Raw genomic sequence first — 70,267 nt, 5'->3', positions numbered from 1 at the left:
AGAACTCATAAAGAATAGTGAAAAGTCCCATTATAAAAAGGAAGACGAATATAATAAATATATAGCAAGCCATATATTTCTTTCAACGTAGGGGAAGTTAATGTGCCGTTTCACAATTCTTTATAAGAGCTAGAGCAACCAAGATGGAGTCTCTGCGGTCAAAATCTCGAATAAAATACATTTAACGTCAGAACGGGCCAAATTATAAGTCTTTTCGTCAGTCGGTTACAGTAATAGCCGCGTTTAGAAGGCGCAGAAAAAAATGACAGATGGACATTATTTGAAACCATTATTCAAAGAAAAAAGATGCTCATCTTTTACTATCTAATCTGACTTCGGTGTATTAACAGGACGCGAAACTCAATTTTAAAGGAATTATTCAGCGGAGCGATATATTGGAGATTTGGAAACGAAGATTAGCTCCCGACTACACTCTATTTGGCAGAGATCAAGATTTAAACGCCGCGCGAGAGATTTAATACAAGAAACAATAAGAGATAAGATATACTACTGTGGAACTACGTCACGCAGTGACGCAAGCCCTTGATGAAATTTGCCCGACACCGGTTAACATTGAAAGACACTTACGGACCAGTAAATTAAATGCATTTAAGCTGATAAAAGACGGCGGAAAGAAATTTATTTTCGAATCAGAATATGCTGAATATAAGTCTTAGACAATTCTGGACTATTTATTGATCTAACTGTTTCCAGTAAAAACCTGTACAATCTGAGCAACGCAAGAGCTATAGTACTTGAAAAAATGTCAGCAATGAGTCAAACATTCTATCATTGTTCTGTTCCATACGCACGAGTCTTCATCATGGGTCTGTAAGGAAGCAAGGCGATGCTGCTTGGATCCTGACGAGGCGAGACGATGTTGGCTATCCCGGATGACCAGTGAGCGATGATGAGAAGCCACGATGTACCCAACCACTGGTGGAGGAACCAGATGACCAGCTCATAGTCTCAGATGACCGGAGAGGAGGAAACGCCGAGACCATCTTGAGCAAAGTTAAGTCCAATGTCCAAGTCGTTTTCGTAAGTAAGAAGATATTGTTTTCTTTATTTTGCTTTGTAATATTTATTGGTGCGAACACAGTGCGTAAACAAACATCTAGCTAAATTCATTGGAAGTAGGTATTCATCTGTACGAAACGTCAATTCCATTTGTAGGCGTGGTCACCAAGTGATGTTCGTTCGTAATGTTTTCCAGAGACATGCGTGAAGAGATCGCTAAAATTATTATTATTATTATTACCAGTGATGTGTAAGAATGAAGTAGGCATTTATATCTGCGTGTCATAAACTTAAGCAACGTCAAATTGTACGAGATCATGCATAGGATTTGTGTTATGAAGGAATGGCAGTAGACTATTCCAAGTTACGTTAAATTTGGTACTATGACTGTAGTAAATAAAGTAGGCATTTTAGTAATGTCGCGGCACGTTCATGTGCAAGTTGAGGTAATGAGTTACGTGATGAAGTGATAGTGTGGGTATATGAAATAAGAGTAATAATTATCGCGTCATGTATATGATATAGAGTTGTTGATGATGTATAATGGTTGTAGTTATTGTTTCTTCGAGAGAGAGTCATAGTTGCATGAAATAAGGTCTCGTGATTTCAAATGTTATAATGGAGAAGATCACTGATTTCTCGCCAATTCCACGCAATGATTTTAAGCCTACGCATTTTATCTAGCTCAGGACATGATCTCAGGACGTCGAGTGCAATGTTTCTTTATCCATATTAAGTTACTTGGAGAAGCAAATGTTTACTCTGGATAGTTTGGAGCCTTCATTGATTCGCTTAGGAAGATCTCGAGAACTCACTGAATAATTACACTTCTGTATGAATTTCAATCTATAGGCCGATCGCTGGTGACCTAGGTTTTCGAAGGAGAATCATTTTCTTTTAGCTGGAGATATTGTCATCCGACTAAGTAGATTTTCCATTGGTAGCATGTGTTGTTATAACCTTGTAGAACCAGAGTGATGACGTTTCTTGCCATTTCGTACGCACGTAGTTTATGTCAATAAGATAAGGTCATATACCTTAAATTCATGAATTAAATCTTGCGAAGATGTTACTTATTGGATGATTACGACTTACAATGGACGTAGCTTAGCTCATGATGTGTAACATAAGGAAATATGAGTGTCTAAAAAAAGCAACTAAATAGGCAGAGAGCAGTATTTAAGACGTAAAACGTATATGTGTGTACTTGTCAGAATAACGCAAGAAGAGTTTAGAATATCCTCATTGATAGTCTTAAAGCTACGGACAGTCAATCAGTCAGTTGAATATTAAGTACTGTGATAGTTTTTTTTTTTAGAATAAATATCAAGTGTTAGTTAACATAGTCTGATGCGATGTCCAAGGACGGTTGACTTAAACAAATAGAACTCCATTTCTTGACTGAAGAATGGCTCAGAAGGTCCACATGTGTTTCTTTATTTCTCAAAATAATACAACTAGAAGGACTATAAATAGTAGTTGATAGGAGTTTTCTTTTCTTTTCTGTGGATGCATCCTATATTTTTAATGTAAATAATTTTCATGTTTTATTTTCTTGCCAAGAAGGCACTCGTAAATACTAGTAGCTGTATCCAATTTAATTTATTTATTCATCACCCAACTCGCTAGGTGAATTGAAAGAGAAGGATAGGGCAGTTTATTTTTAAGAATCTTCCCACATGTGTCATGTCATTTGCAATATTAATTGATGATTTCGGAGATGAATGAGTACTGTACTAAGAAAGGAAGCTATGTAAGCCGAGAAGACATTCAATCACTTAGGGTGAAGTGAAAAGACGTAATTTTTCCAACGTTATCGACGGATATGGATTACTAGGTCGACGATGAGTCAGTCAATACTAAGGTTACTTCATTAGTAAAATTTTGAACTAATTGCTTGAATATCTGATTTAATATTTAAATAAATTTTGAATTGTGAAACCTAAAAACTCTTTCTCTGTGTTCTTAGCGTAAGGTTTAGTTGTAAGATTATAGTAGTAGCGATCGACGACGATTTTCTTAAGAATTAATGAGTATGGTACCTAGCTAAATACGAGTAAGAGACGTCTTTCTGCGTTAGTTAGGGAATACCGTTGTTTGACCTGGTTGTTTTTCCGTTGCGGAACTCACACCCGTAGAACTCAGTCACCTGATTTATTGAAGTTAGAGCTAGTCTGGATCTCTTGTGTCCTTGCCTGGACGCGGGAACGGCGCAATATCAATGTTATTTTCACGAGCCGAATTTAGGTTCATCCATATAAATTACACTCATGTTCATAAAAACCAGAACACCTTCAAAGAATAGAGATAAGTAGTATAATTGGATGGTTCGGGCGCCACCTCCACCTCCGGCTCTCGGGAGAGGCCTCCACCTCCCGCGGGAAATTTGAATTTTGGCGCGAGATTTGAATTTGTAAACAAAGCCACGTGCTTTTTGACAGCTGTCATCGACAACAACGCATCGCTAACCTCAGTACTGCCATCTTGACGGGCCTAAACCTCAGTAGTATCAACTTAACCTAACTAGCGCGATGTAGACAAAGCCACGTGTTTTTTGACAGCCTTGTGCTTTTTGACAGCTGTCATCGACAACAACGCATCGCTAACCTCAGTACCGCCATCTTGACGGGCCTAATCCTCAGTAGTACCAACTTAACCTAACTAGCGCGAGGTAAACAAAGCCACGTGTTTTTTGACAGCCACGTGCTTTTTGACAGACAACAACGCATCGCTAACCTCAGTACTGCCATCTTGACGGGCCTAAACCTCAGTAGTACTAACTTAACCTAACTAGCGTGTGGTAAACAAAGCCATGTGCTTTTTGACAGCCACGTGCTTTCTTGACAGCTGTCATCCGCCATCTTTAAACTACAGAGCACTGTACTGCCCTCTTTATCGTAGTAGATGTAAAATTCGTCACCTGTCATCGGCAGTGCTGCCATCTTGGCGGGCCTAAACCTTAGTGCTACCAACTTAACCTCACTAGCTCGAGATAAACAAATCCACGTGCAGCTGTCATCCGCCATCTTTAATCTATAGAGCACAGTGCTGCCCTCTTTAGCTACTTACCTTTGAAATGTGGTGACGGATAATTTGAAAAATGCTTTTTTGACAGCAGCCATCTTGCATCGCAAACCTCAGTGCTGCCCTCTTTAGCTAGATACCTGTGGTGGCAGACAATTCCACGTGACAGCAGCCATCTTTGAGCACAGTGCTGCCCCTCTTTGTGGCGGCGGGAAATTCCACGTGCTCTTGTTTGGAAACAATTTCACGTGCTATTTTCTGACAGCTGTCATCCGCCATCTTGTATCACAAACCTCAGTGCTACACTCTTTAGCTAGATACCTTTGAAATGTGGTGGCGGCAAAATCTACATGCTCTTGTTTGGAAACAAACCTATGTGCTTTTCTGACAGCTATCATCCGCCATCTTTCATCCAGAGAGAACCGTGCCGCCCTCTTTAGCTACTTACCTTTGAAATGTGGTGGCGGCAAATTCCACGTCCTCTTGTTTGGAAACAAACCCATGTGCTTTTTGACAGCTATCATCCGCCATCTTTAATCCAGAGAGAACAGTGCTGCACTCTTTAGTTGAAATGTGGTGGCGGCAAATTCCACATGCTCTTGTTTGGAAACAAACCTATGCGCTTTTTTGACAGCTATCATCCGCCATCTTTAATCCAGAGAGCACCGTGCTGCCCTCTTTAGCTACTTACCTATGAAATGTGGTGGCGGCAAATTCTACGTGCTCTTGTTTGGAAACAAATTCTACTCGCTCTTCAGCTGTCATCCACCATCTTTAATCCAAAGAGAACAGTGCTGCACTCTTTAGTTGAAATGTGGTGGCGGCAAATTCCACGTGCTCTTGTTTGGAAACAAACCCATGTGCTTTTCTGACAGCTGTCATCCACCATCTTTAATCCAGAGAGAACAGTGCTGCACTCTTTAGTTGAAATGTGGTGGTGACAAATTCCACGTGCTCTTGCTTGGAAACAAACCTATGCGCTTTTCTGACAGCTGTCATCCGCCATCTTTAATCCAGAGAGAACAGTGCCGCACTCTTTAGTTGAAATGTGGTGACGGCAAATTCCACGTGCTCTTGTTTGGAAACAAATTCTACTCTCTCTTCAGCTGTCATCCACCATCTTTAATCAAGAGAGCACCGTGCTGCCCTCTTTGTGGTGGCGGATAATTTGAAAAATTCTTTTCGACAAGCAGCCATCTTTAATCCAGAGAGAACAGTGCTGCCCTCTTTAGCTGCTTACCTTTGAGGCGGTTAATTTAAAAAATTATTTTCGACAAGCAGCCATCTTTAATCCAGAGAGAACAGTGCTGCCCTCTTTAGCTACTTACCTTTGAGGCGGTTAATTTAAAAAATTATTTTCGACAAGCAGCCATCTTTAATCCAGAGAGAACAGTGCTGCCCTCTTTAGCTACTTACCTTTGAGGCGGTTAATTTGAAAAATTCTATTTAACAAGCTGCCATCGTTAATGAAAAGAGCATCGTGGCGCTATCTTGCGAGTAAATTTTACGTCACAGCTGTCATCCACCATCTTGCATTGCTAAACTTAGTGCTGCCCTCTTTAGCTACTTACCTTTGAAAAAAAATCTATTTGACAAGCTGTCACCCGCCATCTTGCATCGCAAACCTCAGTGCTGCACTCTATGTGGTGGCGGATAATTTGAAAAAATATTTTTGACCAGCAGCCATCTTTAATCAACAGAGCACCGTGCTGCCATCTTTAGCTACCGCCATCTTACATCGCTTAACTCGCTGCTGCACTCTTTAGTTGAAATGTGGTGGCGGTAAATTCGAACAAGTTTAATCACGCATCGGGAAAGCTAGAGTAAGCACGTGCTGCAGTGATGACGTCATTGTGCATGTTTAGACCTGATCGTTTTTCTTAAGAGTAAGTCGGTGTAAAGCAATGCAATAAGTACAACATTTTTTGAATGCGATCAAATATTTATTTACAAATGTACTACAACAGTGTTCGTTTTTGCTGCTGACAAGGTTGGTGTGCTTCTTAACAACGTATGCTTCTGAAATGCCTCCTGCAACATTCAAATTAAACAAAGCATTTAGAAATATATTATACTAAGTAGATTATGCTTTACAGAGAAGATCATATACTTCTTACCTTGCCGTTATTCCTTTTCGGAATCATCATCATCATCATGAGGTACTAGAGAAAGTTCATTCATACACTGTGTACAGTGTTCAATCCTCGGATTTGGTCCATCCCAATCATCATCACCATTTTCTCCTCGATGCTTGTAATGTCGTTCACAAGTTCTGCATAATGCTACTTCGATCGACATCTTACTGTGTAGAGGAAGGATGTCCCAAAAATTATGTACGTAAGAGGCAGCGTACGTATATAAAATCCTGGTGGTAAGTATTGAATAAGATGTTTCGGCATCGACGATCTACGTTTATAGAACATCTTAATAGCCTCACTCACTCGTGAAAGATAAATAAGATGTTGCGTATGAGCATGCAAACAGCATGCACATTTACAGTTTTGTTCCATAGCGTACGATGTCGAAGCACACATTAATGAAAATGATAAAGATCTATTCTTATTTATAGTCTCGTAACAATATTCGTTAGCGGATGGTAAGTAACATCACTCATATGAATAATAAGACAATAGGCTGCTGTGTTAGCAGGAATGTTTTCAGATGTTTCAAATTCTAAACGAATATCAACTGGAGATTCTTTTATAGATTCTTCATGATAAGAGCAGTCTATAACTACAATCGGTGCTTTATTTTTAAATTCTTGAGGTGTAAATAGCGGACGATCTTCTTTCTGATAATACGATGATTGAAATTTACAAAACATGTCATAGAGCATCCCAAACTTATTTTTCTCAAAGTTAATGTCGATGTTTTCGTAGGGATACGTAATTCCGTTGAGATATAGTCTAACGTGTCTTAATTTGCAGTGATCAAACAGTGAGCTATCTTTTTCGTGATTGAATTTACGATTAGTTTGAAATCCAAAAATAATGTACAAGGGCTTCTCAGTAAAACGTGATGTTTTAACAGCCCAGCTATGCTTGTTTGTAGGTGGTAACACAGGATATTCATGCAGCTCCCAACTTCTAAAACGTATAGGTAATGGTGTATCATTTTCTACAATCTTGAGCAATCGAAGTTTTTCACGATCAGATAAGGTTACATGTGGAATCCGCCACAGTATACGATGCAGTGTTATTTTCGATTCTACAGGTGTTTCTACTGCTTTAAGAGAATTGTAATCACTTCGATCACGGATTAGAATAAGCTCTTGTTTTGCGTTGATTATAATACGTGTAAAGTCTTCTGCGAATCCAAAAATATGTTTCAGTGATAACATACCCATAAAAGTACCATCCTCATTAATCATCCAGTTGTTAGTAGCTTTTGGACACCATCCAGCCATCCGCAAAAGATTACTTTCTTCATCACAGAAAGAAGGGTAGAGTTTCATTGCACTTGTAATACCAACATTCTTCGTTCGATCTATTTCAACATTATTTACTTCATATCGCGCTTCAGAAAAGAGAAAAGCTAGAGCATGGTTGTTTAGTTGTGAAGTGCTTGGTCCACTTCCATCACACTTTTCTAGTCGTCCTTCAATATAGAGGTAGCTTTCGTGTGGTAAGGTGTAAACATCTTGCTGATTAATAATAAAATGAATTTCATCATTGTTATTTAATCCAAACGTAAAAGGTTGATAGGAATGAAGCTCACTTCGTACTACACCTTCACGACTTTCTACTGTATTCGTAATGTCTAGCATTTCTTCCATTCTGTTGTAGTAGTGTATATCCTAAATCTTGGAGTATCTGCTTATGGGTATCTGTTAACTCGATGAGTCTCTGCACACATGTAGTATGTCTTCGGAATGTACACCGTGTTTTATAGATAGTTTTCATACTGGTTTAAGATGTAGTTTGTAAGCTACGTACGCGTGCTGATCTAAATGAATAAGCTGATTATGTTTATTTACAAGTCTAAGAGTAATATTGCTAATGTGTTTTACAGACACAGGATGATAAAGAACTACTGCTGGTTTCTCACAAATAGTATATCCACGTTCCTCTGTAACAATAAAGTCGTGCAGGACGTGCGAAGGTTGTAGATTACTATTCAAGTCTGTAATAATATTACAAGTAATGTTCACATTATAATCATCGAAGAGTTTTATAGGCTGATCAGACTCGTAACGTACGTTCGGTAGGAGCTCCCTCGATGAAAATCCAAGCAGTGGTCCAATCGAATCAGGTTGTGATTTGAAGTCAATCTTAAATGATGATTCAATAACACATTTATGTGTAATGTTGCTTATAGTGATTGAGAACTTGTAATAATGATTACTAAAACTATCTTCCCCAAAGTGATCAATTAACGTACTTTCAATATAGTCGTGAATATCGTCTACTGTATAACTACCTGAGGGTAGTGTTAGCACATACTCATCGTAATAGAACTTGTTTAAACCATCACGCACATTATAGATTTTATTGTAGCTTTCAAACGATACTAGTCCAAGACTATGCGGCTGATAACCAAGTTCGATTGGTGGATTAAAATAGACGGTTGTTTCAGGTCCTTCTCCACGTACAGCAAACGTTCTTTCACTGTTCGTCATCACGTAGACACTAATGCACTTTCTCTACTGTCTGGGTTTGATATAAGAACATAAGACATAATCGTCCGCACATGCGTGTATTAAAGTTTTGCACACGGTTTTTATTGTAAACAATGTCTGCACTGCTTCCGAAATAACGTATGAGCTCAAAAGGAGGAGGTAAATCTCCATAGCTATCAAAATGCCATACTTTAGATTTACGTTTTACATAAGCAACGTAATGAGTTCCAGGTCCACGACTGTCGTCCAAGTTAATTACGGCACTTTCACGTTCACGTGGGCGTGCTGGTAGTTGATCGCGCATATACACTCCTCGAAAATAATGAATTCCTAGTTGTTTAGCAAACGTAAAAACTTCATCATGCGTTAGAGCTCGATATGGCAGTGCATTCAGTAGACGTTTTTTGGAGAAATGTAGATACCAAGCCCTTTCTTGTATGGCGCTAGCTTCATGTTCACACCTTTGCCTCGTAACGCAATTGCCTCCATCGTCTTGTTATGACGTTCACTCTCTTTCAACTGTTGCTTCGCTTCTTCTACAGCTTTGACAGTTCTCGCTACAGCACTAGCACCACCTAGCAATGACCCTAAAGCTGCTAAGCCAGCAAACAGCGCAGGAAGAAATCCTCTTCGTTTTGGTACAGGAATAATTCGTGCACGTTTACTAAATATTGCTCTGCACTTTGGAGAAATTCTCGCTCTCGCTGCGCGTAACGCTTTAGTAATAGCTACACGAGGATTGTATTCCCCTCGAATAGCTTTTTGCGCAGCCTTTATAACATCTTTCCATCCAACAGTTTTTACTTTCTTCTTCTTCTTCACGTCGTTTGGATATCGTTGTTTCACCATGCTGGACACGACTTTACTAGTCAAGAGCAAATCATAAACTAACCGTTACCTCTTGTTTCGTTTAATATATATATTACTATTACATACTTTATGATTCAGTTATCATGAAGATTATAAAGCAGCAAGACACGCTACCTGTTACCGACATTGTACCACATCTCTTACCTAGTTCTAGTACAACTACAAGAAAACGTCATGGAACGTTGTTTCCTTTCACTGTTCGATGTATTATATCAGGTCCGTCGGGATGTGGTAAAACAAATATTTTACTCACACTTATTACTTCTGTAAATGGTGTACGCTTCGAGAATATTTACGTTTTCGCAAAGTCACTCTATCAGCCGCTATATACTATTCTACAAACTGTAATGCACGATCTAGTTAAAGATGGAATAAGATATTTTAAATTTAATTGACATGAGCAAGTACCATCACCAGACGATGTGCTTCCTAATTCTCTTATGATCTATGATGATGTCGCAACAGAACAGCAAAACGTTATTCGTGCATTCTTTAGTATGGGTCGACATAAATATGTTGATTGCATCTATTTGTGTCAAACCTATTCTCGTGTGCCTAAGCAGTTGATACGCGACAACGCAAATGTTATTGTGCTTTTTCGGCAAGATGAGCGCAACATGCGACATGTGTATAACGATCATGTTAACACTGATATGACATTCGATGACTTTAAACGTATGTGTGCTAAATGTTGGTCATTACACCGTTACAGCTTTTTAGTTATTGATAAAGAAAGTGATGTACAGCATGGACGATATCGCATGGGTTTCGATTATTTTATATGCATTAACACGGAATTACAGTAACTACTTGATTAAAAGCCATCATCATGTTAACATCTAGCAAGGAGATCACAAAACATATCATCCAAGCTCGAAACAATATTCGGCGGAAATTTAAAGAGCTTAAACGTATTCAAGCAGACACGGATTTATTTTTAAAAACACAACTAAGTACACCACTCAAAGAAATTTTTAATTCTACTTCATTACCGCAGTCTACTTCAAGTTTTGCTTCTATGCAAACATCATATCATAAAGAGAAGCATGAAGAAGAAAAGCATGAAGAAGATACGGAAGAGAAGAAGCAGGATGTAGATCAAGAAGAGGAAGATAAGGAAGAAGGAGAAGAAGAACTTAATGATACATCACCATCTAAGCGTGTTGAGTTTTTAACTACAGATGTTATTGCTGAAACACCTACTACATCGACGCAAAATCTACCATCTTTGTCTGAGGTTATGATTACACCAGAGTATCGCAATCAGTTTAGAACTTTTATTCAAGATACCTATGGATCTCTCTTTGCACCTTATATAGAAAAACTTTTTACAGGACAAACTGACACTACCTACGGTATTCGCTATGAAGATGACTGTTTCCGGATAGGAAATTCAAATGTTAAGATTAATAGCAATAAACTCATTGTAAAAGGTGTTATCTATAAACCTACGAAAGGACTCTTAGAACTTCTTTTCTCACGAATACCTGACAAGGATATAATTTTACAAGATGATCTTAAAAAATATAAAGCAATACTTTTTGCTACTGACGCAACACGACGTAATTACAAGAGAACAGAAGCTGTAAATGCGAATAAGAGTTACAAGTATCGTGAGTTTATTTCTAAGCTGTTTCCGACTGCACGTAGTCTTCATGTTATCTACAAGCCTTTGTTGCCGTATGTGGATGTAAGATACTGGAATGACCCAAACTTACTCGTTGAACGATTACAACTTTTAAGAGCATCGCAAGAGGCTGGTCACACTGGTCACGGATCAGAAATTCTAGAAATAGAAAGAGAACTACGTTATGCCGGTATTATTTTGTAATGGCTCGTCAAGAGAAGATCTCACCTGTAAAGGTAAACATCGCACATGAGTTACATAAACCAGCACGTCGCACCTACTGTCGCAGACGCGTTATTACACGAGGAAAAGATGATCTCTGACAAGCAGACTTAGTAGAAATGATTCCATATGCCTCTAGTAATAAGGGGTATAAGTATCTACTTACTGTTATCGATGTGTACTCGAAGTTTGCTTTTGCACAACCCGTGCGTTCTAAAACAGCAGCTCAAGTTAAAGAAGCATTTAAACATATTGTTGAAGAATCGAAACGCTGCCCAAGGCTTCTTCAAACTGATCAAGGTAAAGAGTTTTACAACAAGGATTTTTCTTCTTACCTCAAGTTACTTGGCATTCAACACTACTCTACGTTCAGCAATCTCAAGGCAAGTGTTGTAGAACGCTTTAATCGTACACTCAAAACAATGATGTGGCGAGAATTTACAGCGCAAGGTTCATATCGTTGGGTTGATCTGCTACCTAGACTTTTATCTACCTACAAAGATACACCTCATCGCACTATCGGAACAAAGCCACGTCTTGTTAGAAAGAATACACCTCGTATAAATGCTATTCATCTAGTAATTAAAACAGCTGATCCACGTCGTCATCGCTTTAAAGAAGGTGATTTTGTTCGCATCAGCAAACACAAGTCTATCTTTGCAAAAGGATACACACCTAACTGGAGCACTGAAATTTTTCAAATCAGAAGTGTTAAGCTTACTAATCCAGTTACGTATTTACTTCGCGATCTCAGAGGACAGCCTATTGAAGGAGGATTCTACATCGAAGAACTGCAGAAAACAAAATATCCTGATCACTATTTAGTTGAACGTGTTATTCGACGTCGTGGCAATAAACTGTATGTTACGTGGCTTGGTTTTAATAACAGCTTTAATTCATGGATTAATAAAGAGGATGTACTTTAAATCTTATGTGTGTTTTCTTTTAATCCTCTACGTTTCCTTTCTTCTAAGTCACTAGGACATGCTGTAGGATTAAACAACACCTGTAATATGTTTTGACAATTCATATTTATTTTAGAATATATATATATACATTTTTATCCTTTGTTTATTTTACGGTCTTTGACACTCAGTTTTCGTTTTATTACACCAACAACGACAAGTGCTGCTATATTCTTCTGAGAGGCTAAAGCACTAGGTAATAACACATACACACACAGCATAACTTTACGAAGCAGATTTTAACAGCTACACGACGTACTCTATGCAGGCAGCATGTAACTACGTGTCAGGCGAACGTGTTCTAGGGCCGCAGGGGAGATGAAGCACGAAGAAAAGAAGATCAATCACTCTATTGATGAGTCCACGCCCAACATGCTTCCTCATCTTTCTCCCAGCACGTTTCTTCACCTTTTCCTTGTTTACTCTCTCCACAGCCATGATAAGTGTTTATAAGCGAAGACAACTCGTTAGTTTTAGGTCCGTGATACAGTTTAATTAGTTGACATGTACGGCACTGTCTCACAGAAGGTCTTCTACCTAAACTCACGTGTTCATGATGTAAACTACACGTTTGAAGCTCTGACAAAACAGGATCTTGAGTCCACTCACGAGGCACCTTATCCCAAATCTTCTTTACAGCATTCGCAGCTACATTCACCAAAAATGCCTTTGGTAATGCATTTAACTCTTCTTCAGTAAAAGTGTTTAGTTTCTTTTTGCATGCATAAAACTTTACGATCGCCTTTTCAACTGCGTTACACTTAGTATCTGTTAGAAATGACATGATGTCTTTACTCTACAAATGTTTCTTTTACACTAAGGTTATTTCGACACTGCAGTTTACATATGTTGTTCACCTCCCGGCATGCACTGCGACACAACCAATCAAAGAGCATGCATACATGTTGTAAAGACTGTTTACTTGTTTCTCTACTATGCTCTTTCGGAAGAGTTTTAAATGATGGGCACCCCAATTCATGCATGTCGATAACTTCACACGATGATGGTAGAAAATCACGCAACCATTCTTTCTTTTCACAACCCTTTAAAAGAACAAGATCTGCTCTTGACAAATGTGCATTCATCATTAAAGGTAGAAAACGATAAGGTATCCCTTTTTCTTCCCACTTCAAACCTAAATTGTTTTCAATCCACTGAGTCTGCTTTTTATCTTAATCTGTTTGCAAACAGTAAGGGAACGGTGGACTAAATACTAAACTAACAAGTTTTGGTGCCCACAACACACTGCAATCTAACACAGCCACCTCTTTAAACACAAAGTTGTTTCCGTTTACTTTAAAGCCTTGCACATCAACTATTAATGTTTTCGTCATGTTTGCACTCCACTCTCTATCACTGTTTCTCGAAGACTAAAGCTTTTAGTCAACGAACGGGTTTAAACATGCACAATAACGTCATCACTGCAGCACATGCAAACTCTTGTTTTTATGATGCATACTTATTGCATTCCTTACACCGACTTACTCTTAAGAAAACGGACAAGTCTAAACATGCATGATGACGTCATCACTGCAGCACGTGCTTACTCTAGCTTTCCCGATGCGTGATTAAACTTGTTCGAATTTACCGCCACCACATTTCAACTAAAGAGTGCAGCAGCGAGTAAGCGATGTAAGATGGCAGTAGCTAAAGATGGCAGCACGGTGCTCTGTTGATTAAAGATGGCTGCTGGTCAAAAATATTTTTTCAAATTATCCTCCACCACATAGAGTGCAGCACTGAGGTTTGCGATGCAAGATGGCGGGTGACAGCTTGTCAAATATATTTTTTTTTCAAAGGTAAGTAGCTAAAGAGGGCAGCACTAAGGTTAGCAATGCAAGATGGTGGATGACAGCTGTGACGTAAAATTTACTCGCAAGATAGCGCCACGATGCTCTTTTTATTAAAGATGGCAGCTTGTTAAATAGAATTTTTCAAATTAACCGCCTCAAAGGTAAGTAGCTAAAGAGGGCAGCACTGTTCTCTCTGGCTTAAGGATGGCTGCTTGTCGAAAATATTTTTTAAAATTAACCGCCTGAAAGGTAAGTAGCTAAAGAGGGCAGCACTGTTCTCTCTGGATTAAAGATGGCTGCTTGTCGAAAATAACTTTTTTAATTAACCGCCTCAAAGGTAAGTAGCTAAAGAGGGCAGCACTGTTCTCTCTGGATTAAAGATGGCTGCTTGTCGAAAAGAATTTTTCAAATTATCCGCCACCACAAAGAGGGCAGTACGGTGCTCTCTTGATTAAAGATGGTGGATGACAGCTGAAGAGAGAGTAGAATTTGTTTCCAAACAAGAGCACGTGGAATTTGCCGTCACCACATTTCAACTAAAGAGTGCGGCACTGTTCTCTCTGGATTAAAGATGGCGGATGACAGCTGTCAGAAAAGCGCAAAAGGTTTGTTTCCAAGCAAGAGCACGTGGAATTTGTCACCACCACATTTCAACTAAAGAGTGCAGCACTGTTCTCTCTGGATTAAAGATGGTGGATGACAGCTGTCAGAAAAGCACATGGGTTTGTTTCCAAACAAGAGCACGTGGAATTTGCCGCCACCACATTTCAACTAAAGAGTGCAGCACTGTTCTCTCTGGATTAAAGATGGTGGATGACAGCTGAAGAGCGAGTAGAATTTGTTTCCAAACAAGAGCACGTTGAATTTGCCGCCACCACATTTCATAGGTAAGTAGCTAAAGAGGGCAGCACGGTGCTCTCTGGATTAAAGATGGCGGATGATAGCTGTCAAAAAAGCGCATAGGTTTGTTTCCAAACAAGAGCATGTGGAATTTGCCGCCACCACATTTCAACTAAAGAGTGCAGCACTGTTCTCTCTGGATTAAAGATGGCGGATGATAGCTGTCAAAAAAGCACATGGGTTTGTTTCCAAACAAGAGGACGTGGAATTTGCCGCCACCACATTTCAAAGGTAAGTAGCTAAAGAGGGCAGCACGGTTCTCTCTGGATTAAAGATGGCGGATGATAGCTGTCAGAAAAGCACATAGGTTTGTTTCCAAACAAGAGCATGTAGAATTTGCCGCCACCACATTTCAAAGGTATCTAGCTAAAGAGTGTAGCACTGAGGTTTGTGATGCAAGATGGCGGATGACAGCTGTCAGAAAATAGCACGTGAAATTGTTTCCAAACAAGAGCACGTGGAATTTCCCACCGCCACAAAGAGGGGCAGCACTGTGCTCAAAGATGGCTGCTGTCACGTGGAATTGTCTGCCACCACAGGTATCTAGCTAAAGAGGGCAGCACTGAGGTTTGCGATGCAAGATGGCTGCTGTCAAAAAAGCATTTTTCAAATTATCCGTCACCACATTTCAAAGGTAAGTAGCTAAAGAGGGCAGCACTGTGCTCTATAGATTAAAGATGGCGGATGACAGCTGCACGTGGATTTGTTTATCTCGAGCTAGTGAGGTTAAGTTGGTAGCACTAAGGTTTAGGCCCGCCAAGATGGCAGCACTGCCGATGACAGGTGACGAATTTTACATCTACTACGATAAAGAGGGCAGCACAGTGCTCTGTAGTTTAAAGATGGCGGATGACAGCTGTCAAAAAAGCACGTGGCTGTCAAAAAGCACATGGCTTTGTTTACCACACGCTAGTTAGGTTAAGTTGGTACTACTGAGGTTTAGGCCCGTCAAGATGGCAGTACTGAGGTTAGCGATGCGTTGTTGTCTGTCAAAAAGCACGTGGCTGTCAAAAAACACGTGGCTTTGTTTACCTCGCGCTAGTTAGGTTAAGTTGGTACTACTGAGGTTTAGGCCCGTCAAGATGGCGGTACTGAGGTTAGCGATGCGTTGTTGTCTGTCAAAAAGCACGTGGCTGTCAAAAAACACGTGGCTTTGTTTACCTCGCGCTAGTTAGGTGAAGTTGGTACTACTGAGGTTTAGGCCCGTCAAGATGGCAGAACTGAGGTTAGCGATGCGTTGTTGTCGATGACAGCTGTCAAAAAGCACGTGGCTTTGTTTACAAATTCAAATCTCGCGCCAAAATTCAAATTTCCCGCGGGAGGTGGAGGCCTCTCCCGAGAGCCGGAGGTGGAGGTGGCGCCCGAACCATCCAATTATACTACTGAGATAGGAAGTTCATCTTCACATGACATGTGCATTACCATGTTCGGAAGAAATGATTAACATTGGAATCATGCCCGCCTTCAGGTTCAAGGTCCGCATCGATATCTCGGCGAACCACCACTGACTGGTAAAATGTGTCCGCGGCTCTAGTTGTCGTTATAAACCGAGGCAATGGATCAGTGTGACTTGAGCAGGCAAGCAGGATGCCTCGCAGACGTTTGCGAGAGCCATACCGTCAAGTGAGTGAGTTTGAAAGAGGGCGCATTATTGGCATGAGAGAACGTGTTGCATCCACCTGGAAAAATGCTGCTCGTGTGGGACGAAATGTGTCGGCAGTACAACAGGTGTGTACAGAATGGTTCACAGAAGGCTGTAAAACACGACGAGATGGGTCTGGTCGCACCACCCAGACCACCGCCCGAGAAGATCGACACGTGATCCGAATGGCATTGCAGGATAGATCTGTGTCCTCCTGGGCTCTGGCGCAACAGTGGAACAGTGTAACAGTGTAACACATCGTACTCTGTCAGGAGAGACAGTCCATCGCCGTTTATTACGGTCTGGGTTACCGGCGCGTCGTTCACTTCTCCGCCTACCTTTGACTAATTTGCATAAACATGCTAGACTGCAATGCTGTATGGAACGACGTCACTGGTAGGGACAGGAATGGCAGCAGATTGTGTTTTCGGACGAATCGAGGTTCTGTTTGTTTGAAAATTATGGCCGAATTTTGGTTCGCCGCAGGCAGGGGAGATGCATCATATTGACTGCATTCGCACAAGACATACAGCGCCAAGTCAAGGCCTTATGGTGTGGAGTGCTATTGGGTACAACCACAATTCATTGTTGGTGCGTGTCCAGGGCACTCTGACCAGTTTGACCTACGCAAATGAAATCCTGCGATCTGTAACCATACCCTTTCTGCACGACACCCCAAGACGCCATATTTCAGAAGGGCAATGCGCGACCACATGTTGCTGCAGGAGCATGTGCCTTCTTGTCGTCACAGGATGTCAGACTGTTGCCCTGGCCCGCCCTATCACCAGAGTTGTCGCGAATTGAAAATGTGTGGGATATGGTGAAACGATGGGTGCGGCGCTGTGACCTAATGCCAACCACCAAAGATGAACTGCGGAAGCAGGTGAATACAGCATAGGTGGCCATACCCCAGGACGCCATTCGCGCCTTATATGCGTCGATGCTATCACGCATGGAACAAGTTATCAGTGTCCATGGAGGACCCAGTGCCTACTAGGCAACAGGACGCATGCTGATTCTTGATGACTGAAATGCTGATCGTCTCTGCCGAGCATACTAATGAACATGTCCTGTGAATATGAACTTTTTATCTCGATTCTTTCAAGGTGTTCTGTTTTTTACGAACGTGGGTGTAGGTTGTTAACTTTCTGTGCAATACAGTACGTCCTTCGAATCTGGCAGTTGCAAGGGACATTCTGACGATACAAACAAATACAGGTGAGGATTCCAGAAACTCAGTGTGGTGTTCACAGTCAGCGTTGCCAACTGTACGGTTTGAACCGTATATTTACGGATTTCAACACACTACGTTCGGCGTACGGTTCGAATGTAAAACCGTACGCATTATATACGGTTCTGCGAAATTTTTTGATGAAATTTTGTTATTGGAAATATTCAGATTTTGTATGCAAAATCATATTTTGTTCTGTTTGAACTTACCTCATTTCTTTGGACATATATAACGTGGCCTCCATTTTCCAAGGGACTCCCAATCTTTGAATGCTATGATTCACACTTGAGCTGATTTCAGATCAACTAACACGTGGTATTTTCCTGTCCCACTCTGCGGCCGGGATTAACTTAAATATTAGATTTTTCGACCAAAACACAGTTTTTTTTACATTTTATAGTTATAGGATATAGTTTATTCCTTCCTATATAAGATAATGCTATCAATTAAGTCACTCCGCTATTTTTAAAGCTCATAGCGACCATTTTAAAAGAAGATTGCTATGCATTTAAAGGCCTGCGCCACGCCCTGAAGCAGCACAATATGTTATGACCTGTGGCTCAGGGCGCAAACAGAAGCCGTGGTTAAGAAGAAGTGAGAAGACGGCATCAGAAGTGGCAGAAAATATCCAAGTATGAAAGAATTAGGAGGTCTCAAGAGAGACATGTGTAGTTCTGAAATGAGTAGATATTCTTTAGCTTTTTACTCGCTTTGCAAATTTGCAATATTTTGCTCTCCTTGCGATGCAATTCTTATCAGAATTTGTTTTAACTTGATGAGATTGTTCTGAAAAGGACAAGTATTTAAATTTGTTATGGGTTTTAAAATACCTTAAATTTTAATATGAATTTTGATTTTCAGCGTTTGATTAATATTAAATTATTAAAAAATAGAAACAACATTTTAAACATTTCTGGACAGAACAGTATTCATCTCATAGTAAAAGGCATTATCTGTTCTATTTCTACATATAATAGGCAAATATTAAGAAAATTTCAGGTTGATAAAACGAAAACTGTTACGCAAGAGACTTTTCCACAGACCTACTTTTTAAGTATAAAACATTGAAATAACATTCGAACCAATACGGCTAAACACCTCTCATTTGGTAAAATGCGTGTTTATTTGTACCTAAATGCAACATCTAAATATGGTAAAAAGCGGATAAAAACACTGTAGAAATTTCATAATTCAGTCCTACTAACCTTAAAAATTATTTGAACTACTTCACTGTTAGAGGTCAGTTCTTACGAATTCTAGAACCTTTTTACAGTTTTATGCTGTATGTTTCTTCCCTTCTGGTGTAAAACTAGAATTTTTATCCTTACCTGGTTCCTAAGCGATGAGATATAGGATGAAACGATAAGGTAAGCCAGACTTAACAGGACACATTCATCACACCTAGAACAAGAAAATATATTATGTGGACATGGGTCTGGAAACGCTATATTTGTTATGTTAGAACTCATTTTCTACAACTCTACATAGTACATTATTCATGAGAAACACACAGGAACAAAACGTTCAAAATGCGCTCCGTTAGCAGTGATACATGAATCAAATTTAATATAATTCCATAAAGATGTCGATATTGCGCCGTTCCCGCGTCCAGGCAAGGACACAAGAGATCCAGACTAGCTCTAACTTCAATAAATCGGGTGACTGAGTTCTACGGGTGTGAGTTCCGCAACGGAAAAACAACCAGGTCAAACAACGGTATTCCCTAACTAACGCAGAAAGACGTCTCTTACACGTATTTAGCTAGGTACCATACTCATTAATTCTTAAGAAAATCGTCGTCGATCGTTACTACTACAATCTTACAACTAAACCTTATGCTAAGAACACAGAGAAAGAGTTTTTAGGTTTCACCATTCAAAATTTATTTAAATATCAAATCGGATATTCAAGAAATTAGTTCAAAATTTTACTAATGAAGTAGCCTTAATATTGACTGACTCATCGTCGACCTAGTAATCCATATCCGTCGATAACGTTGGAAAAATCACGTCTTTTCACTTCTCCCTAAGTGATTGAATGTCTTCTCGGCTTAAATAGCTTCCTTTCTTAATACTCATTCATCTCCGAAATCATCAATTAATATTGCAAATGACATGACACATGTGGGAAGATTCTTAAAAATAAACTGCCCTATCCTTCTCTTTCAATTCACCTAGCGAGTTGGGTGATGAATAAATAAATTAAATTGGATACAGCTACTAGTATTTACAAGTGCCTTCTTGGCAAGAAAATAAAACATGAAAATTATTTACATTAAAAATATAGGATGCATCCACAGAAAAGAAAAGAAAACTCCTATCAACTACTATTTATAGTCCTTCTAGTTGTATTATTTTGAGAAATAAAGAAACACATGTGGACCTTCTGAGCCATTCTTCAGTCAAGAAATGGAGTTCTATTTGTTTAAGTCAACCGTCCTTGGACATCGCATCAGACTATGTTAACTAACACTTGATATTTATTCTAAAAAAAAAAACTATCACAGTACTTAATATTCAACTGACTGATTGACTGTCCGTAGCTTTAAGACTATCAATGAGGATATTCTAAACTCTTCTTGCGTTATTCTGACAAGTACACACATATACGTTTTACGTCTTAAATACTGCTCTCTGCCTATTTAGTTGCTTTTTTTTTTAGACACTCATATTTCCTTATGTTACACATCATGAGCTAAGCTACGTCCATTGTAAGTCGTAATCATCCAATAAGTAACATCTTCGCAAGATTTAATTCATGAATTTAAGGTATATGACCTTATCTTATTGACATAAACTACGTGCGTACGAAATGGCAAGAAACGTCATCACTCTGGTTCTACAAGGTTATAACAACACATGCTACCAACGGAAAATCTACTTAATCGGATGACAATATCTCCAGCTAAAAGAAATTGATTCTCCTTCGAAAACCTAGGTCACCAGCGATCGGCCTATAGATTGAAATTCATACAGAAGTGTAATTATTCAGTGAGTTCTCGAGATCTTCCTAAGCGGATCAGTGAAGGCTCCAAACTATCCAGAGTAAACATTTGCTTCTCCAAGTAACTTAATATGGATAAAGAAACATTGCACTCGACGTCCTGAGATCATGTCCTGGGCTAGATAAAATGCGTAGGCTTAAAATCATTGCGTGGAATTGGCGAGAAATCAGTGATCTTCTCCATTATAACATTTGAAATCACGAGACCTTATTTCATGCAACTATGACTCTCTCTCGAAGAAACAATAACTACAACCATTATACATCATCAACGACTCTATATCATATCCATGACGCGTTATTTATTACACTTATTTCATATAACCACACTATCACTTCATCACGTAACTCATTACCTCAACTTGCACATGAACGTGCCGCGACATTACTAAAATGCCTACTTTATTTACTACAGTCATAGTACCAAACTTAATGTAACTTGGAATAGTCTACTGCCATTCCTTCATAACACAAATCCTATGCCTGATCTCGTACAATTTGACGTTGCTCAAGTTTATGACACGCAGATATAAATGCCTACTTCATTCTTACACATCACTGGTAATAATAATAATAATAATTTTAGCGATCTCTTCACGCATGTCTCTGGAAAACATTACGAACGAACATCACTTGGTGACCACGCCTACAAATGGAATTGACGTTTCGTACGGATGAGTACCTACTTCCAATCAATTTAGCTAGATGTTTGTTTACGCACTGTGTTCGCACCAATAAATATTACTAAGCAAAATAAAGAAAACAATATCTTCTTACTTACGAAAACGACTTGGACATTGGACTTAACTTTGCTCAAGATGGTCTCGGCGTTTCCTCCTCTCCGGTCATCTGAGACTATGAGCTGGTCATCTGGTTCCTCCACCAGTGGTTGGGTACATCGTGGCTTCTCATCATCGCTCACTGGTCATCCGGGATAGCCAACATCGTCTCGCCTCGTCAGGATCCAAGCAGCATCGCCTTGCTTCCCTACAGACCCATGATGAAGACTCGTGCGTATGGAACAGAACAATGATAGAATGTTTGACTCATTGCTGACATTTTTTCAAGTATTATAGCTCTTGCGTTGCTCAGATTGTACAGGTTTTTACTGGAAAACAGTTAGATCAATAAATAGTCCAGAATTGTCTAAGACTTATATTCAGTATATTCTGATTCGAAAATAAATTTCTTTCCGCCGTCTTTTATCCACCTAAATGCATTCAATTACTGTTCGGTTAGTGTCTTTCAATGTTAACCAGTGTCGGGCAAATTTCATCAAGGGCTTGCGTCACTGCGTGACGTAGTTCCACAGTAGTATATCTTATCTCTTATTGTTTCTCGTATTAAATCTCCCGCGGCGTTTAAATCTTGATCTCTGCCAAATAGAGTGTAGTCGGGAACTAATCTTCGTTTCCAAATCTCCAATATATCGCTCCGCTGAATAATTCCTTTAAAATTGAGTTTTGCGTCCTGTTAATACACCGAAGTCAGATTAGATAGTAAAAGATGAGCATCTTTTTTCTTGAATAATGGTTTCAAATAATGTCCATCTGTCATTTTTTTCTGCGCCTTCTAAACGTGGTTATTACTGTAACCGACTGACGAAAGGACTTATAATTTGGCCCGTACTGACGTTAAATGTATTTTATTCGAGATTTTGACCGCAGAGACTCCATCTTGGTTGCTCTAGCTCTTATAAAGAATTGTGAAACGGCACATTAACTTCCCCTACGTTGAAAGAAATATATGGCTTGCTATATATTTATTATATTCGTCTTACTTTTTCTAATGGGACTTTTCACTATTCTTTATGAGTTCTCTTCTTGCATTATTACTCCTTTCTTCGGAACAATTTGTTTATTCATGCTGTAAGTGGCTTCAATCTGTACTTCTTTGACTCGTCATCACCTGAGATGGTTTGCCCCTCACCTATTCTTTGAAATATAACTTGATGTTTGCACTGTTATGTACTCCTTTACTGTTTCCATTTAAGTCGTGAATTTCGTATGCATTATTTCTGAATGAACGGTTAATCCTAAATGGTCCTTCAAATAAATGTAGGAATTTCGCAAAGACTTTGTTCGTTACACTGGAAATTGCGGGTTTCTTTATTAATACAAGGTATAACTGTGAATTTTGGTATCCAATGCGTTCTTTATATTCTCAAAGTTTTTCTACAGACAGGCTAACATTCCTTTTCTTCTTCCGGGTAATCTTGACGTCCATTTTCGTTCATCTTCTTTTCTTCTTGCCTTCGTCTTCTCCTTCGAAAATGGTTCGTTCTTCTCAGAATTGTTTGTGTAGTAATCCTCTGAAATAACCTTATTTTTTTCTGAAGTTCGTCTGGTGAGTACCATGTTAGTCTCAAGTAAATGCATTTCTTTGTCTTCTTCATGCATATCTGCTTGATGCATATTTATGTAGCTCTGCATTCGCAAGGTTCCTACAGTGTTTGCCTTGGTTTGCATTCTTCTTCTCTTTATTTGTCTCTCCTCCATTCCTATTATCTTCTTCAGCTGCTCTCGCTGCCATTCTTCTCGTATACCTGGTTCTCTTGGTTTTCTACTTCTGCTTTCTTCTCGTGGTAACTCTCGTTGATTCTTCTCTGGTTGTACATTTATGCTCTGTACCTTTCCTTCGCTCTTCTCCGTGGTTTCTTCTTTCCTTTGTGCGGTTTCTTCTTTCTTCTCCTCCGGTTTCTCAGCTTCTTCTTGTGATAGTTCTTGTTGTCTTTCATGTTCTTCACTTTCCGTTCTCATTTCCTGAGTGACTTCTTGTTTTCCCTCACTTCTCACTCCTCTCAATTCTTTCAGAATTATTTTACAATTTTCATCTATTTTGTTTATGATCTCTTCTTTCATTTCCTCCATCTTCTCCTGATATTTATTCATTTCTTCCTTTTGTTCTTGATGACCTCTCCTTATTTCCTCCATCATTTCTCTATGTTTTGCTTCCTGTATCTCCCCCATTTTTCTCTCCAAATTTTCCATGAATCTCTGATATCGTTCCTCTTGCTCTTGCTTCTCTCTCTTCCTCTCTTCTTCCTGCTTCTTCTCCTTCTCCTCTCGTTCTTGTCTCTCTTTAATCTTCTCTTCCCCTTGCTTCTTAGCCATTTCTTCCATCTGCTTCTTATTTATTTCTTCCATCATCTTCTTCAACGTCTCTTCCTGCTTTCTCATCTCTTCCTGCCTCTCTTTCTTAGCTTCCTCGTCGCGTCTTCTAGCTTCTTCCTCCCGTTTTTCATCACGTATTCTAGCTTCTTCATCGCGCTTCCTGTTCTCTTCCAACCTCTCCTTTTTAGCTTCTTCATCGCGCTTTCTAGCTTCTTCATCGCGCTTTCTGTTCTCTTCTAATCTCTCCTTTTTAGCTTCTCCATCGCGCTTTCTAGCTTCTTCATCACGCTTTCTGTTTTCTTCCATCATTTCCTTTATAGCCTGCAACAATCCCTGGCGCTCTTCTTTCTGTCTTCTTTCTTTCTCTTCCTGCTCTTTTAGATATTTCTCTTGTTTCTCTTCTTGGTCTTTCCGATACTGTTCTTGTTCTTCTCGTTGTTCCCTTTGATACTCCTCAAATTGAGCTTTCAAATGGCTTAACGTCGTCATATTGATATTCAATTAGTATTCTAAATTCTAAAAATCCTAATAAACTCTATGGTTTCCCTAAATTCTCCACAACTCAAGTTCTCCAACAATGTCTCTCCCACTACTCCAATCAACAATATATATATTCAGCAAATACACAGGCAGGCTAGACTACTTGGATCCGATTCAGCTCACGATGTTGACCCAATCACACTAGGAAATATGAGGTACTTGTTCATGTACTTATGACTCCAATTCTTAACTGAAAATAACTCAAATAACCTCTTACAATCTATCTCTTACATCTAAGTTACATCTAAATAAATTGACATATTAGCAGTAATTTATCCTTCTTTCCTATTTCTGACTGCTATCAGCCATTTGCTGCTATCCTCTTCAGAGCAACCATCCATTTCTTCTTTCTCCTGTTCCATTATCTATACTGGGCATCTACTTGTTCTCACAGTCTAATATCTTGCTGTGTCCACTTCGATCCCATAAGATTATAACGCCTAACAGTCCAGTAAAGAAATTACCGTACAACATCTTCATTTCCATGTAATCAATCTGCTGTTACCATCAATAATTCCTCATCCATTAGTTTCTAAAATATCTCCTTCGTCTTACCCACTTCTCGAGTAAATTCTCCCGTTTTACTCTAATATTGCACCGAAGACCCGTCATTCAACTATCATCTCTGTCATCTTCTTACTAGGTTTCCCGATGTTTTCCTCATTCTTATCGTTACCTATGGGAATCGACCTCTTCACAGTTCTGTGTCGTATTCTTTCTCTTGACTTCCCACGACGACTTTCTCTTGAATTTCCACAAAAAACAATGTTTAGGGCTGCCGACTTCGGTTCGAAACCTCTATCTTCCGAATAGAAGAAGCGTTAAATTTACTAATATTTACTAATATTACTAAATTTACTATATATTGCCGGGCTGAGTAGCTCAGACGGTTGAAGGAACTCCCGTGGGACTAAATTCCGGCAACTTGATGCTTCCGAAAAAAGTAAAAGTAGTTTATGGGTCGTAAATCCAATAATATTAAAATTATCTTTACCGTATACCTGTCTTTATCAGTAATAACCTTCGAAATGTTGAAGTGGGCGGTCATTAACATTTTCACTCTATCACGGATCTGTTTGCATGCTTCCTGGGGAATGTTTTTGTATTCAGGAACAAAACAAACCTCTTTACATCACGCTGTCACGAATCTGGTGGAACACCGAGCACACCTCCATCATGAAAAGGGAGATAACTTATCGATTGTTATTCAACCTTCATCGCAAGTGTTGTGATAACAAGACTCTCCACTTCCATTCTTTGTGCAAATACTGGATACCAACTGTATCTAGGGATCACATGTTAGGCTGAAAAGTAGAAAATAAAAATAATGTTATTTGCTTTACGTCCCACTGACTACTTTTACGGTCTTCGGAGACGCCGAGGTGCCGGAATTTAGTCCCGCGGGAGTTCTTTTACGTGCCAGTAAATCTACCGACACGAGGCTGACGTATCTGAGCACCTTCAAATACCACCGGACTGAGCCAGGATCGAACCTGCCAAGTTGGGGTCAGAAGGCCAGCGCCTTAACCGTCTGAGCCACTCAGCCCGGCTGAAAGGTAGAATGACTTTTAATTTAATTATTACGATTATGTGTAAAGCCCGGATTTTTATGCAGTAATAGGTTAGAATTCAAACTAATTTGGTAAGCAGGAAGTGCCGGACACCCGCTCTTCCATAACGTAGCAGGATTGACACAAATTCTAGGGGATTCTGATGGACCGTACCCCTAATGTTTATGCAAACCTCATAGCACAATCGTTGTACAGGGTAGACTATACTTGTTACTCGCTTCAGTAAGTTAGCATTCTCTAATTTTAATGTGTCATCAAAAATCAAATCAAAATCACTTTATTTGCAAACGAGGTGTCTTAGTTCGGTGGTAAACGATACAGAAAAATACATTATCAACACTAAGTTTTAAATAAAAAAAGAACATTTCCTAAAATACAGTACTCTGTCCGTCTTAAATCCAACAAATTTGTTACACTCAAGGCTCGATTTACCGCAATCGGATCAACCGCGTTGCGGCTTAACCGCGATATCACAAACACTAAAAATGCACGAGTGTTAGGAGTTACAGTAATACAAAATTACAAAGGGTCGGGATAATATTTCCAGGGTGATGTTCTCCTCACCGAGAAAATTGTTTTGTGAAACTTGAGAAGCAAAATAAAGAAAATATGTTTCTCGGTTCAAAAGCAGAAAACCATGTGTGATTATTTTCAAAAACAGTGAAGTTAGGGAGTCTGAATATTTTTTCATTGTCTTGCACGAAAAGTGTTATTTGCTTGTCCACTTATTAATTGTGCTAAGTGTTACGTTTACTGCAACGTATTGGGTAGGTTAATAACAAACAATACAGTAGTATCATTTATTATCATTTTAACTGTACCTTCAGTACGTCTGTTTTTTCTTTCTTTTTTACTTTTTGCGGGTTAACCGCGATTTTACTTATCCGGGAAGCCTTAAAGCTACATTATCCCGGTTAAAAGAAAGTTGAGTGTAGTTATGAAATTACCCCCTAGGCATGATCTTCTAGAATGATCTTGTGTGAAGAAAAAGATTGTCAAAAACGAACAAACGTTTGATTAGTACCTGTAAGCATGTTTTACATCCGGCTTATTGACTGGTCAGTAATGAGGCGTCCTGTTCATACGGTCCCAGGTTCGACTGCATGTCGGGTCAGCAATTTTAACCTCGTTTGGTTTAATCAGTCGCCACTTAGGGCTGTCACCCAGGTGGGAGATTCTCTACCAGTTCTTTACCTAGTCTTTTCTTAAATGGAGGGCTGCCTGGCCGAGGTGGTAAAGGCGTGTTCGGTTCGCCAGGAAGGACGTGGGTTTGAATCCCCGCCAGGAAGTCGTAAAATTTAAGAAACGAGATTTACACTTCCGGAGGTACATATGGCCCTGAGGTTCACTCAGCCTACACCTAAAATGAGTACCAGGTTAATTTCTGGGGGGCAAAGGTGGCCGGGCGCAGAGCTAACCACTCTCCCCAATCACGTGCGGAGGTTACGATTGGTGGAAACCTTTACATTCTACCCCTCCAAGGGCCTTCATGGCCTGCACGGAGAAGACCTTGCTTTGCCTTGCTTTCTTAAATGCTTTCAAAGAACTTGGAGATTTCTTAAACATCTCCCCACCTTCTCTTTCTAGAAACCAATATTTTATATGTATTTATTTTTATTTTATTTAAGGTTATATTATTAAAATCAATCATGTTGACAATTGGGCTACAGTGAGAATTGATGGAAGAATGAGTTCTCGGTTCAGGGTATATCAGGGATTACACAAGGCTCTAATCTTTCACCTTTGTTGTTCGTAGTTTACATGGATCATCTGCTGAAAGGTATAAAGTGACAGGGAGGGATTCAGTTAAGTAGAATGTAATAAACAGTCTGGTCTATGCTGACGACTTGGTCTTAATGGCAGATTGTGCAGAAAGCCTGCAGTCTAATATCTTGCAACTTGAAAATAGGCGCAATGAGTATGGTATGAAAATTAGCCTATCGAAGACTAATTTGATGTCGGTAGGTAAGAAATTCAACAGAACTGAATGTCAGATTGGTGATAAAAAGCTGGAACAGGTCGATATTTTCAAGTATTTAGGATGTGTGTTCTCCCAAGATGGTAATATAGTAAGTGAGATTGAATCAAGGTGCAGTAAAGCTAATGCAGTGAGCTCGCAGTTGCGATCAGTAGTATTCTGTAAGAAGGAAGTCAGCTCCCAGACGAAACTATCTTTACATCGGTCTGTTTTCAGAACAACTTTGCTTTACGGGAGCGAAAGCTGGGTGGACTCAGGATATCTTATTCATAAGATATAAGTAACAGACATGGAAGTAGCTAGAATGATTGCTGGTACAAACAGGTGCGAACAATGGCAGGATGGTACTCGGAATGAGGAGATAAAGGCTAATTTAGGAATGAACTCTGTGGATGAAGCTGTAAGCATAAATCGGCTTCGGTTGCGGAGTCATGTGAGGCGAATGGAGGAGGATAGGTTACCTAGGAGAATAATGGACTCTGTTAAGGGGGTAAGAGCAGTAGAGGCAGATAAAGATGACGATGGTTAGATCCTGTTTCCAACGATTTAAAGATAAGATGTATAGAACTAAATGAGGCACTAGTTGCAAATAGAGGATTTGGCGACATTTTGTAAATTCTCAGAGGCTTGCAGACTGAACGCTCTAAGACATAACGATCTATAATGATGTATGTATGTATGTATGTATGTATGTATGTATGTATGTATGTATGTATGTATGTATGTATGTATGTATTTAATGAACCCTTTAGGTCCATATTGAGGGATACCTACCTTCCTTACCTATCAGCAAAGTTCATGAGATCTGTCTCTTGGGTCATTTCGGGTTCTTCGTCACTTGCTGAGGTAAAGGTAGGGTTCATTAATTCTAATCTATCTACCGGAATGAAAGGTCTGTTTAAAAGATTCCTATTTATTCAGGAAAATTCTGAAGCATGTCAATGGTATCATAGAAGTCAATTGTGTCCACTGGACACCACAATCATTTTTACATAAATGTCAGAACACTGGTGTGAGACTTTAACGTAATTGCCTGATGGGCATTCTTACTAGAAACCATTGTCTCAATTATTAATCATTTAAGAAAGGAAAGTCTGGAAATCCTTAAATTCGGCTTCCATGTGAGACCACATGTACCATCATAGTGATTCGTTATGGTCCAGCCCTCGTAACACGAACTCTGGACTCTGAGTATAATTAAGGCCGTCCAATCGGTGTGTGCCACACAGTGGTTCTACGGCATGGACCCTTAATTGAATCGATGTGACCTGCGTCTATGTCATGGACCGACATCTAATCTTCTAAGTTACTTTAAAGTCATTGTGGATGATGACCGCAAGGAAATGATGCTACGATGGCATATGGCCCTAATCTAAGTCACTGAGGTTGATGACCCCCTGACCATCCAAGTTTCTAGGCTGAAGGCTAAACACAATTAAGTTACATCGGTTTATGACCAAAGTTCCACTTTACTATCCCCAGCACATTCACTGCTCAATCGATCAAAGTTCAATAATTACAACAATAGCAATGCTCACAAACTTAGTGGCAGAAAAATCCATTTCCTTCGGATATGTCCCCTTAATCGTTACTTTACATGTTAACATTCCCCAGGAAACAAACTAAAATTTCCAGAATGCATCTCCAAGTTATTCGCTTGATTAAAGTTATTTCAAAATGCGGTTTCACTGAATTTAATAATTAAATAAATTTAAATGATTTAACGAAATGTTAAAGATCAGTAAATTTTATCTCCACGGACTCTGGTTTCTTCACAAATTCCTACGCAGCTGTGATGTGAGTTCCATATTGCGATGTTTATCTGGCTGGAAAAGAATTTTACATAATTCATGCCCAGCTATATATATCCTATCTCGTGATATCATGCTTAAAAATCTAATCTAGTCCTAACCGTTATTAACACTTGGATATCCTAATAATCTACGCACAAACCAAACAACTCGCCATATAATTACGATGTCATATCTCGTCATTACCATTATGAATTTTGCACACCCCTCACAGACAAACCGATCATCACGACCATCGCTCTATATTTTGGACAACCCTGAAATTGGGTTACTCTGTTCCTTATACTCAAAGTTCGTGATTTCAAAAGTTCATTACATCCCCAATTACAGTATTTCACAATACTCAGATCATTACCGGCTATGAATTTCAACTAAATCCAGCATTTTAACGTTTCCCCTGGCCGAGAATTACAGTACAATCTCAAGTCCACTCCTTTCCCGCTATCATAGCTGAGCTCTCTCATCCCCCCAAGCTCGCTTGGCAGTTACAGGAACCACCTGGTTTATTCACAGTTGACTGACTTCTCAAAATGCTCCCTTTAAACTCTGCCGACATGATTAAACAAATACGATATTCTAACCAACAAAATGCTAGATTATGCTTCAAGATGCCCATACTAATTATACGCGTCGCCAATTGATACCGCTATGGATATCTATGAATTTCTTTCCATTCCCAACATTATAAAATATTCCTCGGGCTATCATGTCCCGGCTTCAAATGACAGGACTCTAACCTGATTCACACATCTCATCTCAACTCGTATAAACATTCCTCGGGCTTCCGTGTCCCGGCTTCAATGACAGGTCCAACCTGATTCACAAAACTAACCTCTGTTTCCCAGCTCCACAATTATCATCGACAAAGAACTGGAATAAAATCCTCACTAGAAATCCCGACGTCTAATATCGCACAATGCATTAATCATGAATAACTTCGCATAAATGATATCGTATTTAATAACTTGATTTTTACGAGAAATGACTGAAACATTCTACTAGATCTTTTATTGTCAGTCAGACACAGTTTAGAATGGGCATAGAAAAACGTTTCTCTCCGTGACCAAATTCATCACCCTTGGCTCTCACCCGACAGCGCGCTTCCACTCGATTGAAAATGAGTGACCATGGATTATTATTATTAACGTCAAATTGCAGACAGAAGAATTTTACGTCGAATGAACATCTTAATTTGACATCACAAAATATAGGCAGTACACTCACACGGATGACGATCTACATTGGACGTGATATCACTTCGGAACCCTATTCAATAACTTTCTACAACATTATACGGCACTCGCAAGACTTCAAAAATTTATCCAAGTGGAAAATAAAACAAATGACTCTTTTAGTCGTACTCTCACATTTACAAAACTTAGTAGGGTGACCACTGCGTCGTATATCCCCATTCAAATACACTTTAAGAAATCACGAGATAGGATATAAGAGGTAGTAAGATGGAAAGTCACCTACCTCATGTCTTCATGCCAGTATTCGTCTTAGGGCTCACCTGCGACCCTGGCATTTTATTTAGCCATTTTTACATTCATGGCTTCACAATTTATTATTATTTCTTCAGGTTTCCTGGAATAAAGCATTAAAAAAAAAGAAAATACCCTTCACTTGTTTGCTTGAACGCACACGATGGACTATAATTATTTCCGCACACGAATTACTTAATCACATTAGAATTTATTCAGTACTTTGACCGTCCTATCTGGTATAATTATTTCACTCAAGAAAACTATCTCCTCATGGAGTCAAGACTTAGCCGCAATGGCTAAAATCTGCAGTTGAACTCAGTCTACTTTCGTTGGTTTGATTTCGCAGAGCAGCTCAACAATTTTCGTCCGCTTTGTATCACAAATGCCGGAGAAGGAAGCTTCGTCATGGCGTCCCTTCGTATTTATAGCAGTTACCCCCTCTCTTCGGATCTCTCCCTTTTGCCGCCAAGAAAATTTCTGTAAATTTTCTGACTTACCTAAACTGTAATTTCAAGAGTTTTGAAAGTGATTACATGCTTGCTACATTTCTGGCGGTAGTGTTCACGGACATTTAAAATTTTACGGGTTCGATTTGTGAGATGATTGACCCCCATTGATAGGCACTATATTTTTTGACTTGGCGTGGTCACGCCATGTACACGCGCTTTGAAATAGTTCATAAAAATGACTTGAGATTCTTCCGCCGTCGACACGTGTGGTTGACGTCACGTACCCCAGAGCGTGGGACCGAAGGTAATCACCCCCTCGTCACGTGTCAAATCCATGCTATCAAGAATCCAACTTTTAGTTTAATTGTTACATTATGCATAATTTTCTTAGGGCACAAAAGTCATGGGTTCAGTATGTATGTATGTATGTATGTATGTATGTATGTATGTATGTATGTATGTATGTATGTATGTATGTAATTTGTTTTATTTAATCCGTTTACTCTCCAAGGTTAGTTTTCCCCGCGGACTCAGAGGGTGAGATATTTCATTGGGGGTACAACTGGGAAGGAGGACCAGTGCTTCGCCCAGGCGGCCTACCTGCTCTGCTGAACAGGGGCTTTATTCGGGATGGGAAGATTGGAAGGGATAGGCGAGGAACAGGGAAGGAAGCGGCCGTGGCCTTCAGTTAGGTACCATCGCAGCATTTGCCTGGAGGAGAAGTGGGGAAACCAGGGACACTTCGAAAATGGCCGAGGTGGGAATCGACCCCTTCTACTCAGTTGATCTCCGGAGGCTGAGTGGACCATTTTCCAGCCCTCGTACTACTTTTGAAATTTCGTGGCATAGACGGGAAACGAACCCGAGTCTCCGAGGGTTGCAGCTAATCACACTAGCCAATACACCACAGAGGTGGACTAGACCTTTTCATGGAAAAGTAACATACAAACTGAGAAATATAACCAATGCATAAAAAGAACACAATCTACATAAATAAGGGGGTCCGTTGTCTGCAATTTCGTTTGTTTTGCCGAATTTTTACATGTTTGTCCGTTTTAGGTCAACTCAAGACCGTGTCAGTGGTTTTTATTTCTCGTGTCTGTCTGTTCCACCATCACTGCAGAACGGCTGGATAGATATCGATCAATCTTCACATTTAGAGTATACTCATCACGGGGATGGTTTTGGTTTGCGTATGATTTAAAAATTACTATTTTCTGAGTGTCTCACGCTCCGCATTGGGTGACAGACAGACCGACAATGAACCTATAGGTGACCATGGCAACGTCTCTGACTGCTTATCAGCAGGGAGGTAACGTATTGCCATTTTCCACATTATCCTATCAACTCGTGGTTGTTCCTTGGGTAGAATGCAAGAGAGACGTCAATCAGGCATTCTGCGGGATATTGACGGAATACCGTTGGAGGTTACGATCGTCCTCGAACAGCACCAAGGGCTGCTGTTAATATTTGAGTAGTATCGCGGAGTGTAGCCCATTATTTCACACTGTTTTTCTATTGTAATTCTGTTTTCCGCTTTAATTTCATTAATCTGCCTTATTTCTTTAGGCTTAAGAAGTAATAACACCATAAGTCATCTTCTTATCTGTTTACCTTTGAATCACTGCACCTAAACTTCTCCTCTGTTACCGCCTTCTTATATCCGTAACTCATACCACCATAATTTATTGAGGGGCATTTTATTTTCCAATACATCCACTTGGTATTTACGTATTTGTTGTATCCGACTGTCCTCAGTGATCATCTTATTTTCTATTAATTTCAGCTTGCTTAACTCTATTACTTCCTTCCTTAATTACTCTGTAGGTATGCGTGTGCTAATTCCGAAACCTAGACACTCTTTTCTTTGAGAAAAAATTCCAAGCTGTTCTAATGTATAACTTTTGGCCCCGAAAAATATGGAAACATGGATGCAGTTTAATGACGGGGCAGACCTTCGTTTCGGGGTAATTCGTGGCTAAACGGTAAGTCGTATCACAGAAGAGATAGCACAATCGCCGTTCAATTTGGAGAGATCCACAACTTTGGTCCTATGACTTATTGTCAGGAAAAGGGGCCTATCTTTATAGGGGAAATTCTCCAGTTGCCAAGTGAGCCAGCCGTTATCGTAGAAACGGCCGAACTCGATTGTGATTTTCAGTAGGAAATGTTAATTATAAGAAACAACAGTGTTCTTCAGCCATACAGTAAAACGACAATGTCCATTTTAAAATATCATAGGAGTGATAATATTCACTAAATATTGACGGGATATATCAGACTCTACTGCGATAACCAGAGCCAGCAGTTTGATGACCTAAACATTTTAATAATAATCTATAAAATGACGGCAAAAAGCAGTAAAATAATCCTAAAACTTTAAAAATGTCAACTTTTAAATTAAAATTTACTAATAGAGTTGGTATAATCTATATTCATGACATGCACATTATAGTAAGCTTTTGTGCTTTTCCCATGTCAAGAAAACAACGGGAAATTCTTTACGTTTCGCAGAAAAGTTTGCTATGCGTCTTCAGAAGAAAATCTCGACCTTTCACAAGAAAGACTTCTCCATTTGGAGGTGTCTCTCCTGGGATGTGAACATTTCCAAGAAGTAAGTGATGAACAAAGTTTTTTTTAGTCCCAAGATTGACAAAGCGTTGTGAAGATTCTCCGCATTCGTCCTCACTTAAATTTGCGATAATATCAAATACCCCACGCGTAAGTGCTTCAAAATCCCCAAACATATAAGAAAATTACTCAAAACATATAAACTCGTCTAATAAATTCCATAACGAATGACCAAATAATGACGTATAATTTTAGAGAATGAGCTAAAAATACAAAATGACGAAAAGACCTTATAAATTAGCATTTCTACAATGTGCAAACTATGATCAAGATTTCTGTACAAATTAGCAATGTCTGCTGTGAACCAATTAAAACATGACAGGTCATCAAAATCCTAGCCCTGGTTTTAGAAGCGTGGTGCTCCGAGGATAGGAAGAAGACGAAGCAGAAAAATTGATGATGATAACGATGATACTGATGATGATACTTGTTATTTAAAGGGGCCTAACATCAAGGTCATCGCCCCCTAATGGTACGAAATGTTATGACAAATTAAAAGTCCAAAATCCTCCACTGACCAGAATTCAAAGCGTGAGGATATGAATTTAAAATGATCAGTGGAACCGACCCACAGTGCCTCACATGCACAGAAGCTGGCGTAGAACAATAGTCTTACTGACCAAGGGACGGCTTCTATAGCACGATGCTGAATCGATTATGCTTGCAGTCGAAACGGGTCCAAAATCCAGGTCATCGGCCCCTCATAATAGTACCTATTCCTAGGAAAGTAGAACCATGCTAGTTGTCATTTGGCGGTACTAATCAAAAGTAGCGTAGACTTGCGGTATTCCGCACATTATGGTACTATTCACAGGTAGTGTAATGCGGACATGTAACACATACGTATGGTGTTTCGCACATTGTGGCGCTATTTACAGCCAACGCAAAACTATAAAGGCAACGCAAACCTATGGCATTCCTCACATAAGTGGACTAACCACAGGGACCCGAACTATCCCTTGGTATTCCTCACATAGTGGGAACTAAGCATAGGCAAGGCAAAACCATGATGTCACTCATATAGGGGTGTGAATCACAGGTACTGTAAGACGCTCATCCTGATTCACATACTGTCCCTACTAATCACAAACCTATTGCGTACCTAACATAGTGGTACTACGCGCAAGTAAATGCGACCCATGGTGTTCCCTGCTTGATGGTACTAATTACAAGTAGTCTCATGGTTCTAATTTGATCATCCCTTGGTCGCCCCTTTTAGTCGCCTCTTACGGCAGGCAGGGGATACCGTGAGTGTATTCTACATGTGCGTCCCTCACCCGCAGGGGGTAAGAAGAAGATGAAGTCGAAGAATAAAAAAAGGATAGAGATGTGCTAGGGAGGAGAGGGCTCATCTCAGCTAAGGCCTCTACGTTTGAGAGTTCTTGAGACAGGGAGGGGTTATGTTTCAGCGCCAAATTCGGGCATGCTATCGCTCGTTTATCTTTGTGTATGAAGTGCTTCTTGAACTGATGGTCGACGGTGACGTCACACAGATAATTGGTGGCTGCCCAGGTGATAAAAGCTCACCGAGGGGCCTTTCCTTGCCAGACTCGCGATGCAGCGATTAGGTAAGTACGTCTTAATTTTAACATTACTAAACATGTTGGGAAAAGAGTAACTCCCCAACAGTGATATCGTGCGCTATAATCCGTGAAGGAAGACAAACGAAGAAAATGTCTTATTTGTCAGAGTGGAAGAGTTTCTCTTCGTACCAGAATGAACCCATAAGCAATGCAATAACAGGGCAGAAGTATGTAAATTCTAATTATTAAATACACTGTCCATACGAGAGTGAATCAAATATAAAACGGGATTTTACTTTTTATTTATATTCATTTATTAAAAAACACAGGGCAATTACAATTTACATTTCCACATAGTTTCCTTCCTTGGAAATGCATTTGTCCCAGCGTATGGGCAGCTTTTTGATGCCCTCATCGTAAAAATAAACAGGGTCTTGTCACTAGCCAGTTGCGCACTCTCGTCATCTTCAAATCGTTGCCCTCCTAGAGCTTCTTTAAGCAGTCCGAAAAAATGGATAAGTCCGGGCTGTAAGGAGGATGATCAAGTGTAAAATTTCCGCCGCTCCTTCACGAGCAATAAATTGTATAATCATGCTTTGCGCAGTGGAGGGGTGCACCTGTTGCTCCGACATCGTGAGCGTTAATGACGAAACGGCGGGAAATATCTAACAGCACGCTCTCCCCACTCAGGAACAAAAATCCCGCTTACATTTGATCGACCTTCGTATTAGCTCTAGGGAAAGTTATTTCTGTAAGGTTGAAGTTGTAGGATTCCGGCAAGATATAGCAGATAATTTAGATTCAAGAGATCAAATGGACTGTATCGATATTGAACTATCCAAAGCGTGTAATAAGGTAAACTTGGAAGATTATAGAAGAAAAATTAGGGGTATTGGAATAGACAAAAGGTGAGTGAATGGGTGGCTAAATTTCTCGAATATATAACTCAAGGCCTGCAGGGCATGCAATGAAGACGGTCCCGGGTCTTGAAAGGGCCCCGCTGTTTTCTCGCAAGAAATAAGAACAAGATCGCCTAGCCTAATGTCACTCTGCACGAAAGTGGTCTGGGCGGTTTTGCAGAATCAATCGAAATAATTTGTTCGTAGATGAATTGACCCCAACTTGGCAGGTTCGATCCTGACTCAGCCCGGTGGTATTTGAAGGTGATCAAATACGTCAGCCACGTGTCGGTAGATTTACTGGCACGTAAAAACAACTCCTGCGGGACTAAATTCCCGCACGTCGGCGTCTGCGAAAACCGTTTGTTGTGTTGAGTGTTTCCCTTGCCGTCTCTGACAACACCAGGACACGTTCCACAGAAAAGTCCGCACCGAATTATTTAAAAACAATTACAGGTATGAAAATTGATACCAAAATATCATATTTTAGTTAGGAAATGATACTTTCTTAACGCATAGTGCACCCGTGATAGTATCATGAACAATTTTTTCAGAACATTTAACTTTTGTAACAATCAGTCAACTCAGTTTCGAATGAGCTCTCTTTGCGCTAATAATAGGTTTATCAGTTGTGCAGTATCATTCATTTCAAACTTTATTTGAACAGTTTTTTTATATTTAATTTTGTTACCATATTTTTCTGTGTCTTAATCGAATAAATTGTTTACAGAATACAGTTCTGTAATTACTGAGAAACGATATCAATTAAATCTAAGTACGAACATCTTAATTATTTATGATTGGCAATTAGCCATTAAACCGCGGAGGCAGTTAAATATTATTTTTTTAATAATCGTACAATGACGAATAATCCCTTCGTTCATATACGGCAACTTGACAATATATTGCATTACTTAGGTTATACCTGGTATCATTTCCACAGCCAGTTTCCAGTCATTCGACCGGGTCAGGAATGGAATGAATGAAGCCCCCATCTAGCGGCGAGGATAGGAATCGTGCCGGCTGCCGAAGCCTTCGCACTCCTCTGGGGCAATGATGAATGAATGGCAGATGAAATGAAATGATACTGGAGAGTGTTGCTGGAATGAATTATGAGAGGGAAAACCAGAGTACCCGGAGAAAAACCTGTCCCACCTCCGCTTTGTCCAACACAAATCTCACATGGATTTGAACCACGGAATCCAGCGTATACCTAGTATCATTTAATTTATATTAAGTTATTCGTACGTTTTACGTGGCATTTAAGTGAGCCCGAATTTGTATTTCTGCAAGCGGGCCCTTATCACATCTGTTACGCTCAGAGGATTACAGTACATGATGCTGTAATCATTAAGAAAGGTGTCTAGCAAGACAGTGTTATTGGTCATCTTTAATTTCTTACATATACAGAGTGTCCCATGGGGAATGGTCAATATTCAAAGATATGACAGGAAAGGTTATTTGAAGCAAAAACTTCATATGGACATATGACCCATTCCGAATGTTTTCCGAAATAGAATGTAGTTAATGTACATTTGAGGCGTATAGTTTCAAACACGACCAAGTCCATCTTTTTCACGTTCTGATGTTTTGACTTCCATGCATTCCTCTTTACAAGATGAATACAAGCGGGAACGAAAGTGGGTTTCAAATCCGGCCAGATCACATTTAAAATTGCAGCAAAGAATGAGGTTTCATATCAAAGTCGGCCAAGTCCCTGTTAACCCGCAGGGACCAATAATCCCGCGCTATCCAGTCACGTGTTTTCTTCCGGTAATATGGCGGCCTGGCGTTTGTTCGAGTCACATGTGGTGGTTTTGTTTGCGTGTATTTTAATAAATACGTTATAAATAATAAATATATACATAATTAATTGGTAATTTTTAATAGTATTCATATTTGCTGTGCAATAAAATGGAGGAATTTAATAAACGCCGTACCAGGAAGCGGCAACGTGATCTTTCCACCTTGAAACGCACGAGGGAAAGACAGCTGAGATGAGTACAATCAACAACGTGTTGTTAGTGGTGATTCAATCAAGGCTCGGTGAAGTGTTTCGAAGGCGCGATGATATTTAATAGGTATAATATGAAGAATATACATTGAAGTAGCTACATGAATCCATATATTTGCAAAATATACACTATTTAAATGTTAATTAGCCTCTAGATTGGTTACAATGTTGGGTAATGTTACACAAACATAATGTTTAAAACAATGATTTGTAAAGATTTTTCACTAAATCGTATAACATTTTTAATCATATTTGTTCTAAATAAAGTCAAGATGAGCACAGTTGGAAAATAGGCCTAATCTAGATTTCTTTTTCCTTTAGGTATTAGACCAAATTTTCTAATCTAAGTTTCAAAGATGGCCAAGTCCTCTTACGTAAGTTTCAAAATCGGCCAAGTTCCAGAGTTAGTTTCAAACATGGTCAAGTCCAAATTTTAAATACATTTTTCAATTCATATAATATATTTAGACTGTAAAAATTGTATGGTAATGAATCAGAAGCCTCTGCTAAGCAACATAAAGATTAAAGTGTCGGAATATATATGAATTAATACCCTAAACGAGTTTTTTGCTTCTTCTGAAAAAAAAAAAATAGCTCAACGGACTTGGCCATGTTTGAAACTATATGCCTCATTTGTTTTTGGGCAAGTGACGCGCACGTATACGTTTTAACCCCCCCACCCCCACCCCCACTTTGACATTGTATTCCAGCCCAATTTACCTCGTTTCTTTCAACCTCTTTCCTCGAGATGGCTTTCTGCCATTAAACTAGACCGTTGAACGCGCAGTTGTCCATGGTGTGTTGTGCGATGGACTGAGAGTGTATCAGAGAGAAGCACCAGTTAACTGTGTTTGTACAGACGCGCACATTAATGGTGTCCCAACATAAACAATCAACACTGCCCCACTCCAGTACTGAAAAGAAGGGGAGAGAGTGAAGGGGTAGTGTTGAAGGCCAATCCAGTACAAAACATGGGGGAAGGGAGTGAAGAGGTAGTGTCGAAGGCACAATGACTCACCTTCTCTCTTAACGCATTGCTGCATGGACTGCATGCAGACAGCCCGCTACAAGACTTCGTTGTGATCGAATGGCGGATGTATTGAAGTACAGCATTAGGTTACCTACTCGTCCAGCTCAGCGGTGTACGGGGCAACGCGTCCGGCCGCCTCGGGTTCAATTCCCGGCCGGGTCAGGGGGTTTTAATTGTAAATTATTATATCCCTGGCCTGGGGACTGCGTGTTTGTGTCGTCCTTAACGTTTCTCACATTCAACACTCAACACTTCCGCAATTCCAATTACATGCAGATTCATATATTGTGCAAGTAGGGGCAAAAGAACTCTATAGGTCGACGCCCCGAACAAATAGCATTTTAACATAAAAAATTAAAAAGTAGCCTACTCTGCTAATTACAGTATTAAGAGGTAAAGGAGGTTTTTAACCGAAAAGTATTTTATCCTAGTTAGGAATATTTTGTAGCTGCGTTATATCGGGTCTACCAATCCTTCTTCACCTCGTTCTTGCCATATTTCTATCAATCTCCAAATTGTCTGAAGACTGCATGGTATTGCCTGTGCTATTACTTGGGGGGATCATGTGAGCCTCCCACATGCCAATAATACGGCCACGGTTCACGTGTGATAGGACAGGAGCCATCTTATTACAATGTTACAGTATAACGCCGGAATACACACACTGTGTATTCAGCACTACCTGTTCACTCCCTTCCCCTCATTTTCATTACTGGAGTGAGGCAGTGTTGATTGTTTATGTCGGGGCACCATTAATGTGCGTGCGTGTACACGCACTGGCTAAAATGACACACATCTACACTAATGAAGAATATGCAGGTATGGTGTATGTTTATGGATTCTGCGCTGGTGGTGCTCCTGCTGTTGTCGGTGCTTTCCGGCACGTGGAATTCCTGGCCGTACAGTGTTTACCAGAGCTGTCAGCACATTGCGTGAAACGGGTATTCTTCCAAGTTCCCATTTTTCTTCTGAAACCTGTGCAGGAATAGCAACACTTTGTTAAAATGGTGGAGCGTAGTACTACTACCGAAACACGGCGACTTTCTGCACGTATCACAGTCCTACGAACATATGTATCGCGAACATTACATGGGGATCACTTGTACCCATTTCGAAACGTTATGTGGGTAAGACACATAACTTACGCGCGAGCCTCTAACCCAAAAACTTCGCAAACTATTTCGACTAGGAATTCCATATGAAGTATTTTCCTTCAAATGATCTTTCTTGTCATATCCCAGAATATTGACCATTCCTCTTGGGACATCCTGCATAATGATATGAGTAACGAGTTGGAATCACAATAATAATAATAAATAATAATGTTATTTGTTTTACGTCAAACTAACTACTTTTTTAAGGTCTTCGGAGACGCCGAGGTGCCGGAATTTAGTCCCGCAGGAGTTTTTTACGTGCCAGTAAATCTACCAACACGGGGCTGTCGTATTTGAGCACCTTCAAATACCACCGGACTGAGCCGGGATCGAACCTGCCAAGTTGGGGTTAGAAGGCCAGCGCCTTAACCGTCTGAGCCACTCAGCCCGGCAGGAATCACAATGTTTCTTGAGGATGTTGCTATACTGTATAGAATAGTAAATAAGTTAGAGGGCTGTGGGCGACTCCAAAGGCCCACGACAAAGTTGTGAGATGGCCAGATGACAATACTATGATGGTTGACGGGGTGAAAGGTGGTGGTGGTGGTGGTTGTTATTGTTTAAACAGGAAGTACAACTAGGCAACCATCCTCTATATAACACTAATCACAGAGAAACATGGAAGGAATCCGACATTTTGGAAAATGAAGGCATCGGCCAAAGAAAGACAAGGGCCACGAAGGGCATGAAAATGAAAGACTCCCTACGCCTCGAGTGCTCTAATACCATCGGCGTCGGAAAAGAACAAGAGTTGACCAAGGGAGGTCGGATAGGATAGATGAAAGTGAGAAGCCTGGCACAAGTAAGTGGAAGCAATGCCAGGACTTAGCTAAGGGCCCCGTGGTCGCCAACCCACGCTCCCATATATTGCAATTTCTCGACATTATTTTATGAACCATACGAAGCTTTATGGTTCCCATAAGCTAACAAATCCTCTCCGGCTGGTTCTTTCAACAAGTTGTTAGATGCACCATGCAAAGCCTTTCTACTAATCCATCCTTTAACCCAAATTTCCCTATTCTTCATATCTTTAAGAAAGTTTCGTAATTCATGCAATAATAATGCTCAAATTAGCTGTTCACTCGCTTGTATTCGTGAACTTGGCATCTCCACTTCAATAAACTGAATGCAAATTCACAGGCAGTTGCTAGTGAATTGCAATATTAAACCATTGAAGTTTACTCGCTCTTCTAAAGACATTTACCATGCGCTTTCCCCATCTGATTAGAAGTATTGGCTTCAAGATTAGATGTTTCAAGTACTTGGCTCCAGTGAACTATTCCCGTGTAAATTAGGCTTAAGTGGTATATTCTGAGCTGTCAGTGGAGAGATGGCTTGGAATGACATTTGTTGATGAATAACCTTGAGTGGAGTTTTTGCAAGTAGGAAGATTGCAATTCAAGAGGACAAATTGGGACAAATACTTGTTTATAGAAAGAGAAATTAAGGATTGGTATAATTTATCAAGAGAGATGTTTGATAAATGTCCAACTCTTTGAAATCACTTAAGGACAGGCAAGGTAAAAAAAAAAAAACCGCCACCTGAGCGATAGCGCTAAATGTGGTTCAATGGTAACTGAAGATTATAATGGGCAAAGGATAGCATGCACGGAAACTTAGATGTTCTCAACTTAGGAGCGTCAGTTGGTGACTACGAGCCCGCTAGCTGAGTCTGGCATAGATTACACATACTTGTGCCAGGCTCCTCTTTCTTATCTGACCTCCTTTAGTTATTCTTGTTCTTTTCCGACCTCGACGGTGTTAGGTTTGAGAAGCCTCGCGAATGTTTCATCCTCGCCTTCTTCGTGGCCCTTGTCTTTCTCTTACCCTTATTTCAATTCTTCTCTTCTTATATTTATCAATGTTATTGTAACTTATTATTTAACGCCACATTATGCATTCCTCTCTTCTATTTCAGGTTTCCTATGTCTGCTGTTAGCAGCTTCCCTTGTGGATGGAAGAAAATTTCTTGTGACACCAGACAGAGAGATAAGAGTAACTAAGCGAGGTAAGTACGCAACTTGCGTGAAGCTCTAACCTTCTAGCGCACTGTTTCTCAACCGACGGCCCGCGGGATGATTTGTTACTCACCTAACTGTGCTGTGTCGCAGGGGCACCGGGTTATTGAAAATTAGTGGGTATGTTCTAACTCCAAAATAAGGAGGGGAGAGCGGAAGGCCCCGGAAATGTTGAAATTTAACCCTAATAAAAATGCAGTTTAAGGTGTTTTTGAATGTGCCATAATTGTTGGAAAACAAAACGTTGTTGTATTATACACACGAAAGTCCACATAAATCCACATGAAAGATATAGGTATGTTTTAATCATGAGATTTTACATTTTAAATATATGTGAATAATTAAAAGGATGGAAGCTAAAGATATATTAACGTCAGAGTAAAAAAATCATCTCCGTACAAGCCATGAAGGCCCTTGGAGAGATACAAGGTAAAGGCTTCCACTATCCACAACCTCAGCACTTGGTGAGGTACAGTGGTTAGCTCTACGCCCGGCCACCTTTGGTACTCATTTTTGGTGTAGGCTGGGTGAACCTCAGGGCCATGTGCACCTCCGAAAGTGGAAGTCTCGTTTCTTAAATTTTTCGACTCCCTGACGGGGAATCGAACCCACGTCGTTCTGGGTGAACCGAGCTCGCGTTTACCGCTTCGGCCAGGCAGCTCCTGAAGTCTATACAACAATAAGTTGAACATTTTTTATGGAATTTTAAAATTCTCACTCAGAAAGAGTGTTCCTACGATGAAAATGTACACCACAGTTTCAAGGCTCAATGTAAATTTCAATTTCATGATTATGAATATGCATGATTGCGCTGTCGTCTAATTTTCCTTTCATCAGGGTACTGCGGAGGTGAGTTTTTAATCTTCTTAGCGCGGATAAAGAACGCTCTGATGTACATGAGAAAATTCTCAGTTCTAGCTCTTCAGGCAAGCAACTCAATTTTGAAAGCCTCCTAGGGATATGAGCTACGAATTTTAGATAAATGAAATATAATAAAGTATGAGAATATATTCTTTATTTATTCCTAAAAATAACAATTACTTTCTTAAACAATACGACTACGACAGGCGTATCAAGATGAGTTATCTGAAATCAATCAATACTGTGGAGCAGTACGGGTCCTCTAGTATATTATTATTATTATTATTATTATTATTATTATTATTATTATTATTATTATTCAACCCTTTGGTGTAGAGATAGCGTACCTGTCTCTTATTTCAAGGACCTGAGTTCGCTTTCCGCCTAGTTCAAAGATTTTCATGCTGGACTCGGTAGCAGAGCGTGGTTCACTTGATACGAGATTTTCTCAAGCTCTTAGTTACAGGAAGCAAGCGCACACTGAGAAGATGACGCTACTGGCGTCGTGTACATAGCCCAACACTAGTTTCCATGGTTACAATAGTGGCGAGAAGTTCATAACGCTAATTCCAATTAAACCACCGGCTCAAATACATATCCATGTTAATAAAAACAGGTAACTCCTCTACATTGACGAGGTGTATCCGTCTTTCAGTGCTTTACATGTGGGAGGTGACAAACTTACACTTTCGAACTCATGAACGTTGATAGGGGTGAATATACTGGCAGCTATAACCATACAGTCGAACCTCGATATCTCGAATTTTTAGTATTTCGAAATAACTTAAATTTCCCGGCCATTTGTTATATTCTTCACGTGCTGATGTGAGTCAATGCATTGTTTCACTTAACCCCTTATAACTACAGTCGGTGTGGACATTGTTCAAAAAATCCAAAGGCCTGAGGGTATTGCACCAAGGAACTCATTACACAAATAATTATGTAAATAAGTTAATTTGGCTAGGATTTGTAACAAAACGAAAACGAGTAAAGAAACAAGCGATTTTAGGCTCTTTTTTCCGGTAGTGCAATTAGACCGGAAGTGATTATAGAATTTTTTTAATTTGATAGAGCCATCTACTACTCACAATTTTGAACCTTTCCGGGCCCTTCAACTTTCGGCACAATTGGGGAAATTGCTTAATATTAAAATTTTCTTAGAATGGGGACCCCTACTTCGTTTGCTAAGAAATGTTTTTCCATTAAAATAGCAAACAGCTGGGGTCAAAATTAATGGTAAAGAAGTACATTCTATAAGATTTGCTGCTGATATTTCCATACTGGCAGAATACAAGCAAAATTATGTGGAGAATGATCAACATAGGTACTAGCAGAAACTTTAGGCAAATGGAATTTCAAAATTAATGCAAGGAAAACCAAAAACCATGACAATAGGAAACACCCACAGTATAACACACGTCAAAATTGGTCCTGATAAAATTCAACAAGTGAAATTGTTTTGCTATCTAGGAACCCTAATCGCGAGTGATAATCGGAGCATATCAGAAGTCACACAAAGGATAGGAATGACAAAGAGAGCTTTCCAAGATAAAAACGCACCTGCTGGCCAAGAAATATATAGATATTCAAACTCAGAGGGCCTTTTCAGAAACTTTGTATGGAACGTGGACATTAGGAGAGAAGGAAAAGAAAAGACTAGAGGCAATTGAAATGTGGATCTGAAGAAGAAAGCAGAGCAATAGTTGGACTGAAATGAAGAGCAATACCGAAGTTCTTAGAGAGATAGGAAAACGGAATCTGGTAACGGAAAATAAATTTAATTGTGATATTTTTCGGCATGAAGCATTCCTTTGTAGCATCACTGAAGGAAGAACTGTGGGAAGACGATGACTCAGAGCGTCTTATTTCAAGAACATTTTCCTGTGGACGAACTGCAAGACCTACACCACAGAACACCTATATATAACAGAAGTGCACAGTCCATGTTAGAGCTTGGAAACAAAGATGACCGTAGCGCTCCTAGTGGTCTGGCTACTAAGTGATAGCACGGCCGAATGGATCCCTTGCTCCGCTAGCGAGAGCGACGCATCAAATTGGCCGCGGTTATAGGTATGAGAATCTTAGCTTGCAAAGTACCTTCTGGTATGAAAATTTTCGTTTTGTTATATATGATATCCCGGCTTCCCACCCGTTTCTCAGTATTTTAACACACCGAGCTCGATAGCTGCAGTCGCTTAAGTGCGGCCAGTATTCAGTAATCGGGAGATAGTGGGTTCGAGTCCCACTGTCGGCAGGCCTGAAGATGGTTTTTCCGTGGTTTCCCATTTTCACACCAGGCAAATGCCGGGGCTGTACCTTAATTAAAACCACGGCCGATTCCTTCCAATCCCCATCGCATCGCCACCGTACGACATATCTGTGTCGGTGCGACATATAGCAAATAGCAAAAAAAAAAGAAAAGTATTTTGACATGTTGAATAACGTGTCCCACTATCGGCAGCCCTGAAAATGGTTTTCCACGGTTTCCCATTTTCACACCAGGCAAATGCTGGGGCTGTACCTTAATTAAGGCCACGGCCGGTTCCTTCCTACTCCTAGGCCTTTCCTATCCCATCGTCGCCATAAGACCTATCTGTGTCGGTGCGACGTAAAGCCCCTAGCAAAAAAAAAAAAATAACGTGTAATAGTCTACAATTTTTTCTCTCGTAATGAATATCGCATGACTGCGCAATATGTTTTACTAGTGGTTCATAGATTACTTTGTATTTTCAGACTTTCGTATACATAATGAAACGAAATCCAATATGTTATTCAATATCTTAAAATTTAGGTACCGAGCTCGATAGCTGCAGTCGCTTAAGTGTGGCCAGTATCCAGTATTCGGGAGATAGTGGGTTCGAATCCCACTGTCGGCAGCCCTGAAGATGGTTTTCCGTGGTTTCCCATTTTCACACCAGGCGAATGCAGGGGCTGTACCTAATTAAGGCCACGGCCGCTTCCTTCCCACTCCTAGCCCTTTCCTCTCCCATCGTCGCCGTAAGACCTGTCTGTGTCGGAGTGACGTAAAGCAACTTGTTAAAAAAAATTAAGGTACAGACCCGGCATTTGCCTGGTGTGAAAATGGAAAACCACGGAAAACCATCTTCAGGTGTCGTGTGGTCAGCACGACGAATACTCTCGACCATTATTCTTGGCTTTCTAGACCGGGGCTGCCATCTCACCGTCAGATAGCTTCTCAATTGTAATCACATAGGCTGAGTGATCCTCGAACCAGTCCTCAAATCCAGGTAAAAATCCCTTACGTGACCGGAAATCGAACCCGGGACATGCGGGTAAGAGGCAGACGCGCTACTCCTACACCACGGGGCTGGCTGTGTTAGTGTAGAACAAAAATAAAATTATAATAACTTTACTGCACTGCGAACATTGAAGGATGCGAGCACTATTCTTGGTTTATGAATAGCACGAAGTTCACCTGGGTATGACGAGAAGCATAGAAACAATGTGAACCGATTATTTTTAATAACTGTTTCCGAATTGACCCCAATAGTCTCCGCATTATCTCGGTTCATCAGGGTTCTAGTGTATCACATGTTAATTATTCTCGTCCTGGAAATTATAGACAAAACTAGCATAGGGAATTCAATACTCGCGTTTTCGTGTGCATGAGAATTTTCATTTTTTATTTATGTTTATCACTCAAAAGAGCAAGGTCTGTGCACCCAGCTGAGTTCCATAAATTTCTTTCTTTGTTGAACAATAAACAGGGCAAACAAAAAACAAAGCGCATTCTTAGATCCACATCCATAGAGCCTTTGCGTGTTTCGTACTCTTTTCTCTTAAACTTACGCCTATACTCGCGTTTGTCAGTTTTGCAACTTTTTCGATAATCAAATCCGGTCTTTCCGGTCGAAGCGTTTTAGTTTCTAACTTATCCTGATTAGGTTAATATTTCGCTGGTTAAAATTACCTGAAATGAATTAATTTCCTCTTACACAAAGAATACCATGGTTACAAAGAAAGAAGCAAAACAATACACAAATAAATTTCACTTGAAAAGATTTTCCAGTCACAAGGTAAAGCAAACTTCTTCCCGCGATTACGAACACCTGTTCACAACGAGCTAGAAAATGCCTATTCAGAATTACTAGCGAAATCTGCCGTTAATGCGATGCAATAGTAGCTCCTGGGGAGGGCGTGGCTAACCGTAATAGGGGAGGTGGCGGACCCTTGTGGTCAACTGTAATACTGTCACTGGTTTGAGGGTGGCTCTAGGTGGCAAGGCACGTGCGTTACCGTGCTCCTCGCTAATAGGAATATCAGTGCATAAACCATGACGTCATCTGCTATGCGCATGCGTATAGTCTTCAGCACAATACGCATTATCCAGTGTGCTCGCTGCACTGTCAGTCGAAACGAACAGCTGTCGGTGCAACGGAGCTTCGATATAAGTCGAATGCTTTCGATCGATTGTCGAAATCAGGTCGAAAGGAAAGAAAGTTTTAAATTATCCATGAATGCGTAAGATGTATTAAAACTGGGTGTTCACGTGCTCATGTGCTCCTGAGAGCCCACCGCCACTGCTACAAGCTGAAAAATAAACTTTGCCACTGGGAACAGGACCACAATATCGCATACTATGACACTGTGTCTTCAGTTTGGTTTGAGGAGCTTTAAATGCTTTGTATTCTGTGGGAGAAACACTAACATAACCTTATCAAACAGTAAAATGATGACATTTGAAGTTTATTGAATTGCAAATTAATTAGTACATTGAAAACACTACTAATATTATAAATGACAACAGGAGAAGCAGATGAGACTGATCTTTCCTTCAGAGAAAGGATCTGTACATGAAAGGAATCAATCAATCAATCAATCAATCAATCAATCAATCAATCAATCAATCAATCAATCAATCACCAGCGATCTGTATTTAGGGCTGTCACCGAGGTGATAGTTTCATTACAATGTACACAAACAAACGGATACCACCACACAAGTCTTAAAATTGCCTAGGCTTTCATCAGTTAATGAGGATAATACACTACCATGCTTTCCAGAAAAGTACAAGCATCAATAAAATACATAGGCCCCTACATACCTATATGTTCATTATAGACGGTTATGCCCTTCACCGTTCAGCCCTCTGTGAATGAACTATGTCTCCTCAACGACCTCTTTTCACAACTAGCTCTGTGGTTTCGTTTAGTTCTACACCTCTGACCTTTAAGTGGTGGTGATTATTGTTTTAAGAGGAAGTACAACTAAGCAACCATCCTCTATATAACACTAATCAGAGAGAGAAATGAAAGGGATCCGACACTTCTAAAAATGAAAATATCGGCCAAAGGAAGACAAGGGCCATGAAAATGAAAGACTCCCTAAGATTCGCAACCTAGTACCGTCAAGGTAGAAAAGAACAAGAGGTGACCAAGCGAGGTCTGATAGAATAGATAAAAGTGAGGAGGCTGGCACAAGTAGTTGCCAGTACTCAGCTAAGGGCCCCGTGGTCGCCAACCCATGCTCCCAAGTTTGGAGCCCCTAGGGCCGCTTTTAGTCGCCTATTATGACAGGCAGGAGATAGAGTGGGTGTTATTTTAGTCCCCAACCCTACCCCACAGGAGGATCTGACCTTTAAATCCCTGAAAACTCTGTCTAATCAACATTGTCTTGGTCTCACCCTACCTCTCTTACCCTCCATAACGTCCATTATTCTCCTAGGATACATCCTCATCCATTAGTTCCTCCTGTGGGTGGGGGCGATAGAACAACACCCACGATATACCCTGAATGTCATAAGAGACAACTGAAAGGGGCTCTGGAATTTGGGAGCGTGGGTTGACGGCTATGAGGCCCTTAGCTGAGACCTGACATTGCTTCCACTTGCTTGTGCCAGGCTCCTTACTGTCTATCCTATCAGACCTTCCTTGGTCAACTCTTGTTCTTTTCCAACTCTGATGATATTACATATGGAGAGTTAGGGAGCCTTCCATTTTCCTGCCCTTTGTGGCCCTTTTCTTTCTTTGACAAATTCCTTAATTTTTCGAAGTGACAGTTACCTTCAATTTTTTTTCTCTCTTATTAGTGTTGATCGAGGATGGTTGCCTACTTGTACTTCCTCTTAAAACAATAACAACCACCACCCCCACCAATCATCCATTAGTCTTCCCATCGTCTTTCCTTATCCTGAACCTGCTGTGTGTCTAATCGCTGAAAATTTTCACTAACCTTATCTGTATACTCCTTTCCAATTTCCTCGTACCGAGCTCGATAGCTGCAGTCGCTTAAGTGCGGCCAGTATCCAGTATACGGGAGATAGTAGGTTCGAATCCCACTGTCGGCAGCCCTGAAAATGGTTTTCCGTGGTTTCCCATTTTCACACCAGGCAAATGCTGGGGCTGTACCTTAATTAAGGCCACGGCCGCTTCCTTCCCACTCCTAACCCTTTCCTGTCCCATCGTCGCCAAAAGACCTATCTGTGTCGGTGCGACGTAAAGCAACTAGCAAAAAAAAATCCTCGTTGAAGAGTTTTTCCACTCTTAACCGTCTGCAAACTGACTTCACTTTCGTGTTCCTAGGAAAAATTCTACAAAGAAGGGTGCTAACCTAACCTTATTACACATAGTTCCAGTGAATGAAAATGCTTCCCTCTAACGGGTTATGGGACCACCAGTGGATTTTATAGTCCAAGCCGCCTGAGCACAAGGAGGGCCACTACACAGAATATGCCTGAGATGCTCACTCCTCTTCCATAGCAATTGGTATCCCAACTCTCAGGACCACTTGCTAGGCCCCTCAACCATTGCCCATGGTTTACGAACTAGGATGCGACTATAGGAACCCACACCACGAACCATACAGTATATACAGAAAATATTTACAACCAAACAAGTCTTAAAACTAAGTTAGACCAACATATGGCATAGCAAACCCAATTGACCAATGAAGAAAATGTATTGTTGCCAGCAAAAAGGACAAGCAATCATACAGCCTATACAACTTCACAAGTCTTAAAACTACCTAGGTCTACTTACAGCTAGCTTGATAATACATTCTAGCAAAAAGAACATGGTTTACAAACACCTGTTACTGGGATTTGAAATTGTTTAACCTGTTTTGTCAAGTCCAGCTGAATTCTTTCTCTGGACCCAATGTTTACAATCTTTTAAATGAGAAATAGAAGAGCTGCCTGCAAAATTACATTTTCAAGACAATGTTTCCTACAAAACGAGTAGGCTGGCCTGGAGAATACACCTTTAAAGCTATCTTCTAATGCTTCTGTATGACCATATTTGTCCAAAAATATATACAATTGATCATGAATATGAAGCATAAAATTTTTCAGTTGTTCGCTGGCATACTGCAAGTTAGTTGAACAGTTTTCTTTGAAAGATGTAAATAAATGGCTTTCAGTCATGTTAGATGAATATACATTTCCCTTGCACACATCACACACACTCATTATTTATACCTGAAACTTTCAAAATATATCCTGCTACATATGTCACAGCTTGATTGTCCTCCAAAAGTTCAGAGTGGGATTCACTGGTCTGAACTAGACAGTAATACCAATATAGTTGGTCCGTTATTGGACACTATAAATTTTCCAGCTAACTCATTCCTGATTGCCAGCGTTTCGCCCCAGTGTGCTAAGTCGGGCTCATCAGTTGGTACCTAGCACACCTACCAAGACTCATGGCTAGTGCATACCGCGGAGGCCACTACGTAGGCTACTTGGAGCCACCGACAGAGCCATTGCACTATGAGAGACCGTCTTATTACAAACAAACAAAAATGATGCCTGCCTGGCCATCAGATGATAAAGATGTTGATTCCCATAGGGAACCTGATGGTCAGGCAGGCATCAATTTTTTTACTTAGGCCAACATATGGCATAGCAAACCCAATTGACCAATGAAGAAAATATATTGTTGCCAGCAAAAAGGACAAGCAATCATACAGCAATCATATTCCCCTTTTTTTTCTTAGACCCGCTGGAACGTTATAAAGTACAGCGGGATATACTATTTCCACCACCAGTATCTAAGTGAAAATGAAGTCTATCGGATCCAGTTATATCTCATCGATAGTTAAAGTTATTAGGCTGAGAAATGCTCAAGATTTTATTCTGTAGCGAACACCATACACCTTCCGTCCGACTCGTCCCGAATCACGAAGCAGAGTCTCTCTTCCGAAGAGCGCGTGGCTTCTTCCTGCACGCCAGCCTCCTGGTACAGAGCTCAGGGGATCCCCTCATCAGTGGTGCAATATCCCGCCGTATATAGCTACATTTATTAGTCGCGATAGTTCATTAGGAAAATGTCGTCTTAAATTCTCATCTACGGAAGAGCCTGAAATTGATTCTACATTGTCCTCCGACGAATTTTTATCAATATTGGGGGGCTTTCATGCTGGCGTCCATATTTCTTTCCCTCATCACCTCCAGCTTGCTGTGCTCTGATTCGCGACTCAGAAGTCCTGCCAACTTAAAATCTGAGTACCTCAATCACACACCTCTCTCACTCTAGCGTGGAATATTCCATTACTTTCATATTGCGCCATCAAATAACCATTGGCACGTGGACTCTAGCTTCAAGCTTAGGCGTTTCTGGATATGGATTCCTTCTTGAAAACCGATCAGTTTGCCTTCCCGTGATGGTGGTGATGATGATGATGATGCTTGTTGTTTAAAGAGGCCTAACTTCGGGGTCATCGGCCCCTATGGTATAAAATGAGACGAAATGCAATTTACAAGTACAAAATTCACCCACTGACCAGAATTCTAAACGTGGTGATGAAGAATGAATTGATGAAGGAACTGCTTCCAAAGCACAATCCTGAATGGATGATGCTTGTCTAAAGGGGTTCAATATGCATGTCAACGGTCCCTCATAATGGCACTTAGCGCTAGTAAAGCAGAACCATAATATTTCTCAAGTTGCGGTACTAATCAAAGGTAGCGTAAACTCACGGTGTTCCAAACATTATGGTACTACTCACAAGTATTGTACATCGTACAGGTAACGCAGACCCCTCTGGTGTTTCTGGTGCTTAGGCAAGCGGAATTTCAACACATATCCAGCCTCTCATGCAACTGTACTCCATTCTCCCCGTAACTTTCTATAATTTTCAATATTCTATGCCAATGATGTGAACCGTGCGGGTTCAATACGGAAGGTATACAACCCTTTAGCCATCAGTGTACTGCAGATTGGCGACCTCAGTCTAATAACATGCCTGAGCATGCGCTACATTTTTCCACACAGTCCTTGGTGCGCATCGTACTGCGTTACTTGTGTAATGTAGTCTGCCAGTGCAGTAACTTTGCTTACAGCAGTGCGACATGTACCAGTATACGGCTGAGGAAATGAGTGGCATGGTGCTTGCATACGGCAAAGCGGATTGCAATGGTAGAGCTGCTGCAAGATTGTATGCGGAACCTTTTCCAAACTGACGTACCCCACATCATTCCAAGTTCACAGCCATCGAGAGACGACTAATACGACACTCCTGTAACGTCAGCGGAGGACCTTATTGGTCGAGTCCACGGAACGATTGAAATTCTTCGAAAGCAACCGCACGTATTGGGTCATGTGCGTGAGGCTCAGTACCGCCGATGTAGGCTTTGCAATGACGTAGTAGGTACACAGTTCGAACTCCGTTTATAGTGAGCCCGATGTGCTACTCATGCTGGGTCTATTGACGACAAACAGAACGCGCATGCACCTAACACTTTGATGCACTACAGTGTCCAAGCCGCGCGTTTCTGGATATGGATTCCTTCTTGAAAACCGATCAGTTTGTCTTCCCGTGATGGTGATGATGATGATGATGCTTGTTGTTTAAAGAGGCCTAACTTCGGGGTCATCGGCCCCTATGGTATAAAATGAGACGAAATGCAATTTACAAGTACAAAATTCAACCACTGACCAGAATTCTAAACGTGGTGATGAAGAATGAATTGATGAAGGAACTGCTTCCAAAGCACAATCCTGAATGGATGATGCTTGTCTAAAGGGGTTCAATATCCATGTCAACGGTCCCTCATAATGGCACTTAGCGCTAGTAAAGCAGAACCATAATATATCTCAAGTTGCGGTACTAATCAAAGGTAGCGTAAACTCACGGTGTTCCAAACATTATGGTACTACTCACAAGTATTGTACATCGTACAGGTAACGCAGACCCCTCTGGTGTTTCTGGTGCTTAGGCAAGCGGAATTGCAACACATATCCAGCCTCTCATGTAACTGTACTCCATTCTCCCCGTAGCTTTCTATAATTTTCAATATTCTATGCCAATGATGTGAACCGTGCGGGTTCAATACGGAAGGTATACAACCCTTTAGCCATCAGTGTACTGCAGATTGGCGATCTCAGTCTAATGACATGCCTGAGCATGCGCTACATTTTTCCACACAGTCCTTGGTGCGCATCGTACTGCGTTACTTGTGTAATGTAGACTGCCAGTGCAGTAACTTTGCTTACAGCAGTGCGACATGTACCAGTATACGGCTGAGGAAATGAGTGGCATGGTGCTTGCATACGGCAAAGCGGATTGCAATGGTAGAGCTGCTGCAAGATTGTATGCGAAACCTTTTCCAAACTGACGTACCCCACATCATTCCAAGTTCACAGCCATCCAGAAACGACTAATATGACACTCCTGTAATGTCAGCGGAGGACCTTATTGGTCGAGTCCACGGAACGATTGAAATTCTTCGAAAGCAACCGCACGTATTGGGTCATGTGCGTGAGGCTCAGTACCGCCGATGTAGGCTTTGCAATGACGTAGTAGGTACACAGTTCGAACTCCGTTTATAATGAGCCCGATGTGCTACTCATGCTGGGTCTATTGACGACAAACAGAACGCGTACGCACCTAACACTTTGATGCACTACAGTGTCCAAGCCGCGCGTTTCTGGATATGGATTCCTTCTTGAAAACCGATCAGTTTGCCTTCCCGTGATGGTGATGGTGATGGTGATGATGATGCTTGTTGTTTAAAGAGGCCTAACATCGAGGTCATCGGCCCCTATGGTATAAAATGAGACGAAGTGCAATTTACAAGTACAAAATTCAACCACTGACCAGAATTCTAAACGTGGTGATGAAGAATGAATTGATGAAGGAACTGCTTCCAAAGCACAATCTTGAATGGATGATGCTTGTGTAAAGGGGTTCAATATCCATGTCAACGGTCCCTCATAATGGCACTTAGCGCTAGTAAAGCAGAACCATAGTATTTCTCAAGTTGCGGTACTAATCAAAGGTAGCGTAAACTCACGGTGTTCCAAACATTATGGTACTACTAACAAGTATTGTACATCGTACAGGTAACGCAGACCCCTCTGGTGTTTCTCACATAATGTCGCCATTCATTGGCAACGCAAACCCATAGTGTTCCCCACCTCGGTGTACTAATCACGAGCGCCGGTATTCCCGTGGTGTTCCTCACATAGTGGGTACTAATCACAGGCAACGAAGACCCACGGTGTCGCTCGGATTTTGTTACTAACCAGAGGCAACGCACAGACACGTGGTGTGTCTCACATAATGGTACTAATCACGGGACGTAAGCCCGTGTTGTTCCGCATTTAGTGGTACTAATCACAGGTACTGGAAACCCACAGTGAACCCCGCTGGACTGCTACGAATCACAAAACTATTGAGTACCTAACAGAGTGGTACTACTCGCAAGGAAAGGCGACCCATGGTGTTCCCCGCGTGATGGTATTAATCACAAGTAGTTTCATGGTTCTGAGTCAATCATCCCTTGGTCGCCCCTTTTAGTCTCCTCTTACGACAGACAGGAGATACCCTGGGTGTATTCTTCGTTTGTGTCCCCCACCCACAGGGGGTAGACAAAGAGAAAAAAGAAGGAAAAAGAAGGGAACCGTCACTTCGAAAAATGAAGGACGAAGAAAGGCAAGGTCGGACAACATTGATGAAAGATAGGAGCCTAGCACAAGTAAGTGGAAGAAATTCCAGGACTCAGCTAAGGGCCCCGTGGTTGCCAACCAACACTCCCAAGTAGAGAACCCTGGAGCCCCTTTTAGTCGCCTCTTACGACAGGCAGGGGATACCGTGAGTATATTCTTCATCTGCCCCCTTCCCGTACAACATACTAAGCCTTGTCGATGTTTTTTTTTTTTTTTTTTTTTTTTTTTGAACACTGTATTCTACGGGTGATTGTTTGGTCCGCCCTTTCAGTATATTATCAAGTTCCTAATTTTGTTCAATTATTCAATTATTTCACTCGTACGTTTCGGGAGCCCCAACTCCCTTCATCGTCAGTATATATAACCTTATTAACACATACACACAATAAGCATTTCTTGATAATGTTCGTTATGTAATAGAACACTTTAAAACGTCGGCTGGCTTCCTTGGAAAAATCGGACAAAGATAAAATGTTTCTTGCTACTGCTTGTTCTGTTGTAGCCCACTTGACGCGTATTCAAAAGTCAATTGATATATTACAAAAATTAAAATATTCGCATTATTGTTGTTAAACACTTCCTAGAATAAACTGATTTACCATTGAATTATTCACTTCTTAATATTTAAATTCGTAATTGATTATATCTAGTCGAATGGAATCGTGCACAGTTCGGTTGGATTTTCGACAGAGCGGATCAAACCTCCCGTCATGATCTTGAATTTGTGGTTATTATTTGCCCTCTTTATTCTAAAATAAGTGCGAAAATACTGCATTATGTATGAATGCAGCTAAACGTAAGTACACTGACTGAGCACTTGTCATGGGATAGCGGAGCATTGATGCGCAGGTGTGTTGTCTGCGAACCACACGCCCCCTGTGCCAGCGGCAGTTGTATAGGAGACCTTGTGAGCAGTGGCTGTGCATGTGACAGGCGTAACATGGAACGTCGTCGTGAGCTGACACCGTTCGAAAGGGATATGGTGGTCGGTGCCGGACGGATGGCAAGTGCGATTTCGGAAGTGGTACGGGAATTCGGCTTCACACGATCAACCGTGTCCAGGGTGTATCGTGAATGGTTGAATGCGGGTGTCACCGTCCACAACAGACGAACGAAAGGCCGTCCAGCCACCCTCGATGACCGTGACCGGCGACAACTGAGACGGATTGTCAATAGTGACAGACGGATAACCGTGCAACAAATCACGGCTCAATTCAACACAGGCCGTGCAAGACACGTCTCCCAGGGGCAATCCGTAGGAGCATGGGTTCTATGGTGTATGGGAGCCGGCGCCGCACACGGGTGCCACTGTTAACCCAACGTCATCGGGCACAACGACGCGCATATGTCGCCAGTCACCAGGGATGGACACTGGGACAATGGCGTAACGTGATATGGTCGGACGAATCACGATTTCAACTGCATCATGCCGATGGGAGGCACCGTGCATGGCGCAGACCACATGAAGCGATGGATCCCCCCTGCCTCGAAGGTGTCGTCCAGCACACTGGTGTGTCTGTTATGGTCTGGGGTGCATTTTCCTAGTATGGAATGGGCCCCATAGTTGTTCTAGAAGAGACTTTGAATGGTACGCGGTATGTTGAGCTGCTCGGAGACCATCTCCATCCATTTTTGGCCTTACAGCGCCCAAACGGTTCTGCGGTGTTTCAAGGTGATAACGCGCCGCCAAATCGCTCCCACGTTGCCCGGGAATGGTTCCAGGAACATGCAACGGAGATCCAATGACTTCCATGGCCACCCAGGAGCCCCAATATGAACCCTATCGAGCATATCTGGGAAGTCCTCCGTGTCATGGATCCTGCACCCACGAACAGACCAGCATTGGCAGCCGCTCTTCAAACGATTTGGTGTCAGCTGCGTCTAGAGAAATACCAGGGACTTATAGATTCACTTCCACGGTGTCTCACTGCAGTTCGCAGGGCCAGAGGAGACCCCACACGCTATTAGGTGACTATTCCAGGACATTTGCTAAGACAGTGTGTATTGTAAAAGCGGAGGAACAAAATTAGTAACTTGATAATATATTGACAGGGTGGACCAAAACATCACCAGTAGTATATTTACATTTGGAATACGGAGAAAGACGTCACAATGAGGCAATCAGAAATCAAAACCCCGTAATTCTTCCATTATCAGTTGAAATTATCGAAAGGGTGGACAAATAATTACTGCTTAACGTGATCACATAGGTCACAAAACTTTTATTTTTTAGGTGTAACTTTGTGTTCACATAATTATCACATAACTTATCAAGATGTTTCTTATTTCGCTTTTTGCAGATGGCTCAGTGAAATTATCTGGGAAACTTGGAGTTGACATAAAAGGAGAGGGAGTAAACTGTGGCTCGGAAGATGACGCTGATATATACTGTAGACGCTGGGGAGATGTCAGCATAAGCGTGAAGACACTTGAACCATTCTGCATAAGAGTACGGTCGACTATTACGGGTTCAAGTATAGTTGCCACGGACTGCTTTAATCTGACAGGGCACTGGTACGGTGGTCCAGAACAGATGCAGCAGTATTGGCCCATAGAGAATGAAACTTTCATCGATTACTCCTACGTCACGAAGCAGCAAGACAATCAAGGGATTGCCGAACCTTACTGGCTGACTTCATCTGGGGGGTACTACTATGTTAGTCCAGACACTCCTCTCTTTATTGACCAGAATAATGCAGATAACAGCCAGTTTTGTATGGTAGCCAAGGACGAAGCTCCTTACTCCAAAGAGAGAGGGAATACAACATCGGAATATACATTCTGTAGTTATGAGAACCCTAGACTTGCCCATGAAGATGCGATCAAGAAGTTCCTTGGTAAACCAACAGGAATACCTGATGAGCGGATGATCCGTTACCCAATCTGGTCCACCTGGGCTAAATATAAGACCAACATCAATGCGGAGGTAGTAACAGACTTCGCCAACCAAATCTTAAAGTATGGTTTTCAAAACAGTCAATTGGAAATAGATGATTTCTGGGAAACCTGTTATGGTAGTCTTACTTTTGATACCAAGAAATTCCCTGATATTCAAGCACTCACTAGCCTCCTTAAATCGAAAGGTTTCCGTGTAACTCTCTGGATACACCCTTTCATAAACGTCGATTGCGAACCGTACTATTCAGAGGCTCTGGCGAACGAATATTTAGTTCTAGATACGACAGGGAATGCAGAATCTACGTGGTGGAATGGTAAAGGTGCAGTCATTGACTTTACCAAGCCTGAAGCAGCCAACTGGTGGGTAAACCGCTTAAGGAAATTACAGCAAGAGGCCGGCATTGACTCCTTCAAGTTCGACGCTGGAGAAACTAGTTGGCTACCACAGTTGCCGGTTCTATCTGGTCCTATTACATTGCAACCAGGAATTTTCACCACCAAGTACGTGGAGACTGTGTCGCAGTTCGGCCCGATGATCGAGGTACGGGTTGGACAACGCACTCAACATTTGCCAAACTTCGTGAGGATGCTGGACAAGGACAGTAGATGGGACTTCAACAATGGCTTGCCAACTCTTATTACCACCCTACTTCAGATGAACATGGTGGGATACTCCTTCGTCCTCCCCGATATGGTGGGAGGTAATGGATACGGATCTGATGTGGTGACTAAAGAACTCTTCATTCGCTGGTTAGAAGCCAACGTCTTCATGCCTTCCATTCAGTTCTCCTACGTTCCCTGGGATTTCGATGAAGAGGTGAGTACTTCATTTTAATTTGAGGGGAAAGAAATAGACATAAAATTTTCTTATGTCATCCACATGTCTATATGCTCATTTCGCCGCACTTCGGATTCTTAGTCTCATTTCCAGGGGCGTTCGGGATTAACGACCCTCCCTTGACATAATCGTATCATTTTAATTGAACTTTAAAACAATATGCAGTGTGTAACAGTAATGTAGACCAAACGCTCAGGGCATAATCCTCTCACGTAGAGTAAGTTTTGTGGATATGGGACCGGAATCGCTTTATTTCTGTCAGAATTAATTTTGTACAACTCTACATGGTACACTAATAATAGGAAATACAAACGAACAGAACGTGCCAAGTGTATGATTTCTGCCTATTCGACACCATTGTGTATACACCAATTAGATTAAAATAAAATTAAAATAAAAACTTTAGTCATGTTGAACATATCAAAACATCCAGTCCTTGTGGAATGTCCGGATGTTGAAATGTGCATGTGTTATAAACAATATAATTAAAATTATCACAATATGAAAATTAAATGTTGCGTTTCTCTTAAATGGAAAACAAAGGATGAACTAAAATGGGATGACATTTCTTTTTGATTTCTCTATTATAATATTTTATTTAGAATGTTGCTTTACGTCACACCGGCACAGATGGGTCTTACGGCGACGATGGGATAGGAAAGGACTAGGAGTGGGAAGGAAGCGGCCGTGGCCCTAATTAAGGTTTTCATTTGCTTGATATGAAAATGGGGAAACAACGGAAAACCATCTTCAGGGCTGCCGACAGTGGGGTTCCAACCCACTATCTCCTGGATGCAAGCTCACAGCTGCAAGCCCCTAACCGCACGGCCAACTCGCCCGGTTTATTATAATCCATGGAGAACAATAATGTTTAGTGACTGGATGTTCAAGAAATGTCCTTTTTCTTCAGACATGTTGTAATAATATCAAAAAATAAGGTTCCTAGAAGGAAACCATAATTTAATTTCATAGATTGCAAATGTTAAAGGCAGCCATTTATACGTACAAGTGGAGGCACATGCCTCCCCTAGTGCACCGTCACTACATTGTCCTACATAGGAGGCTTGCAGTGGTGACTCAACAGCGCACTAGCGCAAGTGTCTTGGAAAGGTGTAGCAGTCCAACTGATGAGCCCACGGCTACACTGGAGCGAAAAAGCCTAAAGACTTAAATAGCTTAATGTTTTAAAATGTTGTATTTATGTTCGTGTTCTATGTTTTTACTGTATGTTGTACACGTTAATTCCAGACGATACAGATAAGCAAGAAGTTCGCCGAGCTTCACGCCAAATATGCCGATAAGATTATCGCAGCGATGCAGAAATGTGTTGAGGATGGCTCCCCAGTAAACCCTCCAATCTGGTGGATAGATCCAGAGGATACTGAAGCTCAAGCAATAGATGATGGTAAGAACACTTTATTACAATAAATTGTTAAATGACATAATACAGGATGGGTTACTTACTTATGAAATATTTATTAACAGAAAAATTAATTTGATCTCAAATATTCTTACGGTTACTGTATGTATTATGAAGCTATGTGAAACAAATGAAGAGTTGCTATAGCAGCCCCATTGTACACGCACGCACATTAATGGTGTCCCGACATAAACAATCAACACTGCCCCACTCCAGTACTGAAAAGGAGGGGAAGGGAGTGAACAGGTAGTGCTGAATACACAGTGTGTTTATTCCGGCGTTATACTGTAACATTGTAATAGGATTATCACAGGTGAATCGAGGACGTATTATTGGGATGTGGGAGGCTCACATGGTCCCGCAAGCAATAGCACAAGCAATACCATGCAGTCTTAAGACAGTTTGGAGATGGATAGTAATATGGCAAGAACGAGGTGAAGAAGGATTGGTAGACCCGATATAATGCAGATACAAAATATTCCTAACTAGTATAAAATACTTTTCGGTTAAAAACCTCCTTTACCTCTTAATACTGTAATTATCAGAGTAGGTTACTTTCTAATTTTTTTATGTTAAAATGCTATTTGTTCGGGGCGTCGACCTATAGAGTTCTTTTGCCCCTACTTCCACAATATATGAACCTGCATGTAATTGGAATTGCGGAAGTGTTGAGTGTTGAATGCGAGGAACGTTAAGGACAACACAAACACGCAGTCCCCAGGCCAGCGATATAATCATTTACAACTAAAACCCCCTGACCCGGCCGGGAATCGAACCCGGGGCGGCCGGACGCGTTGGCCCGTACACCGCGGGGCCGGACGAGTAGGTAACCTAATGCTGTACTTCAATACATCCGCCACTGTGCCCATTTCGATCACAACGAAGTCTTGTAGCGGGCTGTCTGCATGCAGTCCATGCAGCAATGCGTTAAGAGAGAAGGTGAGTCATTGTGCCTTCGACACTACCCCTTCACTCTCTCCCCTTCTTTTCAGTACTGGAGTGGGGCAGTGTTGATTGTTTATGTCGGGACACCATTAATGTGCACGTCTGTACAAGGGTAAGGATGACAAACCTACAGCGGACGATAACAGGCCACTCAGCTTGACATGTGCTGCATGTAAGCTCTGGGAAATCATTCTATCATATTCTAGTAGACGCGTTCACGTAATTACTAACTAGTTTGAGAGAAGTCGGTTCGGGTTTCGGGTAGGTTATTTCATGAGGTTTAACTTTCAGCAGGTCAAATGGACTGCATCGCTATTGACCTATCCAGGGCTTTCCATAAAGTAGATCATGTGTGATAGCTGACGAAAATAAGGGCGACTGCAAAAGAATGGTTGATTGTGTGGACACATTTCTTGAAAACAGAACTGAGACAGTGAATGTGAACCATTATTATTTTGATCTTGTAACGACTCTTTTAATATTATAATATGTTTTCTTATGAATTTAAATTATATGAGTAAAGAATTGGAATCACGTGTAAGGCTGTTTGCAGATGATGTTTTACTACACTGAATCAGTAAATACTTAGATCAGTTACAAAAATTGTGAGGGACTGCAAAAGTACCTCGACAATATTGAGAGATGGGCAGACGACAACTGGGATGAAAAGTTGGTATCTATCAATCAATCAATCAATCAATCAATCAATCAATCAATCAATACTGATCTGCACTTAGGGCTGTTGCCCAAGTGGCAGATATCCTATCAGTTGTTTACTTAGTTTTTTCTTAAATGATTTCAAAGAAATGGAAATGTACTGAACATTTACCTCGATAACTTATTCTAATCACTTATTCCTCGTTCTATGAAAATAATATTTGCCCAGATTTTTCCTCTTGAATTCTAATTTTATCTTCATAATATAATCTTTCCTACCTTTAACAGCTCCGCGCAAGTTTATTCGTCTACGAATATCATTCCACGCCGTCTCTCCACCGACAGCTCGAAACACACACACAAATATGCTGAATGTTTCACGAAGACGAAAGGTCCTCTTATGTTTTAATTACAGTGTTGATGGGTTGAATGTATCACCCTAAGGACGTAGGTGTTAATATAAGGGAAGATCCTCAGTGGAGTAATCACATTAAGAGGCTGTAAATAAATGTTACAGAACTTTTTATATAATTACGAAAGTATTTAGGGGTTATAGTTTGGAAGTAAAGGAGAAGATCTATAAGTCTCCGGTAAGACCGCAATTAAGACTTGTTCCAGTGTAAGGAAAACATTCCGGGATTACTTGATACGAGAAATGGCAAGGATAGAAAGGAAAGCAGCACGATTTGTTACAGATGATTTCCGAAAAAAGGAATAGTGTCATAAAACTGTTGAAAGATTAGGGTTGGGATTACTTGACAGTAAGGAGACGTGATACTTGACTACGCGGTACATTTCGAGCTGTCAGTGGAGAGATGGCGTGGAATTACATTAGTAGGTTAATAAGTTTGAGCGGAGCTCTTAAAGGTAGTAAAGATCATAATATCAAGGTAAAGATGGAATTCATGGAACAAACTGGAGCAAATATTCATCCACGGCAAGATTGATTAGGAACTGAATAATTTATCAAGCGAAGTGTTCAGTAAATTTCCAGATTCTTCGAAATCATAAAATAAGATACTTGGTAAACAATTGATAGGGATTGTCATCTGGGCAACAGCCCTAATACAGATGATTGATTGATTGATTGATTGATTGATTGATTGATTGATTGATTGATTGATTGATTGATTGATTGATTGATTGATTGATTGATTGATTGATTGATTGATTGATTGATTGATTGATTGATTGATTGATTGATTGATTGGATTCTGGTGGAAAAGCAGGGCTCTGGAGCATCTACAATCCACACGCTGGGGATCGGGCCTAATTCACACGGTGACGTCACAGCGAGGGCAATTTCTAAAGTTAAATAAGACCAAACCCAACCTAACTTAACGCTAGTTAAGAGTGTACTAACCTGACAGACTACCCTTATTAAACCCGCCTCTCCTTCCTTACACCAGGCTGCCCTTCCCTAGGTTGGCTCGTCAAGTCTGGGGCATCATTAGGGCCTTAGAGCTGAGCTAGAGCGTAAGATTAACCTCACGCTTACCGGTGTCCTTTCCCTACATTGGCCTGTGTGTTGACGTTAGGGGTTTAGGGCTGAGCTAGAGTGCAAGATTAACCTCACGCTAACCGGCTTTCTTTCTCTACATTGGCCTGGGTGTGACGTTACGGCTTTAGAGCTGAGCTAGAGAATAAGATTAACCTCACGCTAACCGGCTTCCTTTACCTACATTGGCCTGGGTGTGACGTTAGGGCTTTAGAGCTAAGCCAGAGCATAAGATTAACCTCACGCTAACCGGCTTCCTTTACCTACATTGGCCTGGGTGTGACGTTAGTGATTTACAGCTGAGCTAGAGCGTAAGATTAACCTCACGCTAACCGGCTTCCTTTACCTACATTGGCCTGGGTGTGACGTTAGTGATTTACAGCTGAGCTAGAGCGTAAGATTAACCTCACGCTAACCGGCTTTCTTTCTCTACATTGGCCTGGCTGTGACGTTAGGGCTTTAGAGCTGAGCTAGAGAATAAGATTAACCTCACGCTAACCGGCTTTCTTTCCCTACATTGGCCTGGGTGTGACGTTAGGGCTTTAGAGCTAAGCTAGAGCGTAAGATTAACCTCACGCTAACCGGCTTCCTTTCCCTACATTGGCCTGGGTGTGACGTTAGTGATTTAGAGCTGAGCTAGAGCATAAGATTAACCTCACGCTAGGTAAAAGTGTAGGCTTAACCCCACGCTAACCAGTTGCCCTTCCCTACATTGTTTTGGGCAAGTCTGAGGGACCTTAGGGCTTTAAAGCTGAGCTAGAGGTAACCTTAACCTCATGCTAGATAAACGTGGAGGCTCAACCTCACACTAGCCGGCTGCCCTTCGTTACACCCGACTGACCTTCCTTGCACCAGGTGCCCTTCCCGGCTTCAGCAAGTCTAGGTAACTTCAGGGCTTTAAAGCTGAGCATCTCCACATTCTACAGCCTGTCTACATTCCACTAAAAAGATCATTGCCAACCTCATACAGATATAAATCATATCGGAGCAAAGACAAAAGAAGTAGCAAGACAGGCCCACCCTTCGGCGGAATTGAAAGCAATACTTTCTCAAATAGTTTGGGCTCTTCAGTTACAAGACCTTCCGTTCTAACAACAGTGTTTCTGTTCCAGAATTCCTGCTAGGAGAGGATATTCTCGTCGCACCAGTTATTAAGCAAGGCGCTGTAAGTAGAGACATCTACCTACCAGCAGGAACCTGGAAGGATGAACTCCGACCGGACCAGCCTCTCATTGAAGGTCGCACATGGCTTAGGAACTACTCCGCTGCTCTCGATGAACTACCTTACTTCACCAGGGGAGGCGACAGTTCAGACAGTACAGATTGACACTCAAACTCATACGCTGAGCGTCCCCGTGGTTTTTGTTGTTTAGTTGTTTTATATTTCTTTGGTTTTATAGTAGCTTTAATCCTTTAACGCAGGACAGTTATTTTCTGTAGCCATTTAGTAGTGTTTATCGTAGAGCGTAGTGTTGGCCAGCAATAATTACCTAAACTAGCAAGCACAAGTTTTTCAAGTCACTTCATGTAATTCGAAAACAGTGGCTTACGCTGAGAACAGCCAGCGTTCACCTGCCTTCATGTGATGTGGCTAGGATGACTTCCCCCCTCGCTATCGCAGATCCCTCACCGACAACCTCCGTGCCCCTGTCACTCCAGCGAGCCCCACAAATCCCACTTGACTATGCAGTATGTTCGCGTTTACGAGTGTCTGGCTGAGTTCTGACACCCAGGTGATGTTGAGCTATTGTTTTAGTGTTTCCGCGTGTTTGACTTTTTTTTGTGAAGTGCAGTAAAGTGTATTTTATTTATTTCATAATAATGAGTGACCTACCTGCAACATTAGAATTGTTAAAAATCTTAAATCTCCACCAAATTATACTCATCAAGAACGATGGAATTTGAAAGCGACACGACCTACTCTGAAATGAAATATTAAGGAGCTTAACAAAAAACAAACACGCCAATTTCAATATTTATGGTATTAGAGGTTCTTGTAAAACAAAAAAAATGTATTACCACGTTGTCACCCACTATCTCCCGAATGTAAGCTCACAGTTGCGCGACCCTAACCGCACGACCACTTGCTCGGTGGATCAGCATTCAAACGGACTTCAGCACAGATTCAAGTTTAACTTATTGAGGTCATAACTTATGGTACAAGGGACAAAATTAAGTCAGAAATTCGAGAATGTTCTTTGTTTCAATCCAAGCCGGCAATACCTTAGATGTGTCTCGTAAGAACAAACTAAGCACAATAAAGGGATAAAAGGTTCGTAGGATTTTGCGATGCCTCAAATTATATAATTGGGGCAGATTTGGCAGGTATCATTCGTATGGTTTTGGAAGAGTAGAATACAGATGATAATAATAAAATCGTAATCCCAACTTGTGATGGTTGTTGGGAAACAGCAGCCCACAAAATGGAGTACAAAATACTGTAAAGCATTTATACCCTCACAAGATCGTTATTCACTGCTACGCACACCAGTTGAATGTAGTACGTTTGTGTCGTTCAAAAACAATACAACAAGTAAGTTTACAATGTTTAAAAATATAACCGTTATGATAATATTATTATTTATTGATTTCATTGACTACATTTAAACTTAACCATAACTTATAGGAACACCATTCGATAAAATCCGTGGGTGTCCACCTCAGCGTTTTGTTTCTAGTGTTTAAACTATAACGTTCCCATTCATTTGATTTCACACTGCGCCACTGAACTTCACAAAATTTAAATAATAGTACTCGTATAAAACATATTAATATCTCATTGCTAAATACAGCTGGCTTGGCGATAAAAAGTCGACTAGCATTAGACATCTTGATGTAAAAAGGAAAAAAGTATGTCTTTTATAGGTGTCTTAGTTCAAAACTAGCTTGTAATAGGTTACTTAATTGTTGAAGTAATGATTTAGTTACACGCTCACTAAAGGTAACTTAACAAATCTCACTATGTTTCCTTTATTTGCACTGGTCGCTTACCTACGAAAGTAAAAATATTAGGGACTTACGCAAAAGTTAATGAAAATATTTGTAAAGAAACTTTGGAACAGCCGTGAATACTGTTTTCCTTTTAAAAATCGCTGTACATTTATCAGAATAATGGGAAAATAAATTATTTTTCTTGCATGTTTCACTGTTTTCTTTCTCCACTTACTAATTTCACTGCCTCCACCTCCTCCTAGTTGTTCAAAATTGTGAGATCCAGATAGTTTTAGTTGTTTGGTGATGGTGCTGATGATCTAAGTGAGCATTGTTTTCAGAGTAAGTACAACAAGGCAACCATCCTCAATATAACATTAATCAGAGAGAGAAACTGGAAAAGATCCAACACTTTAAAAATATATATCGGCCAAAGAAAGACGAGGGCCACGAAGGTCGTGAAAATGAAAGACTCTCTAGGGCTTGAGTCCGCTAGCGTCGGAGTCGGAAAAGAACAGGAGTTGGCCAAAAGAGGTCGGATAGGAGAGATCAAAGTGAGGAGCCTGGCACAAGTAAGTGGAAGCAATGCCAGGATTCAGCTAAGGGCCCCGTGTTCGCCAAACCACGCTCCAAAGTTCAGAGCCCCTAGGGTCTCTTTTAGTCGCCTCTTACGACAGACAGAGGATACCTTGGGTGTTATTCTACCACCCCAATCCACAGGGGTTGACATAATGAACTGGCAATACGTTATATGACCTATTTATTGCGGAACAGCACGATCGCCTAACAAGAAGAAGAAGAAGAAGAAGAATGTTAACATTGATGTTTTCACGAGCCATTGTTGTAGACATGATATTGGCTTTTGAGCTTATCCTGTGTCCAAAAACAAGGTGAAACGTTTTACATTTCACAGAGTTAGCATTCTGTAATTTTCATGTGTCATCAAAAATCAAATCAAAATCACTTTATTTGCAAATGAGGTGTCTACCTCGGAGGCAAACGATACAAAAAAATACCAACACTATTAAAAAAAAAGAACATCACCTCCTAAAATACAGTACTCTGTCCGTCTTAAATTCAACAAATGTGTTACACTCAAGTCTTGATTTACCGCAATCGGATCAACCGCGTTGCGGCTTAACCGCGATATCAAAAACACTAAAAATGCACGAGAGTTAGGAGTTACAAAAATACAGAATTACAAAGGGTCTGGATAATATTCCCAGGATGATGCTCTCGACACTGAAAAGTTGTTTCGAGAAACTTGAGTAACAAAATTTAAAAAAAGTGTTACTCAGTACAAAAGCAGAAAACCATGACTAATTATTTTCAGAAACAGTAAAGTTAGGTAGTCTGAATATTTTTCTTTGCCTTATTAGTTTCAAGGAAAAGTGCTGTTTATTTTTTCATTTATTAATTGCGCAAAGTGTTACTTTCACTGCAGCGTATTGGGTGAGTTAATAAAAAACAATACAGTAGTATCATTTATTATCATATTAACTGTACTTTCAGTTCCCCTGTTCTATTTTTAACTTTTTGCGGGGGTTAACCGCGATTTTACTTATCCGAGAAGCCTTAACCCTTATCCAGGTTAATCGAGAACTGAGTGTAGTTATGAAGTTACCCCCTAGGCATGATCACCCAGAATGGTCTTATGTGAATAAGGAAATTGTCAAATACTAACAAACGTTCGATTAGTACCTGTAAGCATGTTTTACATCTGGCTCATTGACTGAATGGTCAGTAATGAGGCGTGCTGTTCATACGGTCCCAGGTTCGATTGCCAGTCGGGTCAGCAACTGTAACTTCGTTTGGTTTAATCAGTCACCACTTAGGGCTGTCACCCAGGTGGCAGATTCTCTACCAGATCTTTACCTAGTATTTTCTTAAATGATTTCAAAGAACTTGGAAATTTATCAAACCATCTCCCTACCTCCTCTTTCTAGAAACCAATATTTTATTTTTCATTTATTTATTTTTATTTTATTTAAGTGTAGATTATTAAAACCAATCGTGTTGACAATTGGACTACATTGAGAATTGATGGTAGAATGAATTCTTGCTACAGAATACTTCTAGGAGTGAGACAAGACTGTCATATCTCACCTTTGTTGTTCATAGTTTACATCTTCCGAAAGGTATAAAGTGGCAGGGAGGGATTCAGTTAGCTGGAAATGTAGTAAACAGTCTGTCCTATGCTAACGACTTGGTCTTAATGGAAGATTGTGCCGAAAGCCTGCAGTCTAATATCTTGCAACCTGAAAATAGGTGCGATGAGTATGGTATGAAAATTAGCCTTTCGAAGACTATATTGATGTCAGTAGGTAAGAAATTAAACAGAATTGAATGTCAGATTGGTCATACAAAGTTGGAACAGGTAGATAATTTCAAGTATTTAGGTTGTGTGTTCTCCCAGGATGATAATATAGTAAGTGAGATTGATTCAAGGTGTAGTAAAGCTAATGAAGTGAGCTCGCAGTTGCGATCAACAGTATTCTGTAAGAAGGAAGTTAGCTCCCAGACGAAACTATCTTTACATTGGTCTGTTTTCAGACCAACTTTGCTCTTCGGGAGCGAAAGCTGGGTGGACTCAGGATATCTTTATTCATAAGTTAGAAGTAACAGGCATGAAAGTAGCGAGAATAATTGCCGGTAAAAGCAGATGGGAACAATGGCAGGAGGGTACTCGGAATGAGGAGATAAAGGCTAAGGTAGGAATGAACTCTATGGTTGAAGCTTACACATACACTGGTTTCGGTGGTGGGGTCGTGTGAGGTGAATGGAGGAGGATAGGTTACCTAGGAGAATAATGGACTCTGTTAAGGGGGTAAGAGCAGTAGAGGCAGATAAAGATGACGATGGGTAGATTCTGTTTCCAACGATTTAAAGATAAGATGTATAGAACTAAATGAGGCACTAGTTGCAAATAGAGGATTTGGCGACATTTCGTAAATTCTCAGAGGCTTGCAGACTGAACGCTCTAAGACATAACGATCTATAATGATGTATGTATGTATGTATGTATGAATGTATGTATGTATGTATGTATGTATGTATGTATGTATGTATGTATGTATGTATGTATGTATGTATGTATGTATGTATTACACCCTTGCGGGCCTCGATTAGACGACCCACGCATAAGAATGCCTCCACGTAACATGGTAAAAACCACGGATG

General features: G+C 40.7%; 1 protein-coding gene across 1 annotated transcript; it reads left to right on the top strand.

The window, feature by feature from the left end:
- Nucleotides 1-36,050: 36,050 nt before the first annotated feature.
- LOC136884058 (myogenesis-regulating glycosidase) lies at nt 36,051-66,321 on the top strand. Its single transcript, XM_067156083.2, has 5 exons — nt 36,051-36,063; nt 43,034-43,123; nt 58,201-59,615; nt 60,885-61,041; nt 65,269-66,321. Exons 1-5 carry the CDS (start codon nt 36,051-36,053, stop codon nt 65,481-65,483), a joined length of 1,890 nt encoding a protein of 629 aa, XP_067012184.2. The 3' UTR covers nt 65,484-66,321.
- The last annotated feature ends 3,946 nt before the right edge of the window (nt 66,322-70,267 follow it).

Source organism: Anabrus simplex, chromosome 12, assembly GCF_040414725.1.
Source record: "Anabrus simplex isolate iqAnaSimp1 chromosome 12, ASM4041472v1, whole genome shotgun sequence".
NCBI classification, from domain to species: Eukaryota; Metazoa; Arthropoda; class Insecta; order Orthoptera; family Tettigoniidae; genus Anabrus; species Anabrus simplex.
The sequence above is the reverse complement of the archived record's forward strand: the minus strand, read 5'-3'. Positions and strand labels throughout refer to the sequence as shown.

Bases quoted from the DNA above. Each gene is read 5' to 3' on its own strand.
- LOC136884058 (XM_067156083.2), top strand. The intron at 43,124-58,200 runs GTAAGTACGCAA...CGCTTTTTGCAG, and splicing joins GATAAGAGTAACTAAGCGAG to ATGGCTCAGTGAAATTATCT. The intron at 61,042-65,268 runs GTAAGAACACTT...TTTCTGTTCCAG, and splicing joins AGCTCAAGCAATAGATGATG to AATTCCTGCTAGGAGAGGAT.